At 46.4% G+C, this 71,424-nt stretch overlaps 4 protein-coding genes across 7 annotated transcripts; 2 read left to right on the top strand and 2 right to left on the bottom strand.

Moving 5' to 3' along the window:
* Positions 1-41,036: 41,036 nt before the first annotated feature.
* Positions 41,037-41,917, bottom strand: LOC124706177. The gene is made up of 2 exons (XM_047237830.1): positions 41,220-41,917; positions 41,037-41,140 (listed from the first exon to the last, which is right to left on the bottom strand). Exons 1-2 carry the CDS (start codon positions 41,880-41,882, stop codon positions 41,123-41,125), a joined length of 681 nt encoding a protein of 226 aa, XP_047093786.1. The 5' UTR covers positions 41,883-41,917; the 3' UTR covers positions 41,037-41,122.
* A 5,288-nt stretch (positions 41,918-47,205) lies between these two features.
* On the top strand, positions 47,206-50,653 carry LOC124650097. Of its 3 annotated transcripts, XR_006986877.1 has the most exons (3): positions 47,206-48,772; positions 48,882-49,179; positions 50,567-50,653. XR_006986877.1 is itself a non-coding variant. In XM_047189661.1 (2 exons), the coding sequence occupies exons 1-2, from the start codon at positions 47,307-47,309 to the stop codon at positions 48,904-48,906; spliced, it is 1,491 nt and encodes a 496-aa protein (XP_047045617.1). In that variant the 5' UTR covers positions 47,206-47,306; the 3' UTR covers positions 48,907-49,321. The 3 variants fall into 3 exon arrangements, 2 of the variants coding, with proteins under 2 accessions (XP_047045617.1, XP_047045618.1); XM_047189661.1 differs by lacking the exon at positions 50,567-50,653 and having other exon boundaries at positions 48,882-49,321; XM_047189662.1 differs by lacking the exon at positions 50,567-50,653 and having other exon boundaries at positions 48,891-49,320.
* A 6,367-nt stretch (positions 50,654-57,020) lies between these two features.
* Positions 57,021-58,592, bottom strand: LOC124648523 (putative disease resistance protein RGA4). The gene is made up of 2 exons (XM_047188271.1): positions 58,460-58,592; positions 57,021-58,390 (listed from the first exon to the last, which is right to left on the bottom strand). Exons 1-2 carry the CDS (start codon positions 58,485-58,487, stop codon positions 57,021-57,023), a joined length of 1,398 nt encoding a protein of 465 aa, XP_047044227.1. The 5' UTR covers positions 58,488-58,592.
* A 6,185-nt stretch (positions 58,593-64,777) lies between these two features.
* On the top strand, positions 64,778-68,079 carry LOC124650094 (H/ACA ribonucleoprotein complex non-core subunit NAF1-like). Of its 2 annotated transcripts, XM_047189658.1 has the most exons (4): positions 64,778-64,983; positions 65,023-65,598; positions 65,988-66,065; positions 66,493-68,079. In XM_047189658.1, exons 1-4 carry the CDS (start codon positions 64,810-64,812, stop codon positions 67,990-67,992), a joined length of 2,328 nt encoding a protein of 775 aa, XP_047045614.1. In that variant the 5' UTR covers positions 64,778-64,809; the 3' UTR covers positions 67,993-68,079. The 2 variants fall into 2 exon arrangements, with proteins under 2 accessions (XP_047045614.1, XP_047045613.1); XM_047189657.1 differs by having other exon boundaries at positions 64,778-65,598.
* Positions 68,080-71,424: the final 3,345 nt, after the last annotated feature.

Below are 71,424 nucleotides of genomic sequence, written 5' to 3'. Positions count from 1 at the left end.
GTTACTACTGCTGCGTTACTACTGCTTGTTTACTTCCTACAATATTACTACCATCAACTGCACGCCAGTAAGCTATTTTCTGGCGCCGTACTACTGCTCATACTTATTCATACCACCTGTATTTCACTATCTCTTCGCCGAACTAGTTCACCTATTAGGTGTGTTGGGGACACAAGAGACTTCTTGCTTTGTGGTTGCAGGGTTGCATGAGAGGGATATCTTTGACCTCTTCCTCCCTGAGTTCGATAAACCTTGGGTAATCCACTTAAGGGAAACTTGCTGCTGTTCTACAAACCTCTGCTCTTGGAGGCCCAACACTGTCTACAGGAAAAGGAGGGGGAAGTAGACATCACTCCTCCTCTTGCCTACCACACCATGCTGCGGAAGAAGATCAGCGACGACGGCGCGCCGAAGGCGAGGAAGCCGCGGGCGCCGAAAGAGAGGCCGCCTTGCTGGACAAACACAAGGTGGGCGGCGGATGTGGAGTGGCAGCGGACTGAAACTCCCGGCGGAGCGGAGAGGGAGAAGAACCTCGTGGCGAAGAGGGCTGCGGCAGCGACGGACAAACATGCGAGGATGGTCTCCATGTCCATGAACATGGGCCAGCCGCGCGTCGGCCAATTCCCCGGTCCATGACCGACCGAAGGTACGATCGGCTCTCCTTCCACCTTCTCGCCGGCGTCATCGGCCATGTTCCAGGACACCTACATCGATGGCAAGTCGAGGTTTACGCCGTCGCCGCCGGAGTACGAGGGCATCTCGCCTGCCCTGCGCCGTGGGCCGCTCTCCTTCTCCAACCCTGGGATGACGCCGCTGAATGACGGAGTGATGCACGAGATGATCATGTCGGGGTCCATGGCCGCCGCGTCGAGCCCAGGTTTCTTCACAGAAGAGGAGGCAAGGGCGATGGAAACCGTCGCCCCGCGGGGTGCCGTCGATGATCAGAACGACGGGTTTGGAGACGACACCCAAGACGTCGACGAAGAAGAGGAGCAGGCCGACCTCGACGAGAGGAGGACGCGCCTGAGCCCACGACAACATCAAAGGGGAGGAAGAAAAGGAAGAAGAACTCGCCGCCGACCGAGCCACAGATCAAATGGACGGACAAAGGAGAGGAGTGCCTCGCGGAAGCTTGGAAGACTGTTTCATGAACGACATCACCGGCGCCAATCAAAACTATGAGACGTATTGGCAGCGGGTGAAGTTGGCGTTCGACAAGCGCAAAATCATCAATCCCTACTTCAACAAGACGGTGGTGATACGCGGCGACAAGGCCATGGGCACCCATTGGGGGATCATGCAGACGGCGTGCAGCAAGTGGCACGACATACATGAGGAGATCGAAGCTCGCCCGGTGAGCGGCGCCGACTTTGAGGCCAAGGTAATCTCAGTAGCCGTGTCTAGTCCGCCGACCCTGGATCGCCGAGTTTTGATTTTGATTCGCCGGCCTGTATTAGCAGATGCGGCGGAAGTTCGACATGTACAATGACGACACCGACGGCCAAACGTTCAAGTTCCTCAACGCGTTCGCCTGCATCGAGAATTGTGCGAAGTGGGCGGACGTCCGCCGGAACCTCGCGAAGAACAAGGACGAGCAGTACAACCCCGACGCTCCAGCCCTACAGCGTCTGCGGGCAGCCCCGAGCTCGGCCAAAAGAAGCTGAAAGAACTGAAGAAGGCGGGCCATCCAGCCGAAAAGTTACAGGCGTCCTTCGACAAGTGCTGGGCTGACGCGAGGGCGCACGCCGCCGGGGGGGACGACAAGTACGACGTGCGATGGAAGGAGATGCTTGCCAACCAGGGCATCCGGATCGCCTTGCTGAAGGCAACCTCCGCGGCGAAGAAGAGGAACACCGACCTGGCGTTCCTAATCGGCGGCAACGACGACAAGATGGACGAGGGCTTGGTACGACGCCCATCGCCAAGACATCCTCCGGCCTCCGTCGACTGCTTCGTCCTCTCCTTCGATGTCCACTCCCGCCGCTGCGACACCGACGGCCGATGATGCATCGCCGCCCGATTCCGCGCCAGACAAGGCGCAGGAAGGGACCGCCGATGAGCTTCTTGTCCTCTAGTTTCTGTTTCAATCGCCGGAATATGGCTGATCCGATCGCCGAACTATTGGCGATGTTTTTGTGTAGCGGGAAGACTATTTCTTGAAACTGAATCCCCGCTCATGGTCGAATGACGGGGTGCGACTGGAAAAATGTTGTCCCACGCTCTTTTTTCATTTAATCCGGCATTTGTTATGTCCGGATTCCCATCCGGGGGCCTGAAACTGCTGGAGATCCCACTCCTACTCTCTGTCTTCTCCGCGTCGCTCTTCTTGTTACACTTTCCCCGCCAGACCTCTCTGCCGTCAAGGACTAGGAGAGTAGGAGTGGGATGGCAGCGTTGCCTCACCGCGATTCTTATTATACAGTGTGCAGGTTAAGCTTCGTCATGACTACTCTCTCCTGTCCGCGGACGATTGGTGCGTCGCTTGCTCTGTCTCTAAAAGGGAGGATGCTGGGGAGAAGGCGGTGCCTCAGCTGTGCCCGGATGGTGTTCGACGAAATGGCCATGAGGTCTACACCTTCCAGGCCTGCCGCGCCAATGAGGTCAGCGTACCGTTCCCCATTGTATGAATGCGACTAGAAACTAGTAAGCAGTAACACATTAAATTATTGTTGCCTGTCTGCTGAGTAAATTGAAGATTCAAAGTTATACCCTGATCTTTCCGCGGTGCGCTTTCAGGACCAGTCTAGATCAGCGTGGAATCGTACACACATTAGGCCTTGTTCGGTTAGGATGGATTGAATCCAAACATGGATCTGATCCAGACAGGGATCTGGTTGATCCAGAGCGCACACCCAATCCATTGTAACCCGCTCCCCTAATCCCCTTATAATCCATCTTTTGAGGAACATGTTCGTTTAGGCCCGTTGCTGGCTGTCGACCATTCTCTCGTTCTCTCAGGGAATTATTTCCATAGATCGGATGGAGAGATTATTTTTCCAGACCGAGTCTGAAGAAAATTGTTGGGGTGGGCTGGTTCATATTCCCGCCAGGGGCTAAACGAAGAGCAAAAAATTTCTACGCTGGAATAATTACCTCGCGGGGCTAGAAACCCGGGATTGGATGCAATCCAGACTCATCCCTGCCTGTACGGGATTAAACGAACGGGGCCTTAGGTGGAATAATTCACACCTTAGATAGTCAGATAGCGATAATTTTCAACACGTGCCCTTTCTCTGTTGACAATAAGAAGTTAGCCTATCTGCAACATCCAGCTATTGACTTGCATGGAAGCAAAAAACCAGCAGTCTGGAATTTCCCCCCGCCTCCTGTCTCTGTTGGAGTCTTGGACTCCTGGATTAGTTGATTAATTAGCGCTCTAAGATTGGGGGAATCCAAGATGGAGCTTGCCATATCTGCAGTAACAAGTGAAATCGTGAGACGATTCATCTCCTTCCTCGCCAACAAGTACCACTCACACCGCGCGTGCTCGGAAGAGAAGCACGTTGACAGGCTGCAGCAACTGCTTCTGAGAGCCCACACGGTCGTCGAGGAGGCGGACTTGCGATACATCACCAACATTAGGATGCTGGCACAGCTCAACGTGCTCGCAGAAGCCATGTACCGAGGCTACTGGGCACTAGGGGCGTTCAGGTACAGGTAATTCAAGAGACTCCAATGCAGGAAGAGCAGGTTAGCTACTCATCCCCTATACGTTTTCGCACGGTTCATGGCAGTGCTAAAAAAACAAGGCCACGTACCTTGTCAACTTACAAGGTGTGTTTTTTTTTTGACTAGTACAAATGCCCGTGCGTTGCCACGGGTCCGCAAAATTTATTTCTCAATGCACCATACATAATTTACAATTTATTATAAAAATTTAAAATAAATCGAGGATATCATAATGTACTATAGCATGATAATACTGAACACAATAATAAGATAACATTATTGTGCATCTGCGTGGTTCCAAGATCTAGATATTCTTGTTACTCTTCCACAGTAAGTCTCACACATGTGTTTTGAGCCGTCATAACTGTCAACTCAATAAGCTCTTCTTTCGGATGTATTATTATCTCACAAAACATGAGTAATGCAAACATAGGTATATCTGATGGAATACTTCTTTTCTGATTAGTCCAAACAACACTTCTATATTCATAAATATCCAAAGACAACGGTTTCGTAGCATTCTGTGTAAAACATACAAAAGGGACTCCTCACTCTTTGAAAAAAGGAACTCATATCACTTTTTTCTAGAAACCCTTTGCAGAAAAAGAATGTGAACGATGTAAAGTCGACCGCATCCTCGCTCTCTTGAGCTCAGCCACTTTATCGTGCTCCACCACTCTCTCGAGAAGACAGAGCAGAGACCGGTCCCTCACATGCCTCTCCATCACCGGGGCGAGGACCACCGCAGTTCCGTGTTTGGTGGCCTTCAGAGACAACACCTAGTAGGTGCATCACCAGACACCGTCACCACACTGTCATCGCCGTGGCCGTCCTCCGTCTAAGACCATGGATCTTGTTGTTCGTGGTTTCTTCCGCCTCTCTATCCACATCTTGGTTGTGGCCGTCAGGGAACTCCAATTTTGGCCACACGATTCGGCCTCAACGTTCTTACCTTCAGCAAAGAGACCTTCACTGACAATGTACTGCTTTCTTATACATCGCCCCTAAGTTGTGCAAGCTCATTAGCCTTCTAGAAATCGTAACTATTTGCAGCGTAGCATAAAAAGAAAGTAGCTCCTGCATTTCCCTCCCACTGTCTTATCTTTTTTTCTAACAGAAAGTTGTGTAAACGATAGAATTCTATATGAATGTTTAAATTAGTAACTAAAACTTGTATAAAGATTAACTAAATACCTATTGATTGTTACAAAATGATGATTTTAACCATGCTTTGATAAACTCAGCGTAGATGAATTTAAGCATTGAATAAAATGTTGCCGTTTTCGACTATGATGTTGTGTCAGACTATCGTGTGTTGTTTCCACTTCAGAAGCAACTATGCTCCCTCTAGCTCCATTTTTCTTGTTTCTAAAAAAAGATCCCTCCTTTCTAACAAGACCCTCTAGCTCCCTATTAAAGATAATAAAAACCAAATGATCAATAATAGAACTGCAAATACAAATATACCATTGTTATAAAAAAAGTATGATTTTTTTTGACAATGATAAGATGCTAAGAAAGAAGTTCATGACAATTAGAGCTGTCTTATTCAGTCTTACTAAATCCTTTTCAAATGACAATTACACTTACTGAAATATAATACTCCCTCCGTCCATAAATATATGTCTTATATTTGTCTAAATTTAGATGTATCTATACACTAAATAGTGTCTATATACATCCGATATTTGATAAATCTAAAGCATCTATTTATGGACAGAGGTAGTAGAAAGAAAAATGTGCATGCCAATTCTTGGTGAAGTTAGATGGAATATGATGCATCCAAAAGCTAAAAAGTACAACAGATATTGTCCCAATGATGCCAATGCCAATGATCAATACATGAATTTATATCATAATCTGAAGATCCACAGCAGAATATATCCCAATCTGCCAATGAAAGCAATGGGTTTCTCCTGAGCAGAATATGTGCTATCCAAATGGAAGGTTCTTCTTATCATCTAAGCATCATGCTAGCGATCATGACCCATTACAGCAATCAACCATGTTCTTTTAAGAAAAAACTTCACAAACGAATTTGAAATGCACCTGATTACATTTGTTTTTCACGACTTAGCAATAAACCATGAAAAAATCAGTGAAAAAATGTCTCGTAATTGCAGTCAAATCTGGTCAAACATATGCACTACTACAAAACCAAAACGTCAGATCTGACAAGAAAAGATCACCCCAGTTCTCAAATAATCTTTGACCAAGCACACACACACAAATATTCAGAGCATTTGAAATGCACTTGATTACATTTGTTTTTTCACAACTAATCAATAAACCTTGAAAAATTCTCTGAAAAAATGTCTCATAATTGCAGTCAAATCTGGAAAAACATATGCACTGCTACAAAACCAAAACGTCGGATATGACAAGAAAATATCACCCAAGTTCTCAAATAATCTACAGACACCATTCTGGGCAGCCCCATGCAGACTATTGCGTGCCAGGAATAGATGATTGGTATGAAGAGAAGTACTATGATATCTTTGCTTTGCTCATTCAGCATGAAACACCAAAAACTATTCTCGTTTCAAGGGAACTTCACCGATTCACCTATAGCTACCAAAAACTTGGAAGATTTTAAATGTTCCATGTGTTGTAAGGCCTTCTCATAAGATAATTCAACTACGATATAATAATGAATTTGTTATGAGCGTTATTCAAGATGATGTTTTGAATGATAGCATGATCTGCTTCTTATGTGACACAATTAATTACTCTACTGCAAATAGTTTAATGTGCAAGTTACCTGTGCTTACAACATTCTAAGGTTAACGGCATTAATTGTTCAGACTGAAAGAAGGATAAAGGAATAAAGTGGCGTTGAATTTTAAGTACCATGTAGATTAAAATTACTAACCTCAACCTTAGGAACGATAAGGAAAAGGACCACACATCAGAATGAACTAAAATTTATTAAAAGGGAAAGCAAACCACACAACAACATTCCATTCGTAGCCTCGTGATATTTCACAAGAGACAAAAACAGAAAGAAACTATAGATGTGTCATTTGAAAGGAAATGGAAGACTAAAATTAAGGAGATACGGACCAATAATTGGACGAAGAGTTGGGACACGTCCAACATGAGAAACCTAAACACTTTCTGGCAGTAGACAGTCAAAAAACTGAACCTAGAGTTTTGAGAGAGAAACTGCAACCTGTTAGCCACTTAACTATGATTTTCACCAATCCAGGATGTAAAAGTAATAATGATAGTGATACCAACCTACTCTGGGCCAGCCGATTCATCCAACCAGTGATGAGTTTTCCAGTCAAGTTCTTACAGACATCATCTGTGAAATGATTGCAGTTCTTTGAAATCAAACGGTATGTGTTTTCATGATACTTCCCTGCTAGTTTTTCAATGAATGAGCAGAACTCTTCCCGAGACATGTCAGTTGTGCCTAGCCACACCGTCTTTCTATAGACAAAGCCAGGGCAAATTTTTGATTCCACCTCAAATACACCACTGGAAGAGAAACATTGGCCCCAAATCCATATTTCATGCCATGTACTGCTCATTAGGGTGGGAAATGGGTAAAAAACATGAGTGTTGATAGAAGAAAGAACCGATACATATTCTAGGAGACCTAAACTGACGGCCGGGGGTGGCTTGAGGTGCCAGTGTTGATAGAAGTACTGGATCTCCGCCTCAACTTTGGCCCTCAAGTATCTGACTGTTGTTATGTTCCCGATTCTAAAATATTAACCGATTTGCGAAGTGATAAATACAGGGCATGCAAAATCATCTATTCTAAGCTGGAACTCTACAGTTTTAGAGGAAACAAATAAACAACCAAAACTCCGGACACGAATGCTATTCTAAATACGTGACATGGAAATAGCAGTAAAATTCTGAACATAACATCAAAGGAAAGTCTACCAACCATACACCTAGAGACATTATTTTTCATTACTATAACTAAAATCTGACGGTAGGCATTCACGCAATATTCGAAAAGCAAAGCATACCAGAATAGCATAAAATTTAAGTGCTAGGCTTGCAACTAACCTTTGGAACGATTTTCGCATACCACATACAACTTTCTTCCCTCAAATCTTCAATCAATGACTTCCCACGACTCTTCTCGCTCAACAGATGGATGAACTATCAGTGTTAAGAGATTGGCGGGAGTCCTTTCCATGTAAGGCTTCTTGCCTCAGCTAGCCGAACATAGTAGGGTAAAATGGTTCCTGTATTTATTTAAACTATTACTGAACATTTTAACTCAAGCTAGCTGACCATACATGCTACTTAATTAGAGTGAAAGAGGGGAATCAAGTTCATTAAGTTGTATAATGTGCATAAAAACTAAAAACAAGACATATTCCATGATAATGTAAAAGATAAATTTATTCTGGCTGCTTTTAGCTCTGCAAAAAAATCTGGTATTAAACAGAGTACATACACCCAGAAGAATGTACAAATTTGATTTTTATATTAATAAAATTTGTTAATTTATGTACATATAATTTCAGAGAAGCTTCTACATGGTTTACTCTATAATCATTCCACGAAGCTCACAAAATCATCCCAAAGCGACACTAACGAGACATGACATTTAGTCTGTAACCATACCACGTAGCTAAGTAACAACTACATAGTGTAGGTACCTCCATATAGAGTTTGAAGCTAATTGATAAAAGCTCACCTTGGGATCTCGTAGGAGTGAGCTATTTCTTCACTTTCAACTTTATCTTTACCAAACTTCTTGACATCACTAAATGTTGTGCTCGAATCTCTTCACACAATCCAAGGACTGTCCATTTATTATTATTCAAAGTCAATATAACTTACTGCTAAAATTGATTAAGCATCAGGAGCAATTGCATGATAAGCCTTTACCAATTCATCTATATTCAATCAGGGCATGTAGACTGTCAATATCAAGTATGAGAGCAGAAAGTTGTACCATTACAGAACTCTTAAACTAAAGATGCAGAGTAAAGTAGCATGACAAATTTCAATTAATTGAATGAAGGATGCACTTGAACAAGCAGCGGGTGTGTTGCCAATCACTTATTCAGAATCAGTCTTAAGAAATAGTATTGCTGCATTGCATATATAAGAGGACAATGTTCAGGTAACTTTGCCTACTGGGAAAGCTCTGTCAAACATCTGATTGTGCTTCAGTTCGTGTAACAACAAAACAAATGTACCAAGGCATGTTATAGGACGAATCCCAGATGCTATATCATTAGATCCAGGAAAAGAACACGCAGAAATCATGAACGCACAATCTGACCAAGTTGCCAACCTTTACTCATCTTCGACCAGGTCGCAGCCTTCGTCATCATGGCCGCTGTGCGCGCCGGCAGCACCTGCGCGGCGGAGAGGAAGGAAGCTGGGTGAAGATCTGGCCATGCATCGATCTAGCCCCTGCAGCCATCGCTCTGGCCCCCGGGCTAGCGGCCGGTGTTCGCTCTATCGCGTGGTGGTAAGGGCAGGGCTTCCAGCGGTGGGGAATATGGTGGTGGCCACCAACTCAACATTGACCCTGTCAAAATCAAAATTAGCATCACAAATTTCCAAATCCTGGAAGCAAAAAATATCAGATCGATAGAGGCATGGAGAGCTCCTTCTGCAGCCGCTCAACACTACCGGAGCACGTCAAGGCAACATGAGGCAACAACTTTGCGACAAGACCGCATCCCCGAGAGGCCATCCCTGCGAGTCGTTTGCGTCGTCCACATGAAGCCGTCCGCCGTACTCCAGCGCGTCCGCCGTCCCGTCCGCGTCCATGGCAGCGAAATGCTTCTTTCCTATGAGGCGCTGATTCCTTCCTCCGTTGCAATATTAATTGGGCTGATTGATTGCTTTCCTTATACGTCCGTTCCAGCATTTTACTTTCCCTGATACATGCTGGCTGATTCCTTATATGTTCCGGCTGATTGGGCTGATTGATTCTGGATTGCATGCAACGTGAGGATGGGAGCGATATACTACTTAAAATCAGGTTGACTTTCCCTGTTTTGATGGACGGACGGACGACCAAAATGCTGAAACGGACGAAAGTGGGGAGAATAGGGATTATGTTTAGTCTTTTTAAGTAGTAGATATAGAAACTTACAAGGTGTGTTGGAGAGCTTAGTGTGTGGTTTGCAGCATGACAGAGTTTATTGTTCTCTTGGATGGATGCGACTGTATGGTGCGTCGACCATATGATACATATCTTTACAACGACAACATCATGTTAGGACGCCACGCCCGGAAAACAAAAGCTCCTGAATTTCATGTTGCAGCACAACTCTTCTGGGGGTGCACTGGCTGTCCTCTAAATCATCGGTGCTCGTGCGGTCGGTAAGATGACCCTGGTCGCCCATGTATGCAAGGATGAGAGAGTTAGGGCACTGGCCGCGCGTGGACTGGCGGACCTAGCCGTCGAACCGTTTTGGATAGCGCACTGCGCCTAATGCGCAGATGCACCCCAAAAGTCAAAGATAACAAAAAAAACAAATTTAATTTAAACTACAATTTATTTAAATTTAGCCCTATTTTGGGCAATTTTTTACACAAAAGAAAGCTGTATATGGGCTTTAAACTAAGGGGGGGGGACCCTATTCTAGGGTTTGGGACGCAGTGGCCACCGGTGCGCCACCCTACTCCCAGTAGTACTCGTCGTCGTCGCTGTCGATGAGGACGATGCCCCCCCTCCGGCGGCGACGCGCTGTTTCGGCTGGACACGCCGGAGAGCGCCAGGGACACCGGCCTGCGCCCTTTCCCAGGTGGAGTGCAGGTCCGAAGGCCTCGCCGGCCTGCGCAGGCGTGCCAGCCGCGCCACCTCCTTCTGCTGCGGCTCCGCCTCGTGCCGGAACGCGACTAGGCGCTCCTCCTCCTCCCGGAGCATGGCCTGGCGCGTGGCCTCCTCCTGCCGGCGCGCCATGGCAAGAAACGCCCACGCGTCGGCGTCCTCCTTGGCCTTCCTGGCCTCCTCCTCCAGCGCGAAGGCACGCAACGCCTCAGCGAGGTGCGGCCACTTGGCCAGCTCCTCGAGGTCGTTGACCTCGCGGGACGCCGCCAGCGCGGCCTGCAGCGAGGGGTCGTCGTCCTCCTCGGGCTAGGCATGTAGCGCTTGCGCTGGCGCGGCCCACGGCGGAGTAGCCGCAGGCTCGTCGATGTAGAGGCCGCCGGGGCGGTGGCTAGCCCTCCTAGCATGCATGCACGGCTGTGCGCGAAGCCTCGCCATCGCCGAGGTGAAGCACGTGCGCCGGCGCGCATCGTGCTCCACCTCGAACCACATGTCCAAGTTGGGACTTGTGTCACTGTAGGCGGGGTCCTCCCGGAGGTTCGCCGGCAGCTGCGCACGCTGCCGCTGGATCTCCTTGACGTGGGCGCGGCTGGAGCCTGGGATCGGCGGCACCGGAAGCCGATCTGGGCTCAGGTGCCAGCCGTGGGGGAGGTGCACGTCGCCCCACGACATTGGGACGCCGACCTCCAAGAACATCTGCGCCACCGCTAAGGTGACGTAGATCCGGTCGCGGATGGGAGCCGGTGGCCCATGTAGAAAGCCGCCGGCGCGGCTCGCCGGCTGCTGCCGGCCTCGTGGTCGTTGGCGGATGGCTCGAACTCATGCTTCGGGGCCATGGTGGCGCGGAAGCTCGAGCTTGAGCTCGTGCGGCTGGAGTGGAGTGGGGGAGTGGGGATTTGATAGGGATAATCCCCCTCCACAGTCTACATTTAATAGGACTCGAGCACTGACAGGTGGGCCAGACACGGGGACGCGCGAGGACGCCGCGTGCCATCCGCGGCCACGCAAACCTGACCCAGATTTGGGCCGGGTTTGGGTCGTCCCGGACACCGCGACCATTCACATTTGCGATGCGTGGCCGCCTTGGGCCGCGTGTTTGTCCGCCAGGACTCATCCAGATGCGCGGACGCGGGATGGGTCGCCGTGTTGAAGATGGCCTTAGAGCATCTCTAGTCGCGTCCCCCAAACCATCCCCCAAAAAGATTTGGGGTGCGCCGGACAAACAAATCTTCCTAGCCGCGTCCCCCAAACCCTTTTTTGTCCCGCGCGGCCAGATACGCTGTCCGGCGCCCCGAGCCCGTCCCCGCCCCATAGGGGACGCTCCGGGCACGCCGGACACAACGAAAAGCGAGGCGAAGCGACGCGGGCCCGGCGCGTCAACGACTCGGAAGCCTAAAACCCCGCCGCCTACCTTTCGTCAAGCGATGTTAATGGTGTCCCTGTTTTCCCAGGCGACGCAGGGACGCGTCTCGTCGTGCATGGCCATGTGGCCGTCCGCGCCGGCGCTATTGCGTGCAACTACCCGCTGCAGCTGCTGTACATTAAGAGGCCCTGCGGTTCGTCCCAATCTCTCGCCGCTCACAAATCTTCTCCTCGCCGCCCCCAGATCTTCTCCTCGCCACTCCCAATGTCGTCCTCGTCCTCCCGCAAGATCGCCGCGGCGAACGGCTTTGGCCGCGACAGCCTAACCGTCAAGGAGGCGTGGGCGCTGTACCACGCGGGATATCCCGTCCCGCCAGACATGCGCCTGCCAAGCAGCGGTGGCTGGAAGATGGCCATGAACGGCATTGGCGTCCCGCCGCCGCCAACGCCGGGCACAGAGCGCTGGAAGGACGCCATCAGGGCCTGGCGGGCTGAACTCAACGCCGAGGAGCGGGACGATCCGACCAGGGCAGCCAAGAACAACGACGATTGGTGGCGCACCTACTTCCAGGCCAAGTACGTCATGGAGATGTGCAGCACCACCAGCCTCATCGGCGGGCCGAACAGCTAGAACAGGGACGGGCGCGCCCTGTTCTGGGGCATTCCGGGGCGCACCCTGGAGAGCGTCATCCACGACATCCGTGATGACCCACAAGTATAGGGGATCGCAACAGTCTTCGAGGGAAGTATTACCCAATTTATTGATTCGACACAAGGGGAGACAAAGAATACTTGTAAGCCTTAACAGCGGAGTTGTCAATTCAGCTGCACCTGGAAACGTACTTGCTCGCAAAAGTTTATCGAGTAGTAACAGCTTAATGGCAAGTGGAAATAGTGAAATAACAAGCAGCGGTGAAATAAAGACAGCAGTAGTGATTGTAGTAAACAGCAGGATTAAAATACCGTAGGCACAGGGACGGATTTAACCGGCGTTGCATGGATGAGAGAAACTCATGTAACAATCAAAGCGAGGGCATTTGCGTATAATAATAAAACGGTATCCAAGTACTAATCAATCAATAGGCATGTGTTCCATATTTAGTCGTACGTGCTCGCAATGAGAAACTTGCACAACATCTTCTCGTCCTACCACCAAGTGGCAGCCGGGCCTCTAGGGAAACTATCGGATATTAAGGTACTCCTTTTAATAGAGTACCGGAGCAAAGCATTAACACTCCGTGAACACATGTGATCCTCACATCACTACCATCCCTCCGGTTGTCCCGATTTCTGTCACTTCGGGGCCATTGGTTCCGGACAACGACATGTGTATACAACTTGCAGGTAAGATCATAAACAACGAATATCTTCATGAATCAATAACATGTTCGTATCCGAGATCATGGCACTCGGGCCCTAGTGACAAGCATTAAGCATAACAAGTTGCAACAATATCATAAAAGTGACATCTACGGATACTAGGCACTATGCCCTAACAATCTTATGACTATTACATGACCAATCTCATCCAATCCCTACCATCCCCTTCAGCCTACAGCGGGGGAATTACTCACACATGGATGGGGGAAACATGGCCGGTCGATGGAGAGGCGTTGGCGGTGATGGCGGTGAAGATCTCCTCCAATTCCCCGTCCCGGCGGATTGCCAGAACGGAGACTTCTGGCTCCCGCGACGGAGTTTCGCGATGTGGCGGCTCTCTGGAGGGTTTCTGGCGACTTCGACTTCTCTCCGTGCGTTTTTAGGTCGAGGCCGATATATAGTCCGAAGGAGGGCGTCGGAGGCCGACCGAGGGGCCACACCATAGGGCCGCGCGGGCCCCCCTAGGCCGCGCCGCCCTATGGTGTGGGGCCCTCGGCCTCCACTCGGCGCGTCCTTCCGGCTCCGTCATTATTCTTGGAAAATAGGGCCTTCCGCATAAATTCCGAGGATTTTCCCGAAAGTTGGATTTCTTCACAAAAACGAGACACCGTGAGCAGCTTCGTCGAAAACAGCGTTAGTCCGTGTTAGTTGTATCCAAAATACACAAATTAGAGGCAAAACAATAGCAAAAGTGTTCGGGAAAGTAGATACGTTTTGGACGTATCAACTCCCCCAAGCTTAGCTTATTGCTTGTCCTCAAGCAATTCGGCTAACAACCGAGCGATAAAAGAACTTTCACGAACACATTTGCTCATATGATGTATATATTCTCATGTTATGGCTAATACTTAAACAGTTCATAATGAGATACATGCAAATAAGATCATCCAACAAGCCTATGTCAATCATGGAGAAGTACCAACAATTAATAATAAGCACCATGAATCATGTATATAAGCAGGATTGCAATGTTCATAAGAGAATATGACAAAGTGGTATCTCGCTTGCCCGTATTTGATCGGCAAAACATAAATGCCGAGGCACCTCTTGAGTTCATAGAAAGACTAGAAGTAGTGATCGTCAAAGATAAAAGCATCAAAGTTATACCACAATTAATCATATTTTGAGACAAGCATATTATACTAAGAATGACAAGTTGTGCTCTCAAGATAGTGCTCAAAGAAAGAATGGAGACACAACATAAAAGTAAAAGATTGACCCTTCGCAGAGGGAAGCAGGGATTAACATGCGCTAGAGCTTTTCATTTGTAAAACAGAGTAAAATTATTTTGAGAGGTGTTTGTTGTTGTCAACGAATGGTAATGGGTACACTAACTACCTCATCAACCGGACTCACAAGAGCGGCTCCCATTTTATTTATTTTTGGTTGGCACTCCTTCCCACCTTTCTTTCACAAACCATGGCTAACCGAATCCTCGGTGCCTCGCCAACAATCTCATACCATGAAGGAGTGCCTTTTTATTTAAGTTTTATTATGATGATGACCCTCCCCCACCCTTTGCTTACACACGCCATGGCTAACCGAATCCTTCGGGTGCCGTCCAACAATCACAAACCATGGAGGAGTGTCTATTTAAGTTAATTAATTCGGGACCGGGAATCCCATTGCCACTCTTTTTGCAAAATTATTGGATAAGCGGATGTGCCACTAGTCCATATGAGAGTCCGTCAAAAGTAAATGACAAGGTTGAAAGCTAAACACCACATACTTCCTCATGAGCTATGAAACATTAACACAAATTGAGAAGCATTTTGAAGGTTTTAAAGGTAGCGCATGAGAATTTACTTGGAATGGTTTGAAATGCCATGCATAGGTGTTTATGGTGGACACTTTGGAACAACTTGGTTTTCAGGTGTTTGGAAGCACGAGCGGCGTTCCCGCTCAGTACAAGTGAAGGCTAGCAAAAGACTAGGGAGCGACAAATCAAGAGAGCAAGAATCGTCATAATCATGCTTGCGGCAAAATAAATTAACAGAGGCATAAAAGCGATACAAGAACTCTGAAGCAATATAAATCATCAAGGCTTAATTGACTTTTTGTTCAGTCATATGCATGCATGAGCATGTGCCAAGTCGATATAAATGAATTATTCAGAGGAGGATACCACAATGCCATACTTACTTATGAATAAAACAATGCAAGCAAACAAACATGACATGCTACTCATATTAATAAATTGGAGCTAAACATGAGAGATCATGAACTACTAGACTTTCTCAACTAACATATACCTCACATGAACTAACTAAGCATGCTCATATGGATGAGTATATGTACAAAAATGAAAGCAAATAGAGTTCATACCAGCCTCTCACCACAATCAGATTGTCGTAGATCGTCATTATTGCCTTTTCACTTGTGTAGCTTGGATAATATGAAATGAAAACCACGCTCCAGCCACCGAAGACCATTGAACTCATGATGAACTTTACAAACCAAAGAAGAACAGCAAATATTTTTGGTGTTTTCGAATTAGGAACAAGAACGAAAGAAAACAAGCAAACAAAGCAAAATCTTTTTGGGTTTTCTTGTAGCAAACCAACGATAGCAAATAAAGTAAACTAAGAGCAAAGAACCAAATAAACAAATGGTGAAGAGAAACAACAGAAATATTTTTGGTCTTTTTGTGTTTTAGGAAAGAAACAAAGCGAAAACAAAAGAATGCAAACTAACGAAACACGTAAAAGCAGGATGACAGAAATCTGCCAAATCCTGACAGCAGTACAGAAATCGAAATTAACAAAAATCTTCCGTTGCTCAGACCAAAAAGTGTTTAACTAATGAAAATTAGATAACAACCTGGGGAACATGCTCAAAAATTGGCAACTCAAAATAACGTTCTGGCTGTGCGTACGAATTTTTTTGGTAACAGCACAGAATCTGTTTTTGGACAGCACTTCCCCAAATATCATCTCCCTCTCATTAGAAAACCACTCTAGAGACTAAACAAATATGTACAAGTATCCAGCAACCATAATATGCAAAGAATGAGTGATGCCGGTATACCTCCCCCCAAGCTTAGGCTTTTGGCCTAAGTGGAGTTCATTCCCACGGTCCCCATGAAGTGGTGTCTTCGTAATATGACGAAGAACGACCCGGTTCCATGTATGTGCTGGAGGAAACGCCGGGGTACGTGACGGTGTAGTCGTAGGAGGGCTCGGCGTTCTCGGTGTCATGTTGCTGGTGGAATTCCTGTATCTTCATATGTTCCTCCACCGCCTCCTTAGTGAGCGACCATGATTGCCTGTCAATATTGAACAAACCTGGCCGGGGAAGAGGGATTTCCTTCTCATTCCCATCAGCAAACAACATTCTATAGACCATATTATCTATAGTGGAGTCAGTAGTAACAAAACGATGGCTCTTCATAGCAGCAATATCTAGTTTCCTAGGGGTTAATGGTACATCATTAGAATCAAGAGGAATATCTAGATGTGTTAAAATGCGCAGGGCAATAGTTCCTCCAAAAATAGGCCCCCTGCTAGACAAGCGGCGAGCAATAAGAGAACCAAGATGATAAGGTGTCTCTCCAATGAAGTGCAACATTCAAGAAAGCAAGATGGTAGCTAGAGATGTTGCTAGTATTTTCTCTACCCAAAATGCTAGTACCAATGTAATATGCGAAATATTTAATAGCGGGGAGTTGAATGTTTCTTATCTTCCCTCGCGGGATGGTGCGGCAATCATCCCCGGTGATCCCTCGGTAGAGCTCCAACAAGTCCCGGGGGTTGTCATCAATCCTCCTTGCTGTACCTACAGGGGCAATACCCAATGCACAACAAAATTCTTCCAATTTCATGGTAACAGGAATATCATAGATCTTGAATGCGACTGTCGGCTCATATTCCGTGTTGTGGAACTTGAAGCTCTCAACGAAAACTTTGGTGAGCCTGTAATATTGTCCCCTCTCGTCTCCCACGTAGGTGGCTAGGCCTGCCACGTTGACAAGGGTGAAGAAGTCATCTAATATCCCCGCATTGGTCGAAACTCATAACAGGGGAAGGATGAAGCATTAGGAGCCCCATGGTCCTCCTCGGGCGCGAAGCTAGGCGCGATAACATCCTCATTGTAGGATCGCCTAATTTGAGTAGACGCCCTTGAGGGCCTACCGGTGCTGGTTGTTGCTTTCTTGAACAACTCTCCAAATTTAAATTTCTTCATCTTCCCCTTCTGAAATTTTCAACAATCATTATAAAATTTGATTTCAAGGTATGTAATTGAAGGGAACTACTATAGGAACTTGCTAGAGTACTAAACATGCATCAAAACTAGTTTCTTCCACTTAGAACAAGCATGCAAGCTCACTAAACATGTTATCTACAGCAAGCAAAATATTCAAGATATACTCAACCAAATGAAATTCTAATTGGACAATCAAAGGAGTCACATACCAAGGAGTAAATGTGCCAAATTTCGTACAGAAATCTGGCCGAGCAAGGAGATCGAAAAATCGCGAGTTCTTGAGCGAAACACGAGTGAGAGGAACTTGGTACGAGTTTTTTCGGGAGAGAGAAGATGCTCGGGAGGAAGAGATGGTGTAGTGGGGCAAGGGGTGGCCCACACCACAAGGTGGCGCGGCCCCCTTGCCGGCCGCGCCGGCCTATGGTGTGGCACCTCCCGGTGCCCCACAGGTCATCCTCTCGGTGCTCCCGTGTGCCTCGTCGAAAAATAGGACCAACGGTGTAATTTTTGTAATTTTTAGAGAACTTCAAAAAATGCACATTTCGGGTATTAAATTAATGATTACTTGCAGCAGAAAATGATTTCTAAAATCTTAAATGACTTAAGCATGTTGCAAAACAAAAAGTGCTACAGCAAATAAAATAAATGGAGGGAGAAAGAAAGAAAGAAATGTTGTTTAGCTCTTTTATGCAATAAAATATACTTGTTAACAAGGTTGATCAAGTCTTGCTACCAAATAAATTTTATATGACATAAGAAGAAATAAACCTCAAATCAATCATGTTACCTTATATTGAATTGATATGGATCCAATCACAAGAGTTTGATATTCTTCTTTAGGCTCATATATAGGACAATCAATGGATCCCACTTTGATGGTTTTCACATTAAAAATTGTATTAACCCCGCATACTTTATCAATCCTCTTGGGAAAATAAACAGTGTGTTCCTTATCATCAACATTGAATGTAACCATGCCTTTATTGCAATCAATAACAGCCCCTGCAGTATTAAGAAAGGGTCTTCCAAGAATAATGGACATATTATCATCTTCAGGCATTTCCAACACAACAAAATCAGTTAATATCAAGCAATGCTGAGTAACTTGAACAGGAACATTTTCACATAAACCAACAGGAATAGTAGTAGATTTATCAGCCATTTGCAAAGATATATCAGTTGGTATCAATTTATCTAAATCAAGTCTCTTATAAAGAGAAAAAGGCATCACACTCACACCTGCTCCCAAATCACATAGAGCAGTTCTAACATAATTATTCTTTATGGAACAAGGAATAGTTGGTATACCTGGGTCTCCGAGCTTCTTTGGAATCTTACCATTGAAGGAGTAATTAGCGAGCATAGTGGAAATTTCCTCATTGGGGATTTTCCTTTTGTTAGTAACAATATCTTTCATATACTTTGAATAAGGAGGCAATTTAATAGCATCGGTCAACGGGATTTGCAGAAATAAAGGTTTCATCCAATCACAAAATTTATTATAATGTTCCTCCTCCTTTGATTTTAGTTTCTTAGCAGGAAAAGGCATTTGCTTTTGAACCCAAGGTTCTCTTTCATTACCATGTTTCTCAGTAATAAAATCTTCTTTAGTGTACTTTTTATTTTTAGCATGCCTTTCAGGTTCTTTTTCAATTTCTTCTTTATCAGTAGTATCATTCTTATCATTATCTTCCTCATGTTCATTACCACTTTCAGTTTCAAGCATCGAAATAGAAATACTATTAGGATCATTAACGAGTTCGTAGGATTCTACAATATTCTTATGTTTCTTTTTCTTTTTCTTAGATGGAGCACTAGTTTTAATTAGTTGAGAATCTTGTTCAACTCTTTTGGGATGCCCTTCAGGATATAGAGGATCCTGGGTAGAAACACCACCTCTAGTTGTTACTTCATAAGCATGTTTTTCTTTAGAATTATTTCCCAACAAGTCATTTTGCACTTTAGTAAGTTGATCAATTTGAGTTTGAACCATTTGAAAATGTTTAACAAGTATCTTAACATCATTGGAGGTTCTCTCCACAATATCATGCAATTCACTAATAGCTCGGGAATTTTCCATTAAATGATTCTCTACTCTCATATTAAAGTTTTCTTGCTTAACAATATAATTATCAAATTCATCTAAGCATTGAGCAGGAGATTTTGAATACGGAATATCTTCCCTAGTAAAGTGTTGAAGCGAGTGTACCTCAATCATGGATGAAGGGGGAATTGTCTCACATAAATCTTCTATAGGAGGTAAATTCTTCACATCTTCAGGTTTAATACCCTTCTCTTTAAGAGACTTCTTGGCTTCCCTCATATCTTCATCATTTAATTTAATCATACCCCTCTTCTTCACTATCGGTGTCGGGGTCGGTTCAGGTGTAGACCAATCATCATGATTCCGTCCTATTTTAGCCAATAATTCTTCAGCGTCGTCTGGAGTTCTTTTCCTGAAAACACAACCAGCACAACTATCCAGGTATGCCCTAGACTCAATAGTTAGTCCACTATAAAATATATCAAGTAAATCATGCTTTTCCAAATCATGGTCAGGCTGAGCTCTAATAAGAGAGCAAAATCTCGCCCAAGCCTCAAGCAATTTCTCTCCATCTTCCTGGTCAAAATTATAAATTCTCTGCAAAGCAACATGTTGAGCACTAGCAGGAAAGTATTTTCGAAAGAAAACATCACGCAAGTCGGTTGGACTTTTAATAGAACCAGGAGGCAAATTATTATACCAAATTTTAGCATCATCCTTTAATGAGAAAGGAAAAATTTTAGCGACAAAATAAGTACGCATCTTGACATCATCAGAAAACACGCCACTAAGAGTAGATAACTCAGTCAAGTGTTCAACGAGCACTTTCTTTTTCAGTACCACAAAAGGGTGTTTTCTCAACAATAGCTATATGAGATAGATCAAGAGAAAAATCATAATCTTTATCCCTAATGTTTATAGGAGATGTAGCAAATTTAGGATCGGGAGATGGTTTATATCTAACAAGCATGTTCTGCAAGCAACTTTTTAATTTTTCTTGCATCAGTAGTAGCATTGCATTTTTCAATAAAAGCATCATCAAGCTCTACATAATCTTCATCAGGATCATCACTAGAATAATCAAGTTCAGGTGATTTAACAGGTGTAGTAGCATCAGGAGTTTCAGTATTTTCAATTTGTCTAGACCTAGCAATTGTAGCATCTAGAAAAGATCCCAATGAACCACTATCATCAAGCACAGCAGAAACATTATCAATATTACCAGAATTTTCAGATTCAGCAGAAGTACCAGCATGTGAAGCATGTGGTGGTGAAACAAGTTTACTTATCACAGATGGTGAATCAAGAGCAGCAGAGGTACTAAGAGTTGTACCTTTTCTTGTAGTGGATGGTAATATGGCGATCTTAGTATCGCGAGGTTTACCCATGATGGAGAATTTGCAGCGAACAATATCAATCCAAGTGAACTTCCAAATAAAGCTATGCTCCCCGGCAACGGCGCCGTGAAAATAGTCTTGATGACCCACAAGTATAGGGGATCGCAACAGTCTTCGAGGGAAGTATTACCCAATTTATTGATTCGACACAAGGGGAGACAAAGAATACTTGTAAGCCTTAACAGCGGAGTTGTCAATTCAGCTGCACTTGGAAACAGACTTGCTCGCAACAGTTTATCAGTAGCGACAGCTTAATGGCGATGGAAATAGTGAAATAACAAGAGCGGTGAAATAAAGACAACGAGTAGTGATTGTAGTAAACAGCAGGATTAAAATACTGTAGGCACATGGACGGATTTAACGGGCGTTGCATGGATGAGAGAAACTCATGTAACAATCAAAGCGAGGGCATTTGCGGATAATAATAAAACGGTATCCAAGTACTAATCAATCAATAGGCATGTGTTCCATATTTAGTCGTACGTGCTCGCAATGAGAAACTTGCACAACATCTTCCGTCCTACCAGCCGGTGGCAGCCGGGCCTCAAGGGAAACTACTGGATATTAAGGTACTCCTTTTAATAGAGTACCGGAGCAAAGCATTAACACTTCGTGAACACATGTGATCCTCACATCACTACCATCCCCTCCGGTTGTCCCGATTTCTGTCACTTCGGGGCCATTGGTTCCGGACAGCGACATGTGTATACAACTTGCAGGTAAGATCATAAACAACGAATATCTTCATGAATCAATAACATGTTCAGATCTCGAGATCATGGCACTCGGGCCCTAGTGACAAGCATTAAGCATAACAAGTTGCAACAATATCATAAAAGTGACATCTACGGATACTAGGCACTATGCCCTAACAATCTTATGACTATTACATGACCAATCTCATCCAATCCCTACCATCCCCTTCAGCCTACAGCGGGGGAATTACTCACACATGGATGGGGGAAACATGGCTGGTCGATGGAGAGGCGTTGGCGGTGATGGCGGTGAAGATCTCCTCCAATTCCCCGTCCCGGCGGAGTGCCAGAACGGAGACTTCTGGCTCCCGCGACGGAGTTTCGCGATGTGGCGGCTCTCTGGAGGGTTTCTGGCGACTTCGACTTCTCTCCGTGCGTTTTTAGGTCGAGGCCAATATATAGTCCGAAGGAGGGCGTCGGAGGCCGACCGAGGGGGCCACACCATAGGGCCGCGCGGGCCCCCCTAGGCCGCGCCGCCCTATGGTGTGGGGCCCTCGGGCCTCCACCCGGCGCGTCCTTCTGGCTCCGTCATTATTCTTGGAAAATAGGGCCTCTCGCATAAATTCCGAGGATTTTCCCGAAAGTTGGATTTCCGCACAAAAACGAGACACCAGAGCAGTTCTGCTGAAAACAGCGTTAGTCCGTGTTAGTTGTATCCAAAATACACAAATTAGAGGCAAAACAATAGCAAAAGTGTTCGGGAAAGTAGATACGTTTTGGACGTATCAATCCGCAACGACACTCCAAGGTTGAAGGCGCCGTCCTCACCGCCACTGTCTCCCGCAGCGCAATGGCAACCGAGGAGAACGTACTCGTCCTCCTCAAATTCTTCTTCCTCAGGACCGGCCCGATCAACGCCGTCCTCGTTGTACCGCTCGGCGCCTGATACGTCTCAAACGTATCTATAATTTCTTATGTTTCATGCTACTTTTATTACAATACTTGAATGTTTTATACATACTTTACAGCATTATTATACATTTTCCGGCACTAACCTATTAACAAGATGCCGAAGTGCCAATTGCTGTTTTCTGCTGTTTTTGTTTCAGAAATCCTAGTAAAGAAATATTCTCGGAATTGGACGAAATCAACGCTCAGGGGCCTATTTTTACACAAAGCTTCCAGAAGTCCGAAGAGGAAACGAAGTGGGGCCACGAGGCGACGACACGCTAGGGCGGCGCGGCCCTGTTGTGTCGCCACCTCGCGTCGCCCCCTGACCTACCCTTCCGCCTACTTAAAGCCTCCGTCGCGAAACCCCCTGTACCGAGAGCCACGATACGAAAAACCTTCCAGAGACGCCGCCGTCGCGAATCCCATCTCGGGGGATTCAGGAGATCGCCTTCGGCACCCTGCCGGAGAGGGGAATCATCACCGGAGGGGCTCTACATCATCATGGCCGCATCCGGATTGATGCGTGAGTAGTACATCCTTGGACTATGGGTCCATAGCAGTAGCTAGATGGTTGTCTTCTCCGCTTGTGCTATCATTGTTATAGATCTTGTGAGCTGCCTAACATGATCAAGATCATCTATTTGTAATGCTACATGTTGTGTTTGGTGGGATCCGATGAATATAGAATATTATGTTAAGTTGATTATCAATCTATCATATATGTGTTGTTTATGTTCTTGCATGCTCTCCGTTGCTAGTAGAGGCTCTGGCCAAGTTGATACTTGTAACTCCAAGAGGGAGTAATTATGCTCGATAGTGGGTTCATGCCTCCATTTAATCTGGGACAGTGATAGAAAGTTCTAAGGTTGTGGATGTGCTGTTGCTACTAGGGATAAAACATTGATGCTTTGTCTAAGGATATTTGTGTTGATTACATTACGCACCATACTTAATGCAATTATCTGTTGTTTACAACTTAATACTGGAAGGGGTTCAGATGATAACCTGAAGGTGGATTATTTAGGCATAGATGCATTGCTGGATAGCGGTCTATGTACTTTGTCGTAATGCCCTGATTAAATCACATAGTAATCATCGTTGATATGTATTGAATCTTTATTTGTCAATTGCCCACCTGTAATTTGTTCACCCAGCATGTTAGTTATCTTATTGGAGAGACACCTCTAGTGAATTGTGGACCCCGGTCCATTCTTTTACATCTGAATACATTCTACTGCAATCATTGCTTTTACTGTTCTTTGCAAACAAACACCATCTTCCACTCGATACGTTTAATCCTTTGTTTTCAGCAAGCCGGCGAGATTGACAACCTCACTGTTACGTTGGGGCAAAGTACTTTGATTGTGTTGTGCAGGTTCCACGTTGGCGCCGATTTCACTAGTGTTGCGCCGCACTACACTCCTCCACCAACAACCTTCACGTGCTTCTTGGCTCCTACTGGTTCGATAACCTTGGTTTCTTTCTGAGGGAAAAATTGCCGCTGTGCGCATCATACCTTCCTCTTGGGGTTCCCAACGGACGTGTACATCTACGCGCATCAAGCACTTTTTCTGGCGCCGTTGCCGGGGATCTGAAGAAAAGTTACACCACAAAGATTTCTATCTCCCACGTCAACTGCACGCCAGAAGCTACTTTTTCTGGCGCCGTTGCCGGAGAGATCAAGACACGCTGCAAGGGGAGTCTCCACTTCCAATATCTTTACTTTGTTTTTGTCTTGCTTTACTTTATTTTATTTATTGTCTTGTTTGCTTCATATTAAAAACACAAAAAATTTAGTTACTTTACTTACTGTCTTATTTACTTGTTCTATATCAAAACACAAAAAATTAGTTACTTGTCTTTATTTTATTTGCCTAGTTTACTTTATTATTGTTATAATGAGTAATCCTAAAGTTGAAGTTCGTTCTTTTAAGCAACAAGGTGGAGAAAGTTTTAAAGATGCTTGGTACAGAATTAGTAATGCTCATCATAGGTGCATTAAGAAACACTCCACTACTATCCTTCTTAGGAACTTTTATGTTGGCTTATCTAGTTGGAATATGTATGTTCTTGATACTCTTTCGGGAGGTAATTTCCTAGGTACTCCCGCTTTAGAAGCTAGTTGCATCATTGAGAGTCTAGTCGGAATACCACCTGTTAATGAAGTTAAAATTGAAATCTCTCTTGAGGATGTTATGAAAAAATTGGAAACCATAGAGAAAATTTTTCCAAGTGTTGAAACTAAATTGGAAATGTTATTTGATAAAACTGATGAACTTGATAAATCCCTAGGAGGAATTGATGAAAGAATTAGTGTCCTAGGAACTTGTGTTGTCCATGATAATCAAATCAGTAGGATTGATGAACTTGAAAAAGCTATGGGAACCTTGGGTTCAACTTTTTCTTCTCTCAAGTATAAGGAGAAAGCTTATGTGGGTAAAGAGCAAAAATTCATGTATGCCTCTAAGGTGCCTAAACAAAAGAATTACTATAGGCCTAAAATTGATAAAACCCCTAGCACCACCATAGGAAATTTAGATAATGGAGCATCTAAGGTACCCTCTGCAACAAGTTGTGTTTGTAAGAAAAATAAGAATGTTGATGCTCCATCTCTTGAAAATACTTGATTTGCACTTTCTGCGCCTAGCTGAAAGGCGTTAAAGAAAAGCACTTCTTGGAAGATAACCCAAGTTTTATTTTATTTACTATATTGTTGAGTCTTGGAAGTTGTTTACTACTGTAGCAACCTATCCTTATCATGTTTTTGTGCCAAGTAAAGTTTTTATGTTAAAGTTGATGATAGATTTGGGATCGTTGCGCAGAAACAACATTGCTGTCTGTCACGAATTCTCGCAGAAGTCTCTGTAAAAAAATCGAAAAAATCTGCAAATTTACGAGCGTGATTCTCAGATATGTACGCAACTTTCATTAGTTTTGAGTTTTTCCATTTGAGCAAGTTAAGTGCCCCTGCCAGATTCATCTTTACGGACTGTTCTGTTTTTGACAGATTCTGCCTTTTATTTCGCATTGCCGCTTTTGCTATGTTGAATGAGTTTCTTTATTCCATTAACTTTCAGAAGCTTTGTGCAATGTCCAGAAGTGTTAAGAATGATTATGTCACCTCTGAATATGTGAATTTTTGATTATGCACTAACCCTCTAATGAGTTTGCTTGAAGTTTGTGTGGAGGAAGTTTTCAAGGGTCAAGAGAAGAGGATGATATACTATGATCAAGAAGAGTGAAAGGTCTAAGCTTGGGGATGCCCCGGTGGTTCATCCCTGCATATTTTAAGAAGACTCAAGCATCTAAGCTTGGGGATGCCCAAGGCATCTCCTTCTTCATCGACAACATTATCAGGTCACTTCTAGTGAAACTATATTTTTATTCCATCACATTCTATGTTCTTTACTTGGAGCGTCGGTTTGTTTTATTTTTTGTTTTTGTTTTGAATAAAGTTGGATCCCGCCATTCTTATATTGGAGATATTACGCTCCACTTTTTCATATGGAACACTTGTGTTCTTAATTGTGCTTTAACGTTCATGGCGAAAGCTAATTGCTTCGTTAGATTGCTATTTGGTTGGAATTGGAAAATGCTGCATATGGTTTGTCAATTTGGCAATTGTTTGAGCTCTCATTAGATCATGTTTAAGCTCATGCATCATGTAGTTTAATCTATTAATGAAGAACTACCGTAGAGCTTGTTTAATTTGGTTTGCATGATTGTTCTCTCTAAGTCTAGATATTTTCGGGTAAAGTGTTTGAACAACAAGGAAGACAGTGTAGAGCCTTATAATGCTTGCAATATGTTCTTGTGTGAGTTTTACTGTACCTGTTTATACTTGCGTTTGCTTCAAACAACCTTGCTAGCCCAAACCTTGTAATGAGAGAAAATGCTTCTCGTGCATCCAAACACCTTGAGCCAAACTCCATGCCATTTGTGTCCACCATATCTACCTACTATGTGGTATTTTTCTGCCATTCCAAAGTAAATTACTTGAGTGCTACCTTTAAAATTTCATTCCTCTACCTTTACAATATATAGCTCATGGGACAAATAGCTTAAAAACTATTGTGGTGATGAATATGTAGTTATGTGTCTTAATTCTTATAAGTTGCTTGTTGAGCGGTAACCATGTTTTCTGGGGACGCCATCAACTTTATCTTTGTTGGATATCATGTGAGATGCTATGCATGTTCGTCTTGTCCGAAGTAAGTGGATTTCATGATCAAATGGTTTGAGTATGCATATGTTAGAGAAGAACATTGGGCCGCTAACTAAAGCCATGTATCATGGTGGAAGTTTCAGTTTGGACATACAACCTCAATCTCTTATGAGAATATTAACTATTGTTGAATGCTTAAGCATTAAAAAGAGGAGTCCATTATCTGTTGTCTATGTTGTCCCGGTATGGATGTCTAAGTTGAGAATAATCAAAAGCGAGAAATCCAATGCGTGCTTTCTCCTTAGACACTTGTACAGGCGGCATAGAGGTACCCCTTTGTGACACTTGGTTGAAGCATATGTCATGTGATGATAATCCGTGTTTCCGAGCTAAGTAGAACAAGGTGCGAGCACTATTAGTACTCTATGCATGAGACATGCAACTTGTAGGAAGTATTATGCATAGCACATATGAATTATTACTACCATTGACAAAATTGTTTCTATGTTTTCAAAACAAAAGCTCTAGCACAAAAATAGTAATCCATGCTTCCCTCGCGAAGGGCCATTCTTTTACTTTATTGTTGAGTCAGTTTACCCACTTCTTTCTATCTTAGAAGCAAACACTTGTGTTAACTGTGTGCATTGATTCTTACATGTTTACTTATTGCACCTGTTATATTACTCTATGTTGACAAATATCCATGAGATATACATGTTACAAGTTGCATTCTACTTAGAATTTATTGCTTATGAGTTAGCTCTTATGCAACTCTTATTAATACTTTTTTGAAAGTACTATTCATGAAAAGTTTTGCTATATGATTCATTTGTTTAGTCATTATCTTTGTTAGCAATCTTTTGTTCAGATCACTCCATTCATCTCATATGATTTACAATAATGTTGATCAAGATTATGTTAGTAACATGTCACTTCAGAAATTATTTGTGTTATCGTTTACCTACTCGAGGACGAGTAGGAACTAAGCTTGGGGATGCTTGATACGTCTCAAACGTATCTATAATTTCTTATGTTCCATGCTACTTTTATTACAATACTTGAATGTTTTATACATACTTTACAGCATTATTATACATTTTCCGGCACTAACCTATTAACAAGATGCCGAAGTGCCAGTTGCTGTTTTCTGCTGTTTTTGGTTTCAGAAATCCTAGTAAGGAAATATTCTCGGAATTGGACGAAATCAATGCCCAGGGGCCTATTTTTACACGAAGTTTCCAGAAGTCCGAAGAGGAAACAAAGTGGGGCCACGAGGCGACGACACGCTAGGGTGGCGCGACCCAGGTGCTGGCCGCGCGGCCCTGTTGTGTCGCCACCTCGCGTCGCCCCCTGACCTACCCTTCCGCCTACTTAAAGCCTCCGTCGCGAAACCCCCTGTACCGAGAGCCACGATACGGAAAACCTTCCAGAGACGCCGCCGTCGCGAATCCCATCTCGGGGGATTCAGGAGATCGCCTCCGGCACCCTGCCGGAGAGGGGAATCATCACCGGAGGGGCTCTACATCATCATGGCCGCCTCCGGATTGATACGTGAGTAGTACATCCTTTGACTATGGGTCCATAGCAGTAGCTAGATGGTTGTCTTCTCCGCTTGTGCTATCATTGTTATAGATCTTGTGAGCTGCCTAACATGATCAAGATCATCTATTTGTAATGCTACATGTTGTGTTTGGTGGGATCCGATGAATATAGAATACTATGTTAAGTTGATTATCAATCTATCATATATGTGTTGTTTATGTTCTTGCATGCTCTCCGTTGCTAGTAGAGGCTCTGGCCAAGTTGATACTTGTAACTCCAAGAGGGAGTAATTATGCTCGATAGTGGGTTCATGCCTCCATTTAATCTGGGACAGTGACAGAAAGTTCTAAGATTGTGGATGTGCTGTTGCTACTAGGGATAAAACATTGATGCTTTGTCTAAGGATATTTGTGTTGATTACATTACGCACCATACTTAATGCAATTATCTGTTGTTTACAACTTAATACCGGAAGGGGTTCGGATGATAACCTGAAGGTGGATTATTTAGGCATAGATGCATGCTGGATAGCGGTCTATGTACTTTGTCGTAATGCCCTGATTAAATCACATAGTAATCATCGTTGATATGTATTGAATCTTTATTTGTCAATTGCCTGCCTGTAATTTGTTCACCCAGCATGTTAGTTATCTTATTGGAGAGACACCTCTAGTGAACTGTGGACCCCGGTCCATTCTTTTACATCTGAATACATTCTACTGCAATCATTGATTTTATTGTTCTTTGTAAATAAACACCATCTTCCACTCGATACGTTTAATCCTTTGTTTTCAGCAAGCCGGTGAAATTGACAACCTCACTGTTACGTTGGGGCAAAGTACTTTGATTGTGTTGTGCAGGTTCCACGTTGGCGCCGGTTTCACTGGTGTTGCGCCGCACTACACTCCTCCACCAACAACCTTCACGTGCTTCTTGGCTCCTACTGGTTCGATAACCTTGGTTTTTTTCTGAGGGAAAACTTGCCGCTGTGCGCATCATACCTTCCTCTTGGGGTTCCCAACGGACGTGTACATCTACGCGCATCAGCGCCCTACAACGTCCCTAATCGCGTGGTGAAGGAGGAGCCGGCGACGCCCGTCAATCCGAGGCGCAACGGCAGCGGCAGCGGCAGCCGGCGGCAGCAAGAGAGGCACGGTGGCGCCCTCCTCATCCCGAAGCCGGAGGTGAAGGAGGAGCCGGACGAAGCGTCGCAGGCGGCGCTGCTGGCGGAGTACGAGCGGCAGCAGCGGGTCATCGCCAGCAGCGACGACTCCGAAGACTACCCAGGGCTGCGAGCGGCGTGCTTGGCGTCGATGAACGACAAGGACGCCTGGAGGGGCGACCTCGACACGGCGATCGCCATTTAGTTAAAATGGACGGACGCGGCCCGCGCTATCATGGTCTAGTTTGATATTCATCATGTCACAAAAGCAAAGACAATACTCTATTTATCTTAAATCTAGTATGTGGAGTTTTCTCCTACTAGAGGAGTATTGGTGGGATGTGTTGCATACTCAAAATCATAGGACGTAATGCCCATATGACTATTTATCAAACACATAATGAAGTTTGATCAATACTATGCATTTCTTGAATCCTTTTTTATTCCATCATAAAAGAGTAGACAAGTGAAACCATGAACCATTGTCCATTTTTAATCATAAGAAACACCTTTTACGTACCTTTTACAATTCCAGCACTTAATTAATCCTAAAATACAAAACCCTTTATCATACTTGCATTTTGTTCTTTCATAAAGTCTACACCACTACCATCACCATACCTCTTTACTTTTTCACAACATTCACTTTACCTTTTCTATTGCATTTACTTTACTTTACTTGATGCATATTTACTTTATTTAATACATTTTATTATTTGTTTTCAATTCTAATACAAAATTGTGTGCTTGAAAACCACTTGGTGGAGTTGGAGACACAAGGCAACAATATTTTATTTTGTAGGTTGTGAAGAGGAAAGAAGAGTACAATTCTACGTGTTTTCCCGAGAATTCAATATAAATTCTCGAGTCACCCTTGTGGGGAAGAAGCCCTTCCTACATCACTTTGCGCTTGGATTCCCAATGAATTGGTATCCACGTAGTTCGGTGCCATCAGGTGGCCACCGGGTCATCCCTTGTTCATGATCGGATGTGCTCGAGGTCGACACTTTGGGAAATTCACTGCATAGGTCTTACTCGCCACATCGTGGCAGGTGGCCTGACTCCGTCCTTGTTATCGATGACATCATAGTCACCGGTTTGTCAGTTTGTGCCAGGGTTTTTTCGTTCCTCCTTTTTTCCTTCTTTTTTGAAATGCATTTTGAGATTTTATTGGTTTCACGGGTGCTACCGGCTTGGTAGTTCCTAGTTGGTCTGTCGGGGATGTACTCTGAGGTTCCGCAGGTCACCGACGGCCGCGATGTTTCGCCGGAAAGCCTTTTGTAGTTCTCATTAATTGCACAAGGATTGAATGAACCCTTTATGAGAACCATCATTGAATATGATGGAAAATAAATATACAAAATAATTAGAAAATATTTTTAAAATCTAAATAAATAATTGAGTATGTGACATTTATTTGCACCTAATAGAGAATAATGTACCTTACAATATATTTTGATATCAACATTGACGTTGGGAAATAAATGCTAGATAGAGGCGTTGTGTGCACCGATGACTTAAAACGAGTGGACACCTTTCAAGCACACGACTTGGATCGTGTGCATGTGCGGAACACAGAATGTAGCAACCCAACTGGAAACCAAAAAAAAAAAAAGATACAAGCGTTGCATGAGATTTAACCATGATTTAATCTACATGATCACAAGTATTTAATATCACATTGAGGAATATATGACATAATTTTTTTTTTGGTGTACATAAGTTTACAAAAAATAAATACAAGTAAACATTAATTTAGAGATATACAGACAATTAGTAGTTGATCAATATCAACACTTTATTGCGGCTCTATCCAAACTAATGCTACAATGACATACCTGACATAAATAGACGGGATAAAACAATATCATATATTTACTAATCGTGCATTCTTTTATCATACCTTATAAAATACCATAAATAAATATGGCGCATAGTGCTTGCTCCTATATAAAAAAGCATTAAATGCCAAGTTAAAAAAATATAGTGTATACAAAAGTGGGATTATAGCATTTAAGAGCTAAAAACATATGTGAACATTAGTTACAAGATATGCATACATGAAATAAAATATTAAATCAATAGCCATGACTTGAGGATGGCCCTATAAAATTCTCTTAGAGGAGATAGGTAGAAACAATCCGAAATAGGTGAAGGAAAAGCATAAAAATACAAGTATTCTCTTCTCAAAAAATGGCAGTCATCAGTACCAAAAGAAGGATAGTTATCTACAAAACTGCAATTGCTCTGTTCTTCGTTGTGCTGATGTCTTCTATGTTGCCATCCTGCCGTGCAAGTATGGAACAGTTTCGTTGTTTAAAATTCTCAATTTTTTGTTGTTGTTTAGTATGAAATTTGCATGCCTGAAAGAAAATTAATTATAGCTATTTTCTTCCATTTTATGTTTATATACATGATACACTATTGTTAATAATGTAATGTATTTATTTTGTAGTTGGAAGTTGGGAATGTAAAGCCATGAAAGACTGCAATGCTTGGTTATGCGTAAAAGATTGCAGAGAAAGAGGATTTGGTCGTCATAGCTTTAGTTCCAAATGTACTAACAATTTGGATGAGTGTTGCTGCCAAAGTTTGCGTGTGATGCCAAAATGACATCATCCATAGTTACCTTGTTTGTGGAAAACAATGTTGATGAATAAAATCGCTACATGCAACTGATCAATATGCATTTAGCGCATTGATCTTTGTTCAATAATTTGTGTTTTTATTGGGCTGTCTTTTGCCTATTTTTTTATTCCTATTCCACGAAAATGAACGGGTTAGAGCATCTCATGCAGAGCCCGTAAATTGGGCAAAACCAAAAAATAACTGCCAATTTACGGGTTTCAGTTTAGAAAATGGCGTAGATCAGTCACCGTAAACGAGCCAAAACCGAAAAAAGTTTTCAGGCCGAGACCGAAAACCCAACTCGACCTGTATTTGTAGGGGCTGAATGAGTGAACTGAACACGAACCCCTACTAGTGGCGCGCTGAAATTTCAGATCAGCCCAACTGCTTCCGCCGGTATAGTCGATCACCAAAATCCAACCAATTTCCGGTGAGCTCGGGACGGGGTGAGCTCGTTGACTGACGGGGCGACCTTGTTGGTGGCGTGGGGCGGCGCGGGATGAGCTTGCAGCGGGCAGGGCGAGCTCGTGGGCGGGCGGGCAGGCGCGGGGCGGAGCGGCGCGCGGCCGGGCAGGCCCGGGCGGAGCGGTGGGCGCGGGGAGGGGCCGGGCGGCGCGCGGTCGTGAAAGCGGGGCGCCGGCCGGGCAGGCGCGGGGCTGTGCAGGCGCGGGGCGGGGCCAGGCGCGGCGGCCAGGGCGCGGGGCGGACGCGGTGCGGGCCGGACGTGCTACTGGCTGGGGAGTGGACGGAAGGAAGAAGAAGACAGTAAAAAAATTAGGAATATGGAATATTTAAGGAATATGCTGTTTTACGGTTTTCGTTTACGGGCGCCACCAATTTTTTACCCGTAAACACGAGTTCAGTGAACTGAACTCCGCGTTTTCAGTTCGTGTATTTACAGGCTCTGCTAGAGATGCTCTTAGTATCGTCGTGTATCATTGGATACACTGCTTATAGGCCATTATCCTCGGCTCAGTATCCCACACAACCGGCAAGTTCTGAAGCAAAATTATGTTGGAAAAGGCTTTGAAAACTTCCAGGGCCACCGAAAATTCGATCATTCTGGTGGAGAGTGAGTTAAGGTTATATCCCAGTGAAACAGGTTCTTAAATCCAGGCATATGGAGAAGTTGGCTTTTTGTGAGGCATGTGGCAAACAAGAGGGGACAATTATGCATGCTCTCTTCGGCTGCATTTGGGCAAAGATCTTTTGGGATGAATTAAAAATTACGGCGTATGTTAAACTGCCAAATTTTCACCCAAATTCTTAGGCTATGAACATGGTTGATAGCAAGGCAATGGCAGAGTCACATACAACTATGATTCTATGTGGCTGCTGTTTAGTGTGGCAAGAAAGAAATGCCAGGAGGCATGGTGGAGGGTGCAGTGTCATGGACTCGGTTCGGTGGGTAATGCAAACCACCCTCGACCTTGCACATGTTGGACGGGAAAAGTTGAAGAAGGTTCTGAAACCAAAGGCTCATTGGACACCGTCAGATGATGGAGTTATCAAAATAAATACAGATGCCAGCTTCTACGACCGGTCGATGTCAGGAGGCACTGGATTGGTGGTGCGCGATCATCAAGGTAACCTGATTAGGGCTCAAGCCCTTTGGTTCGATCATGCAGACATTGCGTTATTGATGGAGGCGCTGGCCATACAGGAAGCTGCAAGACTCGCTCACGAGAGAGGATATACAAATGTTGTTATCGAGAGTGACTCGTCAGTGGCGGTTAAAATGTGCAACAACGATGATCAGAATAGGTGTAAACTGAGATCCATCTTTCAGGAGATAAGAGAGATTAGTAGGGCTTTTACTAGTTTTAGCATTCTAGCTATTGGGTGGGAAGCAAATACCGCTGCTCATTTATGTGTTAAGCAAGCTAGTTTAGATAGGAGGAGATGTCTGTGGATTAATTATAATCCAAGGTTTCTTGCTCACACTATAGAGAGTGATTATAATCCTATCGATTAATCAATAAAACCCTTTGATTCGGGAAAAAAATTCATGTAAGAAGTTGTTAGGGCCAAGCCTGTCATGCCGAACACCAAATTAAGAGATAGTAAAACTTAACCACCTAGGGGCTGTATTTGGCATTTTGGATCAACGGATCCGGCCATCCAATATTCTAGATCAACCAAGTAATCACAAACGGTCTCCACTCGTGTCTAAGTCGTCCACTCATGTTAAATGCGCAGCAAACCATTTTAGGGCTGCTATGAAGAAAACTAGTTAGGTAGCTCCTGATTAATTAGGTATCGTTCCCGCAAAGTAGCCAATCGCTCAGAGCCAAACTAAGGCTAGGATCATCCTTCGCGCCGCTGCATATCTACGCGTCAGGTGGTTGGTAAATATTTTTCTTCCGCGTGATTTCCATGGTGTCAATTGCTAAATGGGCGCTGCGTCTCTATTAATTTTACATACATATGATCTTTTAGGCGGCTGTATTTCTCCTTTTACGTATAGCCACTTAGAGCATCTCCAGTCGCGTCCCCCAAAGCGTCCCCCAAAGAGATTTGGGGCGCGCCGGACAAAAAAAACGTTCCAGCCGCGTCCCCTAAAGCCCATTTTTGTCCAGCGCGCCCCTATACGGTGTCCGGCGCCTCGAGCCCGTCCCCGTCCCACAGGGGACGCACCGGGGACGCCGGACACAACGAAAAGCGAGGCGGAGAGTGGCGGGGCCGACCCGTCAGCGGCACAATTAATTTAAACCTAACCGTCGCCTACCTCGCGACGGAAGTTGATTGGCGCGCAGCGACGGTGCAGTTCCCGCTAGAGGGCGCAGCGACGCGTCCCGTCGCGCCTAGCTCTGCGTGCCGGCGTTAATGAGCGCCACCGCTCATCCGCCTCCCTCCGGCCTATAAAAGGGGCGCCTCTCATCGTCTCTCTCACACACAAACCCTAGCGCCTCTCTCCCAAATCCTAGCCGCCACCATCTCTCAACAAGACTCGACGCTATGTCTGGTAGAGACGGAGGCCGACCTCGCGGCCGCGGCCATGGTCGTGGTCGTGGTCGTGGCCGCGGCATAGCTGAACGCTCGCCGTCGCCTCCCACGCCGTCGTCTTCGTAGGAGATGGACGCGGAGCCGGACGTCCTGTTCGAGTTCGTCCACGTCCTTAAGGGCGACCCGCGCGGCATCCAGAGGCTGCCGGACTCCTTCGCCGAGTACGTCGGCGGCGTACGCCCGCGCAAGATGCATCTGCGAGAGCATTCGTGCGGCTTCTGCCGGTGGATCGTCGACGCGATCTACGACGCGCGCGGCAAGATGTACCTCAACATCGGCTGGGAGAAGTTCGCGCGCCACCACAGCCTCGAAGCCGGCTTCATCCTCGTGTTCTCCTACTTCGGCAATAGGGACATGAGCGTCAAGGTCTTCGACGACAGGCGCTGCCTCCGGGACTACCAAGCCGACAGGGACTCCCATGACGACAGCACCGACGAGGAGGACGACTGAGTGTTGTTTCTTCGCAGCGAATACGTGCACGGAGGTTTCTGCCTGTTCGCCTCATTGGTAGAACCAACAAGGGCACCATCTTCCCGCTGGATTTTCCAGTTTAGGTGACTGGGTGTGCCCTCGAGTGTTGTTTTTTAGCAGCGAACACAGGAAACCTTCGATGCACGGCCTAGTTAGGTTTAGTTTTTTTGCAATATTTTATATTTGTGTCCACCATGGTTCAAACTATGTATTAGTTTGTGGAAAACCATGTTCCAAACTATGTCTTCGTGTAAACCACGTTCCCAATTATGTATTAGTTTGTGGAAATTGAAATAAAAATGCCAAGAAAAAATATTTTAAATGTTTAGGGGCGGCGTTTGGGGGACGCGGCTGGGGAGCGACGTCCCCCAAACGCGGCACGAACAAAACACGTCCCCCAAACGCTCAATCCGGCGCTGTTTGGGGGACGGTTTGGGGGACGCGGCTGGAGATGCTCTTAGTTCCTAGTATTGGAGAGAAAGATGTTAACGTTGTTGCTAGCGATCGGAGATAAACGCCTAGTGCTGCTACAAGTAAGGCGCTTAGGTAAAAAATACGATTTTATGCTATTTACTTCTTTTCCGAAGTGTCTAGATTAGTGTCAATAGTTGTACATGCCCTTATTAACAAGTGCTCTTGTAGCAGTTCACACAATAGTATACTCCCTCCGATTTTATTTAGCTCGCGTTCTGTATTTAGTTAAAGTTAAAGTTTACAAATTTTATTAAAAATATAATATAAAAATATCAACATTCATCATATCAAATACATATAATATGGTAATATACTTTATGACAATTCTAGTATAATATATTTTACATTGTTGTTGCTAATATTTTTCTTATATATTTGATCAAACATTTTCAGCAGGCGTGATTTCCCGTGTCCGCGCAATAAAAAATAGGTGGATCGGTATTCGGTAGACAGAAGTTTGCACGTTTTCTCTGCTCAACTCGTGTCATTTTATATGTATATTTGTAGAGTTCATCATACGATTCATCGGACGCCGAGTACGACGTAGAGGAAGAAGAGAACATATCCATACTATTAGCATACCGCTCCGCCAAGAAGCCAAAAATAGGTGGATCGGTGTTCTGTAGACAGAAGTTGTGGAGAGAAAGGATTGAAGGGCACGAGAAGTAGATGCGGTCGTATTTCAATGAGAATCCGAAACTTCCCGAAAGCTATTTTTGGCGGCGTTTTCGGATGAGCATCAACTTGTTCGAGCACATCGCAACGGAGGTGACCAAGTATGATCGATTCTTTGATCAATGAAGAAATGTCGCTGGAGAACTTGGTCATAGCACATATCAGAAGGTGACAGACGCCTTGCGTAATTTGGCATACGGTATACCGGCGGATCTAGTTGATGACCACTTGGCCATGTGAGAGAGCACTTCTATCATGTGTGTCAAGCGCTTTGCTGGCAATTGTGAATGTTTTTAGATCCACATACTTGAGAGCCCCCAATGCTCAAGACACGGCAAAACTTTTAGAGTTCAACGCCGACCGGGCATTTTCAGGTATGCTTGGCTCAATTGATTGTATGCATTGAAGTTGAAAGAATTGTCCAGCGGCATGGCATGGACAATTCAAAGGGTACACGAAGGATGCCACTATAGTTCTTGAAGCGGTCGCCGATCATAAGACTTGGATATGGCGTGCATTTTTTGGAGGTACCGGCATACTGTTAGCCGGTAAGGTCAAGATACACCATAGAAAGAGGATCGAAGAATGAATATCCGACATACTTTAGTGGAACCAGAATAGGGGTTCGGCACAGGTCCAACGGTCATGTGCCTACCCCCAAAATCCACTCTCAGGTCATGCCACTACAGACATGGAAGAGATACGAAGAATATCTTCATGACGAAGGCGATCGCTCCATTCCAAGGGAGGACAGACTATACCTGGGCATGGGAAGCCCGGCCCGAACGGCCCGACCCGACCCAGCCCGAAAATCCCGGGCCGGGCCGGGCTTTTTCTCTCTATCGGGCCGGGCTCGGGCCAACATTCTTCAGCCCGTAACTAAATCGGGCCGGGCTCGGGCCATAGAAAAAAGCAAATTACCATTAGATCGGGCCGGGCCGTCGGGCCAGCCCGGAAAAAACCGGGCTTTTCGGGCCGCAGGCCGGGCTCGGGCCGAAATTTGCTGAAAGTTGGTCGGGCCGGGCCGGGCTCGGGCCAAGGATTTCCCGTCGGGCTTTTTTCGGGCCAGCCCGAAGCCCGGCCCGGCCCGAGAAATGCCCAGTAAGAGGACAGACCACGCCGATGATGAAGTGAACAGTGGTCAGCGAAACAGTGGCAGAAGGCCAAGTTAGAGAGTACCTCACGGGTGAAAACCGAAGCTACACGCCAAAGGCTGACGTAAGCTCATATCCATAATATGTGGCTTTAACCCATGCTAAGGTTTCGCCCTTGTAACTTGCCTCCCACTATATAAGGAGTAGCAGAACTCCCTTGCACGGGATGACTCCCCAGTTCCTCTCATTCTCCCCCTTAGCGATAGCAGTTCATCTTCTATCTCTCGCTATACAGCTTGAGGAGCGCCATTGTAGCTCTCATATGCAGCTCTTATACATCTCAGACAAGCAGGAGTAGGAGTTTACCTCCTCACGAGGGCCATGAACCTAGGTAAACCTTGTGTCGCATGTGTGTTATATCATCCCCTCCTCCGGATCCCCCGGGGCATATCGGCCCCAACTTAAGCCTATCCATGGCACCTGTTTATTCACCACGACGACAAAAGATATATTGACCCTATATATTTGACATACCAAAAAATATTGTTAACAATTTTTTCAGGAAAACTATGGAGTCAATATTCCATCTATTAAATTATTTCTTCACTAGAAACATCAACATAGAATATAGCCTCATACCATATTCTTTGAGATTTATGGGTCTGCAAAGTGCCTTCTTGACTGAACTTAAGAACTTGTGATATTTTGGTTTCTCAGCTAAGGCGATTGATGCTTTCCTTTCACCTTTGATTGGGCAGGGTCAACCTGTTAATGTCAGGAGCATTTGCATTTTTTTATATTAAAACACTCACTAAGTTCGAACCAAGATGTTGCATCCATTCCATATATGTATGATCCCAACCTGCTCCTCTCCCGACCCCACCCCTCTCCTCTCCCGACCCCCACCCCAACCCTAACCGCCGCCTCCGCCGGTAGCGCCGTCGGGGCAAAGACCCATGGGGCATGGCGGCGGCGGGGCCCCTTCCTCGTCGACGTGGGGGACGGCGGACGGGATCTCCTCCTCGACGCATACGGTGGATCGGCCGGCGCGGATGATGATGGGCGGCGGTGGCTCTGCGCTGCGGACCCCCTCCTCCCGTAGGCTCTCCCCCACAGCACACCGGCAGGGGCTGGTGGTGGGCGGCGGCCAGGCCCTTGGCCTGCGCCATTCCCTCCCCCCGCCTCTCGGCGGTGAGTGGATGCGATCTCGGGCTTCTTCCGCGACACGTGGCCGCCCGGGGCAGCAGCCTTGAGTACGACGGTGGAGGTGGCCCTCTTCTTCGCCGGAGAGGGTCGACCTGCGGTTGGTGGTGGTGGATCTATCGATCTATCACCACGTTCCGGCGGCGAGATGGAGAAGCATGGAAGCCGGCGATGGTGTCGCCGGTGGAGGGTTGGAGTGGCCAGCCCAGGATGGTCGCCGACGTGGGGGTCCGACCTGAATAAAGGCAGCGGTCCTAGGGCATCTCTTGCATGAAGAGGAAGACCTACCGGAGGCCTAGACTCGCGATCTGGCCGGTGTGTTGAGTTCCGGAAGGCTCCACCGGCGAATGTAACAGTGCTCTTTGCCTGGAGTTTGCTGGATCGGTGGTATTCGGTCGTGCGCACCCATGCTTTTATTTCGACCGATTGGTTCTGGAGGGAGCGACGCGAAGCTCTTTTTCTGTGTTGACATCAAGTGACTATGGATCCATGATGAAAGTCGGAAGAAGAGAATTTCATGAAGGCCGGATGGGAGGACTAGCTAAGGGAGGTTCAAGTCTCCGCGCTATTGAGGGATTTGCTTGGTGTTCCGGGCTTCACAGCAGCGGTATGAAAGTGGGGGCGACAACACAGGTGATGTTTAGAGTCCTACCTTTCAGGGTGAAAACCCAAGGTCTGGCCTTAGCTGGTTGTGCCTGGCAATGACCTTGTTGGAGGCATTGTTTTGAGAGCGGGGACTATCTTCAGGGTGAAAACCTAAGATCTTTGATCAGGCCACGACGGTGTTAGAGCACTGTTTCCTTCTTGGAGGCGTCGTTTTTGGAGAGTCTGTATTTTAGGTGTTGTCTTGGCGGTAGATGTATTGTTGTTGTTAGGCCCGAGATACTGTAGCGGGACTCTTGTTTCTTAGTTTTCTTTTCCTTTTTTTTGGCTGTGTGCATCCGTAGTACCATTAGGGTGGTGCGTTGTTGCAGAGGTTGGGTGTAATTGGTATCTTTTGATATTAATATATTCTCTTTATCGAAAAAATGTATTTTTCGTATGGTGGAGACTAGTTAAGTTTGTGTACAAGGATATTTGCAAAAAAAATAGTTTGTGCACAAGGAAAGATCTTTTTGTTTGGATCAAATAAACTGTGGGCTTTACTCGTTTGCCCAAATGGAGCACAATTACGGTAGATCATTTGTGTTCCAAAATATAGCGAGTTAAGCACATCCATACCACTGGATGTAATTAACATAGCACAACTCATGAGGTCTCAAAATGGTACCCAAAATACATTGTACCACAACACTAGGTAAAAAAAAAAAAATCGAAATGGGGGCAGCCCCAGCCTCTGCATTAAGTGATGCATACAGCCGCTTTTATTAAGATTCGAACCAGCAATACAACACTAAGTAAATAGACCAGCACGCTTCTTCCCCGACAAGGGTGTTTCAGGCTTATCATCAACGCAACTTGAAGCAGACCGCACCAAGTGAGCAAATGAAGTATAAGGCGGTAGCCTCGATTCCCATGAAATCAGCCTAAAATCACCTCTGGGTAAAACAACGTGACCTTCTCGTGCTATCAGGTCCCCAAACATAATCCTAGGCAGACCCTCTTCTGGAACATTGGTCATACTGTTTGCAGACTTTACAATGCGTGATGGAACTGGAGACAAGATGTATCCACCGATCAGGTGCACAGGGTGACCTCGGCTAAAAAGTTCATGTGGATGCGCCCCGAAACGAGTGTTGTTAGTCTGGGCTGTATTATGCTACTTGTTTGGTCAGTGTGGCCTGAATCTTCTGTCCTTATGTGTTCTGTGGGGTGTGTCCTAAACATTGTATCTGTTTACGCCTCAGGGCTTTATTAATTTAAAGTCGGGCACTCTGTGCCTTCGGTCTAAAAAAAAAAATAGGGATAGCCAGAAATGGGCACTCAGGTTTTTCCTCAGCGCATCAGCAAGCACATTCGCTGAGATGAGTGACCCTCCCAGCACCGTGGCAAACTTTTCTACCAACGCCGCTAGATGCGGGTGGTCGGTCGGGTCCGCGCTTCCGAATGAGAGCGTCTTAAACAGGTAGCTGAACTCTTCTAATGATAAACAGCTCAGAGAGATAGGCTTGACGGTTCCAAACTTCTCCAGGCTTGCGTTTCTTCCTAAGATTATCACCTTGCTTCCTCTGTCCATGTTCGTGATAGAACGATGAAATGTTGCCCAATCATCTTCATCTACATCTGAAGCAAACTCGATCACCACCAATGTCTTCCCTGACATCCATTCATGGTCTGTTATTCTGAAAAGATCGTCCCCATTCAGGTGCAAAACCATAGAAAAGTGAGAACGTACCCTCTCGTCGTCGCATACACGGGCGACAAGAGTTTTCTTCCCAACTCCATTGCCACCAATGACTGGAAGCACGGACAGAGGAGCAGGCGAGTTGTGTTCCAGCAAGAACCTCATGATCTTCTGCTTCTCGACATGCCGACCAAACATGAAATTGTCGATGTAAAGATAGGCGTCATAGGGCCTGCGGGAGATGCGCTCACATCCGCCCAAAAGCACGGTAAACTCCACCATGTTGGCAACACCAGCCTCTAGGTTTTGCAGTGCACTCTGTAACTCGGAGTTGATCATAACCATGTCTGTAGCTCTACTACTATCGATCGTGCGAGAACGTTTGTAAGGAGTAGAAGAAACAGATAAGGCAGATGAGTCCCATACCGGTTCCTCTGAGAACTCCCTGTGTTTCATGGACCTGATGGTGTCAAGCACATGATGGCCTCGGTACATGGCTGCCGCTAGCGTCTTCAGCTGCATGAGCATGCATGAATTGGCTATGTATCGCGAGTCTGCCTCCTCGATGACCATGCCAACTCTCAGCAAGAGTTGTTGTAGCCTTTTCAGCTGCTTCTCTTCCGAGCATGCGCATCTGGAGTGGTACTTGTTGGCGAGGAGTGAGATGAATCGGCTCACGAGTTCACCTGTTACTGCAGATATAGCAAGCTCCATCTTGAATTCCTTCAATCTAACTATCTGAGTGTTCTAAGTTGTAAGCTAATAATGGAGTCCAAGGGAGGCCAGAAGGCAGGAGGAAATAGCATAGTACTGAACATGGCCTAGACAAGTATAAAAGCATCATCCTTCACATGCTTCTGGATGGGTCTTGTAACTGTTGCGTCGATTATGTTTGTCCCTACTACTGATTTGCTGAGCAAATAAAAGGCTTGAAGTCACCATCCAGGACCAATCTAGATCAGCGTGGAATGGTAAGCAAATAAAAGGAAACAGTGATACTTTGCACGTGCCCTTTCCCCGTTGCCAATACAAAGTTGGTCTATGTCCAACAACCGGCTATTGACTTGTTTGGCAGGAAACGCCAGCAGCCTGCACCCTCTCTTGAACTCCATGATTGCTTAGGGTATCTTCAATGGGATGACGCATTTTGGATGTTTAAATTGTTCGCGAGCGTCCGTTTGCGTCTGGCGGACGAGCGATACATCACAAACTCCAGGATGCTGGAACAGCTCAACATGCTTGCAGAGGCCCTGTACCGAGGCTACTTTGCACTAGGGGCGTTCAGGTACAGGTCACTCGAAGAGACTCCCATTGAGGAGGGGGAGGAGGTGGTTAGCAACTCATCTCCTCCCAAACGTCATCGCACGTTTCATGGTAGTGTTAGAAAGAAGAAGGCAACATACCTTCTAGAGTTGCAAGGTGCGTTGGAGAGCTTAGAGGATGCCGTCTCTAGCATGAAGGAGTTTGTCGTTATTTTGGGTGGATTCGACCGTATGCTGCGTCGACCATACGACGCGTATCTTTACAACGACAACATCATGTTTGGACGCCACGCAGAAAAGCAAAAGCTCCTGAACTTCTTGTTGCAGCACGGCTCTCCCGGTGGTGCACCGGCTGTCATCCCGGTCATTGGTGGTCCTGCAGTTGGCAAGAGGACTCTGGTTGCCCATGTATGCAAGGATGAGAGGGTTAGCTCACACTTCTCTTCGATTTTGCACCTGAATGGGGATTCATTTTGTAGAATCGCAGACCACAGCAGTCTCTTGTCAGGAAAAGTATTGTTAGTTATTGAGTTTATTGCCCATGTTTACGAGGAGATCTCGGCCAAGTTTTGTTCAACCCTGGCAGGCATGGACAGTGGAAGCAAGGTGATCATTGTCAGCCGGTCTAAATGTTCAGAGAAAGTGGGAACAGTCAAGCCAATCTTCCTCAACACCCTGCCATACGAGGAGTTCAGCTACCTCTTCAAGACATTCGCATTCGGGAGCGCGGCCCCGGCACAGCACCCGCAGTTAGCATGGATAGCAGACGAGATTGCCAGGGAGATGCAGTCTGATTGGTCGCTTGTTGCTGCAAACTTGCTCGCTGACGTGATTCGAAGGAATCTTAATATCCATTTCTGGCTCTCCATGTTGAGGAGCATGAGAAGATTTGTCGAGAGGAACTTCACCATGTTTGGTGAGCACCCGCAGTTGCTCGTTCGGAGATGCCATCAGATAGATGTTACAGACTTCTTGCATCCTGCTTCTCCACTCCGCATCCTACCGTCTTGTACCACTGGCAGCAGCCGAGCTGAGATTACAGAGGAAAGGCAACTGCTACCGAGTGTGAGGCTTGGGGATCTGGTGGTAGATCCTGGAGCTATGCCACAAGGGGAGTACAACGTCATTAGTTGGGAATCAAGGGTGCCACCTTACACTTCATTTGTTCATTTCGCTTCAAATGGTGACCCAAGTGTGGCTGAAGATAGTCCTCTGTCTGGGAGGAAGCGCAAGTCCATTTGATTCATAGGATTTTTGTAGATATTTTGTAGAGTTGGAATCCTTATTGCTCCATCCGTTTGTAAATAGAAGTTTTGGATGTGGTAATTGCTATAGATATGACAAACAAACGGCCGGATCCTTCCAACACCGTCCATCTTTTTTCCAATCGAACGGGTCGAGATTCCCATGATTTGTTTCCGCCTGTTAAACCCCCATGTACCCCCACATAAATCTCAAATATTGCTTGCAGTAAGGTTTATCCGCCTTCCCGAAATCTTAGCTCTCCTCGATACCATCTCCTAACCCCTGCCATGGCGATTCTTCTCTCACAACCGCCCCTCTCTCCGCGCGGTGCCTCCCTCAACCGGTCGCCGATAGCTGCACCTCCTTTTGGACCGACTCACCCGCTGGATGGCACGCCGTTCCGCAGGTGGCGGCTTAGCCGTGTCGACCAGGCTATACTCCGACCGAAGCAGCTGGCCAGAGTGTGCTTCAACTGATCCGGGCCAACCCCATAGATCCATTCAAGGACTACACAATCAGGTTAGTATGTTATTGTAACTGATCTAGGTCCCAAAGTGTTCGTATTTTCCTCACTTTTGAACTGCTCAGGAAACTAAATCCCATTTTGAAGGAAACTAACAACGGTAGCCAAGTTTCAGGCATGTAGTGCTTTCATTGTTAGGATTTGTATTTTTGTTTCCAATGTTATTTTACTTTTGCTTCCTTAGCAACTGAATTGTGCTACCATTACAGCAGAATTTCGCTTGAAATTTATGTTAAACCTATCAAAGTATGTTTCTGTGGACCATGGATATTTGTGCTTCCACGGTGAATGGATTTACTTGGCCGGCCGAACCACCCCACCAATCCATACACGATCAGGCTGGAGGTAAACTGTAAACTGATCTAGATCCCATATCTATATTTTCACTCTTTCACACTCTTGAAGATTAACTCCATGTATTCCTTTGTAATGTCTTATGCATTTATGAAAAGAATTTTAGGCGCTGGTCCATAGTACCAATGGTTGAAATTGTTGCTGTGTGATTTTGTACATGATTTCTTGGGTTTTGGATCTCTATTTGGATGCAGGTGTTTATTGCACTTTACGTGTATGCTATCAACATGATCGGGACTACCACCAGGTCCCAGCCCAGTCGTCAGGGAATTTTATCTCGGTGGCGACGGCTATGGTCGACGACAGGGACCAACAACAGAAGAAAGGGAGACCCTAACTGCGTCATTTCGTTCAAGAGCTAAGGCCTCCTGGATTGATGTCTCCATGTGCTGAAAGAAATGAATTGAGTGTTTGTAATAAACTGTTTGTTTAGATATGTTGCATCTAGCAAACATATTGTCTTGCAGAATAAAGCAAATTTGTAATATTGAGGAAATATGTGATATGAAAGTATGAAGCTGTGTGTTTTGACAACTCAAAGGAAGCAAATATGTATGCTACTTGAAACATGTCAAGTGGATGTATCAAGCACTAAAATTTTCTCCAGATATATCAATGAAGCTTTTGTAGTCACAAACGCAAATGCTCCAGGTTTCTCAATAACTAATCATGCTTCTAACATTAGTGCACTATGCTTCCTAGGCACATGAATGAAGTTCACACTAATCAAATATGCGCTTCCACAATTAGTGCATTATATTTGATACATTCGAATTTCATGTTTGTAAATTACAGTGTTTTCTGAAGTATATATTCTGTTACACAGGATACAAGATTTTGTATGCTACATCCATGAAAATCCATTCACCGCGGAAGCAATAATTTACAGTCCATAGAAACTACTACTCAGCCCGCTCTAAGATAAGTGTTTCAACTTTTTCTAGATACGTATAAAATTCATCTGGATACATCCCTATCTAAACAAAACAAAGACACTTAGTTTAGGACGGAAATAGTAGTATTTCTAGATTGAAGCTAATTTTTTTAATGAAAGCCAAATTAAGTTGCAAAGGAAGCAAAGTTAAATATCATGTGAAAAAAATCTACATGCGTGAAAGACTAAAACTTGGCTAAAGTTGTTAGTTTCTCACAACGGTATTTGGATTCCTAACAAAACCAAGCGCTATTGGGGAGTAGTTTATAGCCTGCCCCATATAATGCCAATTTTTTAAAAATATTATACTCTCTGATTCATATTAATTTTCGCTAATGTGGATGTATCTAGATACATTTTAGTTCTAGATACATCCATATTAGCGACAAGTAATATGAATTGGAGGGAGTGATTGTTTTCTTTAATTTCATAAACAATATGTGTTTTAGATTTTTTAAAAATAATATGGCATTGGCTTCCCCGAAACCGACTAGGACATATCAGCTTCATCGAAACCAACTAGAACTTATCAGCTTCGCCGAAACCAACTAGCAACACTTGATCAAATCGAGACAACATTGAAATGCATAACAAGAGTGTGCCACCTATTTAAGAGTGATGCTAGTGATCTAACTTCTCCACTTGTGTTGAACTTGTTAGAATGCTCATGAATCTGTTTCCAAAATATTTGTGTGGTTGCTTAACTCTATTTCGAGAGTACAATGCCTCTTCAAGAAGAACTTAATCATTCCATGCGAACTACAATGCATTATCCTCATCCTCTGTCCATTTGAGCTCTCTTTTTGTACTTCTTCTTGGAACTAAAAATTTCAAATAAAATTAAACACATCAGCATATTTGTCCTACCTCGTTCAGAAGAAGACAAAAGGCAAAAAACAAAACTTGTTGTCATTGTGCCAAATGCCCTAGGGGTGAGAAGAGGAGGATGCCGCCGCCAATTTTGGCGCTCCTACGACGACGAGAACTTGCCCACTGACCGAATCCGCTTTCTCTATCTCCATGGACACCCCAGACTCTCGGTGACGACGGATCAAATGATGGCGGCCAGGAACGGCGGAAACCATAGAGCGTGCAACATCTACGATGGATGAAACGGCGGCGGGGCTGCGAGATGGCCGGAAGTCGACGGAGGAGCTCGTAGGAGGTCGCCAGTTGGAGCTTTCGGCGATAAAATTGACACCCCTATTCAGGCGCTTCAAGCGACGTCAGCAACCGGCGAGCGAGTCAAAGCAGGGCATGAGGGCAGCAGAGGCCGCGGGGTGTCGATGGATGCTAACAGTGGTCATCGGAGGCAACACTGGCGACAATGCTGTGCGGGCGGGGGAGAGTTTCTTGATAGGCCGCTGGGAGTATATTTGAGAGTTGGCCAACTTAAGGAGTAAAAATTTACTCCCCTAAAACCTCTGAGGGTTGGGCTAGATCCACTTTAGGCACTTTAGGGCTAGATCGGTTGTTGGGCAAATCAAATACTCCCTCCGTCAAATTTTAACAAATCTGAGACCCTTTCAGGTGACGGAGGGAGTAGTTGAAGTGCCATCATTTTTTCGTGCTTCGCTTTCAGGACCAGTCTAGATCAGTGTGGAATCTACAGGTGGAGTAATTAACATCTCAGATAGCGATATTTTTCAGCACAACGTGCCCTCTCGCTGTTGGCGATAACAAGAACACTCTATCTGCAACATGTGGCTATGGACGTTCTCCAGGGCAGCAACCACCAGCGGTATGCAATTTCCACTAGCCTACTGCCCCTCTCTTGAACTGCCTGATTAATTAGCACAACTCGATTGGAGGAATTGGAGATGGAGCATGCCATATCGGCTGTAACAGGTGAACTCGCCAGCCGATTTGTCTCCTTCCTCACCAACAAGTACCACTCCAGCCGCGCATACTCTGAAGAGAAGCTACTGGCGAGGCTGCAGCAACTGCTACTGAGAGCTCGCACAGTCGTCGAGGAGGCGGATGGTCGATACATCACAAACTCCGGGATGCTGGCACAGCTCGACATGGTCGCAGAGGCCATGTACCGAGGCTACTGGGCACTAGGGGCATTCAGGTACAGGTCACTTCAACAGACACCAATGGAGGAGGAGCAGGTTAGCGACTCATACCCTAAACGTTTTCGCACGGTCCATGGAAGTGTTAGAAAGAAGAGGGCAACATACCTTGCCGACTTGAAAGGAGTGCTCGAAAGCTTAGAGTATGTGGTTTGTAGCATGACAGAGTTTGTTGTTCTCTTGGGTGGATGCGACCGTATGTTGTGTCGACCATACGACGCGTATCTTTACAACGACAACATCATGTTTGGTCGGCACGCCGAAAAGCAAAAACTCCTGAACTTTGTGTTGCAGCACGGCCCTCCCGGTGGTGCACCGGCTGTCCTCCCCCTCATCGGTGGTCCTGCGGTTGGCAAGAGGACTCTTGTCGCCCATGTATGCAAAAATGAGAGGGTTAGATCACAGTTCTCTTCGATTTTGCACCTGAATGGGGATTGTGTTAGTAAAATTGCAGACCATAGCAGTCTCTTGTCGGGGAAAGTATTGGTAGTTGTTGAGCTTGTTTCAGATGTTGACCACAAGAACTGGGTCAAGTTTTGTTCAACCCTGGCAAGCATGGACAGTCGAAGCAAGGTGATCATCATCAGCCGGTGTAAAAGTTCAGAGAAACTGGGAACAGTCAAGCCAATCTTCCTCAACACCCTGCCATACGAGGAGTTCAACTACCTCTTCAAGACACTTGCATTCGGGAGCGAGGACCCGGCACAGCACCCGCGGTTAGAACGAATAGCAGACGAGATGGCTAGGGAGCTGCATTCGGATTGGTCGCTCATCGCCGCAAACTTGCGTGCTGATGTGATGAGAAGGAATCTTGATCTCCATTTCTGGCTCTGCATGTTGAGCAGGATGAGAAGATTTGTTGAGAGGAACTTCTCCATGTTCGGGGAGCACCCACAGTTGCTCGTTCTGAGACGCCATCAGATAGATGTTACAGACTTCTTGCATTCTTATTCTCCACTCCGCGTCATACCTTCTTGTACCACTGGCAGCAGCCGCACTGAGATTACAGAAGAAAGGCAACTGCTACCGAATGTGAGGCTTGGAGATCTGGTGGCGGATCCTGGAGCTAGACCACAAGGTGATTTCAACGTCGTTAGTTGGGAATCAAGGGTGCCACCTTACACTTCATTTGTTCATTTCGTTCCAAGTTGTGCTCCAGGTGTGGCTGAAGATACCCCTCTGCCTGGGAGGAAACGTTCAGCACAGCATTTGTAAGGCCTTTTAATTCAAAGGATTTATATGGATTTTTTAGGTTAGAATCTTTATTGCTCCATCCGTTTGTAAATACACAATCCTGGATATTGATATGGTTGCCGCTAGCGTCTGCAGCTATATGAGCATATAGGAGTTTGGTGATGTACCGCGAGTCCGCCTCCTCGATGACCAGGCGAACTCTCGGCAAGAGTCGTTGTAGCTTCTCCACCTTCTCCTCCGAGGACGATATGTGATCTGTATACTTGTTCATCAGAAAAGCAACCGTGACAGCGGATATGGCAAGATCTACCCTGAGATCTCCTGAGATGTGTTGTATGAGTGAAAGATGCAGTTTATCCTACAATGGTATATATAGATATTCCGGACAGCCAAATACCCCCTGGTCGGCTACAGCGTATCACAGGTGATGGCAGGGACATGATGGTTTTTATAGAGTGAGCGGAAAAAACATTTTTCCTTTCGTGTGAACAAGCTTTTTGGTACTTTGGTGCCTACAAGGTACCCCGGGGTGAAATGGACAGACTACCATAGTACCTACGCAAGCTGTTCCATCATGTTTAAAACAATGACTACGCCATGCGCATGTATATCCATAGCAGCATAGCAAGCTGTAAATTCATAACAAATAGCGATAATAATACACAGTACAACTGACATAAAAACTGGATTACTATGTCTTAACTCATAAGATAATGGCACTAGTGTTGTTCACAGTCAACTAATTATATATGCAAAGAGGCAGTTCATGTTCAGGCTCACCGAGTGCACTATTTACAAGATTACATAGTGTCTTTTGCTGCTAATATGTCTGGGATCTACATGACATAATAGTCTGTAATACGCGTAAGCATCGACTTATAACCTGCTCCTAAACGGCGAAGAAAATGGCCTAGTGGTAATGGTACCAGGATGGCTACTACTCTTGGATCGAACAGAAGTGTTCTTCTAAGATTCTCATGCATGCGGATTAGTGGAACCTGAACTGTATGTGAACTTCTTTCCCAGAACGAACATGTATTCTAATTTTAAAGCATGCTCTAGGTGGATTCAGGGTTTTGCTGGGAACACTACAGTATGTTGGGTATATACTGAACTTAAGATGAGTTTACCTAATAAAGCACCTGGTAGTCTGGAAGATTTGGAGACCTAACTCTATGTTGTAGATGTAGTAAGTGGTGCTTGCTTCCAGCTCTCGACTAGAGGATGTCATGGCTTTAGAAACTTGCCATGCCATCCTCTAGTCGAGAGCTGGAAGCAAGCACCACTTACTACATTCCCATTTTAAAAATCCAGGGTGAGATGCATCTGCAGTTTTGCAATTAAGAAAACATAAGAATACCGAAATAGATATACGATATAGTAAACATTTTTATGCGCGAAAATAACTGATATCCTGCTACACTAGCAAAAAAAGAAGAAGTATTAGAACATGCATGAAAATTCACATCACTGTGTTAATTATGGCTTTTCAATTTAGTTGCTGATAAACTGACAACAATGTTAAGCTATAAGGATGAAAGATATTGATAGATAGGGAGGAAACAAACCTGAATTTTCTGCTAACAAAGGCTACCAGTGAGCTGTAAGAAAAACAGCATGAACAATACAACTATTGTACAGGATGGATCGTTAAACACTAAATGATATTATAGAAATGCACCAAGAAAGAGTAATAGGTATACAGAAATACAAATATTGTACAGTAAGGGCATTTGGTGGGCTGACTTAACCTTTCCTGATGGAATTTTATGTTCTGCTATTTTTACTTCTTATATCCATTATTTATGTAGGCCATATTGCCAGCCTTCCCGAAGAGAGAAGAACATGGTCTAGACAAGTATGACCATCCTTCACATGCTTCTGGATGACTCGTGTACAAGGTTCAGGAAAGCGGAAAGCGTAATCGGTGTGGTGGCCTTCTGCTCAGAGCTTATGCGTTTTGTGCATGCTTAAGCGGAGCTAAAGCATTCTTGACTTAGTCAACGGTAGGACCAAAAGCAGTGAAAATCAGAAATTTTAGGCCAAAGAACAAGTATTAGTTAGACAGAAAAGTGAAATAAAGATGGCTTACATCGTTTTCTTCTTCTACAGCCGAATTGTCAATTTGCTGCTTGCATACTCCATGCGGATCAGTAAATCAGTGGTCGGTTTAGGATTTAACACAGGGGAGGAGACATGGAGAGGTCGAGGGTGCAGCAGGGGCTGTGAAGACAGGGGTGACGCCGGCAGCTTTGACGTTGCTGCAGGGGCGGAGAAGACAGGGGAGAGGCGGAGGAGCAGTTCCGCCGGCGGCTTCGATGGTGCTCTCTCTAAATCGCCCCTGTGCTAGATCGCGATTAGATTAGGAGAGGAATCGTCGATTGTTTTATAGCCAGATCAGGTGCGCTAATCCCATCGCCCGCGCCAAAGGTCCCGCGCGTCCTGATAATTGGCCCTAGGGCTTAATTAGGCGATTAGGCCCTAATCGAGGAGGAGACCCTCCGCTTCACGCTTCAGCGCGCATAAGCGTGCGCCTTTTACCGCTTTCCCGAGCCTTGCTCGTGTAACTGTTCCATCGATTATGTTTTCTGGACAAGGAGTCTCCAAGTTTGTCCCTACTACTGATTTGCTGAGCAAATAAAAGGCTTGAAGTCACCGTCCTGGACCAATCTAGATCAGCTTGGAATGGTAAGCACAAGCTAGAGGTGGAGACAGTGATACTTTGCACGTGCCCTTTCCCCGTTGCCAATACAAAGTTGGTCTATGTCCAACAACCAGCTATTGACTTGTTTGGGAGGAAAGGCCAGCAGCCTGCTACTTCCTCCTGCATCCTACCCTCTCTTGAACTCCATGATTGCTTAGAACTTAGAACTCTGAGTTGTAGGAATTCAAGATGGAGCTTGCCATATCTGCAGTAACTGGTGAACTTGTGAGCCGATTCCTCTCCTTACTCGTCAACAAGTATCACTCAAGCCGCGCATACTCGGAAGAGAAGCAGATGAAGAGGTTGGAGCAACTGCTCCTGAGAGCTCGCACAGTCGTCGAAGAGGCGGACGGGCGCTACATCACAAACTCTGGGATGCTGGAACAGCTCAACATGCTCACAGAGGCCCTGTACCGAGGCTACTGGGCACTAGGGGCGTTCAGGTACAGGTCACTCGAAGACAGTCCCATCAAGGAGCAGGAGGAGGTGGAGGAGGTTAGCAACTCATCTCCTCCCAAACGTCTTCGCACGTTTCATGGCAGTGCTAGAAAGAAGAAGGCAACATACCTTCTCGAGCTGCAAGGTGCGTTGGAGAGCTTAGAGGATGCCATCTCTAGCATGAAGGAGTTTGTCATTATTTTGGGTGGATTCGACCGTATGCTGCGTCGACCATACGACACGTATCTTTACAATGACAACATTATGTTTGGACGCCACGCCGAAAAGCAAAAGCTCCTAAACTTCTTGTTGCAGCACGGCTCCCCTGGTGGTGCACCGGCTGTCATCCCGGTCATTGGTGGTCCTGCGGTTGGCAAGAGGACTCTGGTCGCCCATGTATGCAAGGATGAGAGGGTTAGCTCACAGTTCTCTTCGATTTTGCACCTGAATGGGGATTCCGTTTGTAGAATCGCAGACCATGACAGTGTCTTGTCGGGGAAAGTATTGGTAGTTGTTGAGCTTGTTTCAGATGTTGACCAGGAGGACTGGGCCAAGTTTTGTTCAACGCTGGCAAGCATGGACAGTGGAAGCAAGGTGATCATCGTCAGCCGGTGTATACGTTTAGAGAAACTTGGAACAGCCAAGCCAATCTTCCTCAACACCCTGCCATACGAGGAGTTCAGCTACCTCTTCAAGACACTTGCATTCGGTAGCGAGGACCCGGCACAGCACCCGCGGTTAGCAAGAATAGCAGACGAGATGGCCAGGGAGCTGCATTCGAATTGGTCGCTCATCGCCGCAAATTTGCATGCTGATGTGATGAGAAGGAATCTTAATCTCCATTTCTGGCTCTGCATGTTGAGCAGGACGAGAAGATTTGTAGAGAGGAACTTCTCCATGTTCGGGGAGCACCCACAATTGCTCATTTTGAGACGCCATCAGATATATGTTACAGACTTCTTGGATTCTTATTCTCCACTCTGCATCGTACCGTCTTGTACCACTGGCAGTAGCCGTACTGAGATTACAGAGGAAAGGCAACTGCTACCGAATGTGAAGCTTGGGGATCTGGTGGCAGATCCTGGAGCTAGGCCACAAGGTGATTTCAACGTCGTTAGTTGGGAATCAAGGGTGCCACCTTACACTTCATTTGTTCATTTCGTTCCCAGTTGTGCTCCAGGTGTGGCCAAAGATACCCCTCTGCCTGGGAGGAAACGTTCAGCAGTGCATTTGTAAGACCTTTTAATTCAAAGGATTTCTACGGATTTTTTAGGTTATAATCTTTATTGCTCCGTCCGTTTGTAAATACAGTCTTGGATATTGATATAGTTTCCGCTAGCGTCTTCAGCTATGTGAGCATACAGGAGTTTGGTGATGTACCACAAGCCCGCCTCCTCGATGACCACACGAACTCTCAGCAAGAGTTGCTGTAACGTCACCACCTTCTCCGAGAACGATACATGATCTGTGTACTTGTTCATCAGAAAAGCAATCAGATGACTCGCGATATCACCCGTGACAGCAGATATGGCAAGATCCATCCTGAGATCTCCTGAGATGTGTTGCATGAGGGAAAGATGCAGTTTATCCTACAAGGGTATATATAGATATTCCAGACAGCCAAATACCCCCTGGTCGGCTACAGTGTATCATAGATGATGTCAGGGACATGATGATGTTTTATAGAGTGAGAGGGGAAGATACATTTTTCCTTGCGTGTGAACAATCTTTTTGGTACTGCCGTGCCTACAAGGTATCCCAGAGTGAAATGGACAGACTACCATAGTACGCCAGCTGTTCCATCACATTTAAAACAATGAGTACCCATGCACATGTATATCCATAGCAGCATATGAAGCTGTAAATCCGTAACAAATAGTGCTAATAAGAGACAGTACAACTGACATACAAACTGGGTTGATATGTCTTAACTCATTACATAATAAAACTAGTGTTGTTCACAGTAAACTAATTAAATATGCAAAGAGGCAGTTTATGTTCTGCCTCACTAAATGCACTATTTACAATATTACATAGTAGTCTGTAATACGCGCAAGCATCGACTTATAACCTGCTCCTAAACGGCGAAGAAAATGGCCTAGTGGTAATGGTAGAAGGATGGCGCGGTAATACTACTACTCTTGGATCGAACAAAAGTGTTCTTATAAGATTCTCATGCATGCGGATTAGTGGAACCTGAGCTGTATGTGAACTTCTTTCCCAGAAGGAACATGAATTCTCATTTTAAAGCATGCTCTAGGTGGATTCAGGGTTTTGCTGGGAACACTACAGTATGCTGGGTATACACTGAACTTTAGAGGAGTTTACCTAATAAAGCACCTGGTAGTCCGGAAGATTTGGAGACCTAACTCTATGCTGTAGATGTCATGGCTTTAGAAACTTGTCATGCCATCCTCTAGTCGGGAGCTGGAAGCAAGCACCACTTACTACATTCCCATTTTACAAATCCAGGGTGAGATGCATCTGCAGTTTTGCAATTAAGAAAACATAAGAATACTGAAATAGATATACGATCTAGTAAACATTTTTATGTGAAAAAATAACTGATATCCTGCTACACTAGCAAAAAAAGAAGAAGTATTAGAACATGCATGAAAATTCACATCACTGTATTAATTATGGCTTTTCAATTTAGTTGCTGATAAACTGACAACAATGTTAAGCTATAAGGAACAGGCACATCAGTAGTTACGGCTTCCAACTGGGGTGCTCGATCTTAACTACGGTAACCATGCCCTTCTGCTATTTGCGAATGAAGTTGACATGGAAAAGAATCTGTAGTTTGCCCAGTACATAAACTGTCTCCTGTTTGGCTCTGAAAACCTAATGACGTGATACCATATATCTTCTTGATGCATAAACAGTAGGACAAAGCCCAATACTGTTATTTTTATTAAATCCTGATACCATATAACAGTTGTATAAGCTTTGGCTGAAACCAGATAAGAACTGATACAACACTTGGAGAAGATATGATAGGTCTAGGGTAATGTGCATCTTTCCTAAGGTGTACATCAACCATGTGGACTTTGAATGATGGCTGCTTGAATTTAGGATGAAAGATATTGATAGATAGGGAGGAAGCAAACCGGAATTTGTGCCAAACAAAGGCAGCCGGTCACCTTAGGACAGAAGTGCCTCCTTGAACAAAAGCCTTCCAGTGAGCTGTAAGAAAAACAGCATGAACAACACAACTATTGTACAGGATGGATCGTTAAACACTAAATGATAATCTAGAAATGCACCAAGAAAGAGTATTAGGTATACTACCTATTACCTAACATGTAGCAAGGCAGACTCACCAGGAAATGAAGCAAAATTTAGGTCTCTATGGCCTTCAAGGCCTTGTTGTTTCATAGTTCATACGCAGCTATGTAAAAAAAAGTTTCAGTGGCCGCAACAATGTAAAGTGCATCATTAATATATGTGGGGGAAGTCTATTTCCTTATATCCCATCAGAGCAAAAAAATTACAAAAAAAATGAGACGAAAAGAGAGCTTATATTATATTCTGAACAAAGTCATTACAGAGAATTATGGTCCTCAGAACATCTTCCAGCAGAACCAAATACTTTTGGTTCATTATTCCACATGCAGTCATTTTCACACAATAATATACTTCATACATTAGGTTAAAAAAGGAGGAACTGGAGGACAAGAAGTAATTCAATGCAAAAGGTTTTAATCAAGAATCTAAACATCGCATTGTATAGTGAACAGGACAAATCAAAGAACAAAATGGGAGGTCCACAGATCCTGTATGAGAAAGTGAGCCACTAAACTCATCTGGAGCAAATCCCCGGTTTGTACACATAACTCAATCAAATTATGTTGGTAGATGGCAATGGCTAATTAGCATTACATCGGTCCAAATTTATTTTGCAAGTCAGAGCACAAGTGCACAACATAACCTGCTAGCTAGTTGATCTCACAAATCTACATTGCAAAAACTCAACCGACATGCAAGCTGCTCCAAACCCTGATTACTATCATGATACAATATTACAATGACAGTACAATAAAAATTAGAGCTGTGATACATGATTCCGAGGGTCCCGTGAATGTAATGCTGTGCATGGGAGGAAGCCATGGAGTTGCAGGCCCATCTCCCATATCGCTCAAGTTCCCTACCTTGCAAACATGTCTTCATGACGCCACCCTATCGCGCTGCTAAATCCAAGCGCTGCAGCAGCACCTGCATGAGGACGGCCTCCTCAATGGCGACCTTTTCCCTGGCCTCGAAGCGGCAACTGGCAACCGCGTCGACGACCTCCCTCACCTCATAGGGAGTCCAGGAGTGAGGGCCCGTAGCGCTAAGTAATGCTGCAGCAGCAGAACCACAGGCCGGATGAGACCACGGACCGAAAATTACACGCGTGAGAGGAACGAGCGAGCGAGCATGTCTCTCAAGTCGGCGCCGCATTCCATCGAGCAGATGGCGGGCAGAGGAGGAGCAGGGGTGCTTACCAGAGTGGTTTAGTCAGCCTTCGTGTCGATGTGCATTGGAGCGTGCTCCGGCGGCGCTGCGCGAGGCGACGGCGAGGTCGGCTGCGGCCGCGGTGGAGGTCGCTGCCGGGGGAGAGGGCGTGGTGGAGGTAGCAGAGTGCGAAGGCGGAGCTCCGTGTTCTCGAGGCAGAGCGCGTCGGCCGCCTCCTGTTACTGGGTCGCGAGGCGTGCCATGTGCAGGTAGTGCTCATTCGCCGCCGCCGCCGTGGAGCGCCCGGAGCAACATGCCCGGCCGGCGCGTAGGAGGGCCAAGACCACGCCTGATCATGAGGAGGAGGGGGAATCCGAGACCGTTCCAAATCTTGGAACAACCGACGGTGTGAATTAAAATTTTACAACCGACGCTATACTGTAACTCGCTATACTGTAAGTCAGGTAAAAAAATGGAGGACTGAAGATTAAAATTTTCAGGAGTTTCTTCCTAACCTAAAATTTCACGAGTTTCTGTTGGCATACATGTACAAAGATGATGGTTACAGGTACTCAAGTACATATGGAACACTGTGTCAATATCTAAAACTTTGTCTATTTACAAACGAATGGAGCACTAAAGATTCCAGCTCTACTAAATCCCTGCAGTGCAGAAGATCCTTTGAGTCAAATGGACTTGCGCTTCCTCCCAGACAGAGGAGTATCTTCAGGCAAATCTGGGGCACCATTTGGAACGAAATGAACAAACGAAGTGTATGGTGGCAACCTTGATTCCCAAGTAACCACATTGAAATCCCCTTGTGGCCGAAGTCCAGGATCCGCCAGCAGATCCCCGACCCTCACCTTCGGTAGCAATGCCCTTTCCTCTGTAACCTCAGTCCGGCTGCTGCCAGCGGCACAAGACGGTACAATGCGGAGGGGAGAAGCAGAATGCAAGATGAAGTCTGAAACATCTACCTGACGGCGCCTCAGAATCAGCAACTGCGGGTGCTCCCCGAACAGGGAGAAGTTCCTCTCAACAAATCTTCTCATCCTGCTCAACGTGCAGAGCCAGAACTGGAGATTTAGATTTTTTCTCATCATGTCAGCGAGCAAGTTTGCGGCGACGAGCGACCAATCCGACTGCAGCTCCGTGGCCAGTTCGTCTGCTATCTTTGCTAAGTGCGGGTGCTGTGCTGGGTCTGCGCTCCCGAAAGCAAGTGTCTTAAAGAGGTAGCTGAATTCCTCGTATGGCAGGGTATTGAGAAAGATCGGCTTGACTGTTCCCAGTTTCTCTGAATTTTTACACCGGCTGACGATGATTACCTTGCTTCCACTGTCCATGCTTGCCAGGGTTGAACAAAACTTGGCCCAGTCCTCCTTGTCAACATCTGAAACAAGCTCAACAACTACCAATACTTTCCCCGACAAGAGACTACCATGGTCTCCAATTCTACAAATGGAATCCTCATTCAGGTGCAAAATCGAAGAGAACTGTGAGCTAACCCTCTCATCCTTGCATACATGGGCAACCAGAGTCCTCTTGCCAACCGCAGGACCACCGATAACTGGGAGGACAACCGGCGCACCACCGTGAGGGCCGTGCTGCAACACGAAGTTCAGGAGCTTTTGCTTTTCAGCGTGACGTCCGAACATGATGTTGTCATTGTAAAGATATGCATCGTATGGTCGACGCAGCATACGGTCGCATCCGCCCAAGAGAACAACAAACTCCGACATGCTAGAAACCACATACTCTAAGCTATCCAACACACCTTGCAAGTCGACAAGGTACGTGGCCTTATTCTTTCTAGCAGTGCCATGAACCGTGCGAAAACGTTTAGAGGAAGAGTAGCTAATCTGCTTCTCCTCCGTAGGAGTCTCTTGAAGTGACCTATACCTGAACGCCCCTAGTGCCCAGTAGCCTCTGTACATGGCCTCTGCGAGCATATTAAGCTGTTCCAGCATCCCGGAGTTTGTGATGTATCGGCCGTCCGCCTCCTCGACGACTGTTCGAGCTCTCAAGAGCACTTGTTGTAGCCTCTCCATCTGCTTCTCTTCAGAGTATGCGCGGCCTGAGTGATACTTGTTGATAAGGAATGAAACGAATCGGCTCACGAGCTCACCTGTTACTGCAGATATGGCAAGCTCCATCTTGAATTCCTCCAATCTAATTATCTCAGAGCTCTAAGTTCTAACCAATCATGGAGCCCAAGAGAGGATAGGAGGAAGAAGGAAATAGCAGACTGCTGGAGTTTCCTGCTTGACAAGTCAATGACCGGATGTTCATGTTACACATAGAGCAACTTTTTATTGCTAACAGGCAGGCAAAGCGCACATACTGGAAGGAAACCGTCACTGTCTGAGTTGTCAACTACTCCACCTCTAGCTTGTCCATATCGTTCCACGCTGATCTAGATTGGTCTGGAAACGCTGCTTTAGCTGAACTTTTCATGCACCACGGGAAAATGATGGTGATATCGAATCTTTTATTTGCTCAGCAAGACAGTAGTATGGACAAACTAGGAGACTACTTGTCCAGAAAACATATTTGATGGAACAGCCAGAATCATGTGAAGGAGGGTCATACTTGTCTAGACCATGTTCTTCTCTCTTCCTAATTGTTAATAAGTATAAGAAGTAAAAAAAAACTTTTGCTAATTCTAGATCAACCGAGAATTAAGCTAGTTCTAGATTGACTATATGACTGTTGGATTTGCTTTGTGAATCTTGCATATGAGAATTACACATATGTGTGCAATTGCACATATTTTACCCGTGTTGCACATAAATTAAACATGAAATTGGGTGATCGAGAATTAAGCTAATTCTAGATCAACCAAGAACTAGCCGCAGCCAATAAAAAATACCAGGGCATAAAAGTCCAGGAGAAAAGGTTAAGTCAGCCAACCAAATGCCTTAAATTACCAGCTAACAAAGTGAGAGTCTGTGGGCTAACCAAGTCGGGCAACAAATGTGGCATGGCGTTACTACTTCCCATTCGTATTCATACAAGATGAGGAACAGTACACTGACCTCATTGGTGCGGTAGGCTAAGAAGTGTTCAGGAACAGTACGCTGCCCACAGATCCATTTGGTCGAACACCTTCCGGGCACCAGTACGGCACCACCTTCTCCCCAGCATCCTGCTTTCGTGGTGACAGAGCAAGCGACACACACATAATTGTTGGAAGACAGGAGAGAGTAGCCATGACGAAGCTTGAGGGGCTGAGGGCCTGACATGCTTAGTTTACACTGAGAATCGCGGTGAGGCAACCCTGCCACGCCACTCCTTGTCCTTCCTGAACACAGAGAGGTCCGGCGGTGAAAGTGAGACGCACAAAACGTGAGGTTTAATCTTTGATAAGACAGGATTCAACCACTACTCCTTTCAAACAATGGCTAATTCCTCCCCTAACAACCGTGCAAGTTCTTGGCCAAAAACACCTTGACCAGCGGCATCGGTGCCCAATACCTCAGAAAGGTAGCCACCTCATCACCGATGCCTAGATTAATATTTGAGGCACTTCGATAGGGAAAGAGTATTGGGATCCATCGACCGGCGCTTTTGAAACCTGGGTGCACGCGAACATCTGGTTATGAAAAATTATATTTTAAAGTTTTAGATAAATTTGAAATAATGCACGCATGTATATACTATGTTGATACTTACTCGTGTAAGTTTTCATGAAAAAATAAGATTATATGTGACCTCCACAAAAATGAGAAAATGATTTTTTTGGATATTTTTTCATTATCATGTAGGCCACATACAATCTTATTTTTCGGTAAAAAATTACACGAGTAAGTATCAAAATAATACGTATATGCAAAAAATTATTTCAAAATTTTTTACAAAATTTAAATAACATTTTTTTCTCCATTTTTTAAGAAACTGGGTGCAGGCGCACACATGTTCCGTTTGCACTTTCCGTGGGATCCATATGTTAGGGCATCTCCAACCGGGCGACCCATCCCGCGCCCGCGCGTCCGGATGGGTCGAAACGGACAAAAACCCGGCCCAGCGCGCGGACCCATCCCTAAAACGGACGGCGGGGGCGTCCGGATCGACGCAAACCCAGCCCAAATCTTGGACGGGTTTGCGTGGCCGCGGACGCGAAAGGCTGGTCGCTCGCGTCCTCCCTTGTCCGCCCTCGGCCCGCCCGTCTCGCCTCCCAAAACACAAGCCCGTCGCACACATCTCCCCACCGCTCCGCCGCCACCCACGGACCGGCGATTTGGGAGCGCGTCGACGCCGGCCATCGTCGTCGAGACGCCGGCAAGCGGGGCGGAAGCGAGGTCGAGGCCCCGCGCTGCTTTCGCCGCGTCGTAGCGAAGTCGGAGGACGCCGCCGCCGGCGCCGTTGTCCTCTCACCGTCGCGACACCTCCCGCCGTTCACGGCCTGCGCCGTTTCCGCCGGAGGTGAGCTCTCCTGCCCGTGTTTCCGGACCGCAAGTCGGCTGAGACGGCCATGCCTCGCAGGTCCCTACGGAAGCATTTCGATCGCCTCCGCCTGCGAGGTGTTCGTTGAAATGATCGAACTCAAATGTGTCCCTTTTCGGATCATGGTGGACAGCGACGACGAATACTACTTCAAGAACTTCATCGACACGTCGTCGAAGAGGAGTCCGACGACGATTTTTTCACGGATGCTCGCGCTGCTCATCCACGAGCACATTGTCTCGCAGATTCCCGTGCACCGGGGGTCCTTGCCGGGCCGCGCGGCCGCCTTGGACCGCGAAAGAGAACGCGGCCACGACCAGCTCTTCGTGAGACTACTTCCAACCGACACCAATTTTCGTGCCGCCATTGTTTCGCCGTCGTTTTCGGATGAGCAGCCGCTGTTCCGCCGGATAATGGATGGCGTGAAGATCTACGACGACTACTTCCGTGCGAAAGTGGATGCACTTGGCAAGGTAGGCCTCTCTTCGTACTCGAAATGCACGGCAGCGATTAGGATGCTCGCATATGGCGTTGCCGGTGATTTCGTAGATGAGTACACGCGCATGAGTGAGTCAACCGCCCTGGAATCGATGTACAGGTTCTGCAGAGCAGTGATCGGTTCGTTCGGAGAACAATACCTCCGGCAACCTAATGCAGAGGACACAGCTCGTCTGTTGTCGATCAACGCTGCCAGGGGGTTTCTCGGGATGCTTGGCAGCATAGACTCGCATGCACCGGGAGTGGAAGAACTGCCCCTTTGGTTGGCAGGGGGCATACGGCGGCCATTCCGAGGGGTGCACGGTCATTCTTGAAGCTGTTGCTTCCCATGACACATGGATTTGGCACTCGTTCTTCGGAATGGCTGGCTCACACAATGACATCAATGTGCTGCAGCGCTCTCCGGTGTTTGATAGGCTAGCGTACGGTCAGTCCCCTGATGTGGATTTTGAGATCAATGGCCACCACTACACCAAGGGGTACTACCTTGCCGATGGTATCTATCCACCTTGGGCTACACTCGTGAAGACAATCCGAAACCCCACCTCAGAGCAGGAGGCAAGGTTTGCCAAAGAGCAGGAGGCAGCCCGGAAAGATGTGGAGCGGGCGTTTGGCATCCTCCAAGCTCGTTGGGCTATCGTCAGACACCCCGCGCAGCCCGGGATGTGCAAACTCGTGGGAGGTGATGACCGCTTGTGTAATCATGCATAACATGATTGTTGAGGTAGAGCGGGATGATTCACTCTTTGATAATGACTGGGAAGGCCAAGGAGAGTTGGTTACTCCTCAAGGTGGTCCGGCATCATTCCAGGACATTCTTCATGCGCACCATGAAATTAGAGATCTGGCTGTACACAACCAGCTTCAGGCTGATTTGGTCGAGCACATGTGGCAAGCATGTAGGCAGCAATGCCGCAAACAACAATGATGAAGGAAATCCGAAGCCTAGAGCATTTGTATCGTTTTTTCATTTTATTTGAACAATACTTTATCCTTGATTACATGGACTATGTAATGTGTAATACATTTTGAGCATTTGAACTATTTTATATATTTTATATAATACGTTTTTGCGTTTTTCTAGTGAATTTACAAGAAAAACATACCATAGGGCAACGCCGACCCAAATCCCGCGTTGGGCGCAGCGTGCGACCCAAACGGACGCGCGGACGCGGGGCGCTGTCCGGGTGTCCGTTCGGCCACGCAAACGGCCCAAAACGGATGGCCCAGCGCGTCCGTTTGGGTCGCCCGGTTGGAGATGCCCTTAAATAAGTACACAGAGCTAGTAAGGAAAGAGAGGGAAGATATTTGTGTTGTATTTCATTTGTTTTAGGAATTACGCATCGATGACTCCACTTGCTCCGATGCCTTGAAAAATACATTAGGCATCGGTCAAAGAGCGTGCCGGCATCGCCTATCGGAGCACAAATCGCTTGGACTACGAAGTTTGCAACGTTGTAAAAGCTCATGAGGTTAACTTGGGGCTTGATTGGTTGCCAACAAATTGTTTTGCCCATCTAATGCAACTTGGTCCAACAGGTACCATATGAGTGGAAACTTGAGTTGGGCTAGCACTGGCACTATGTTTGGATGCCGATAATTTCGCTTGGGCTTGAGTGGAGAAACGAGAAGCAGTTCGTTTGGTATGTTGTTTTGCGCTCGGAGGGCATGTCTGCTCATTAATTGGAGGGGCATCGGCCTGGGCAGCTTGAGGATGAGTGGGAAGGCATGGCGAGGACGAGGAACTAGATGCAGAGTGGGAAACCAAGTAGAATGTGGTAGGAACCGGCGGGGCTTGAAGAATTTGTGTGCAGTGCGAAGAAAAAAGGAGGTTGGCAGCCATGGAAGCTTGATTGAGAAATAATTGGTGGAGAGAGCAGGAGAAGGCTCTAGATAAATAGAAGTAGAAAAGGAGGATCCGACAAACCATTAGTCGCCTATCCTGTTAGAGCAAGATTAATAAGAGAGTTTGATACTGGTTATATAGCTATTCCATGTCCATCATAAAGCCCACTCATGTAGTAGGGCCTAACCTGAAGGAAAGCTCCTTTTTTCTTATTTGTACCCTTAGCTACTATGACAACATCAAAACACAAAGAAGACAAACCACTATGAAAACACCTTCATGCTAGGAAAGAAATATAATAACTACAATCAATTTGAACGGTAGGATTCGATTCAAGCTTGACATTTGTCAAAGTATGGCAACAGTTCAAACATGCCGGTGGGCGAGTGCTGAGATTCGTGCACGGCGCTTCTCGCGGTTCGCCCTCTTCTTCTTCTTCGCCGCCGCCTTCTGCTCCTCCTTCTGCGCGTAGAACGCCTCCATCGCAGCGACGTCCTCCGGGAACTGGCGCGCCCACTTGAGGCGGAGGCGCTCGTCGCGCTCCGCGATGAGGAGCCGCTGCTCGAGCTCGCGTTGGCGCCGTTGCTGCCGCGCGTGACGGCCGGCGACGGCGGCGCGAGCGCCTCCGCTTGCTCCCGCGTCCACACATCGTGGAAGTTCATTGTGCGGCGGGAGCGGCCGAGGCGCCAGGCGACGGCGTCGTATGCGCGCGCCGCCTCGTGCGCTGTGTCGAAGGTGCCGAGGCGGATGCGCTCCTCGCTGGAGCGAATCTCGGCGTCGAAGTGGTCGCTTGGCCGCGTGCGATCGCCGCGGTAGCCGGAGGCGGAGCGGCGGCGGGGAGGCATCTTGTCGTCGGAGACGGAGAGGCGGCGCGGACATGACGTGGGAGGCAGAGCGGCGAGACGAGGGAGGCAGAGGCGGAGCGACACGCGGGGCGACTGAAGGTTCCGGATGGTTGGCGTGCGCGGCTGCGTGGCGTTTATAGCGCGCGCCAGCCGAAGCGGCAAGTTTCTCGCGCGAGATAGTGCAAAAGCGTGGGCGCGGTAAGAAAATGTAACACACCTTTTTTCGCGCGTCCGTTGGGGTTCACGCGGCCGCCCGCGCGACGTAAACTTACCGTTTTTTAGCGCGCGCCTTTTCCGCGCATGCTGAGATGCTCTTATGCTACTCTAGTTGCAAATCAAAGGCTTGCTAATTTTTGTTTTTACATGAGCAAAATTTGCTAAATGCGGCTGCAACGAACGGGCCCGTCTCCGAGCGCGGAGATTCGTGCACGTCGGACCTGCGGACCAAGACACTTCCCTTGTTCCCCACCGCCAGAACCTGCTGCGTGCTTCCACACTCTCCTCCTCCAGTCCGCACCCCGCGCCGCCGCAACCCGCGACGCTAAAACCCTAAACCCCCACGCACGAGCACCAGCGCCAGATAAAAATCAAGCATGGCGCCGCCGCCTCTCCCAAACCCCAGCCAGCCCCCACCCACCACCCATGGCGCGGCATCCTAGGCCCCCCTCCCCCTCCCCCTCCGCGCCGCCGCCGCCGCCGCCGACGACCGACCCGGACGCCGGCTACGACCCCGTCGAGGCGTGGCTCCTCGACGACTTCGACTTCGACTTCGACCAGGCCATGGCGACCGAGCTGGCCAAGACTTTCAATCTCGGCGAGGAGGTCCCGGGCGCGGTGGAGCCGATGGGCCCCATCGGCGCTGTTGTCCCTGTCCCGGAGGATGACGGCGGATTGGGTGTGGACCCCGTGAAGGAGTTGGAGGTCGCGGCGGAGAAGGGCGGGCTGCTCGGCCTGTTCGATGCCCCCCTGGGCGTCGAATTGGAGGTCAAGAAGGAGGCTGTGATGCTGAGCGGTGGATTGGGCGGGGATCTCGGCCCGGATTACGACCTTCCGGTGTTGGGGAATAGCGATTCGGCTGCAAAAGGGGATACTTTGGAGGGAGAGATTGATGCCCAGATGGGTACCTTAGCCCCCGTTGATTCTGAGATGGGTACATTAGCTGCTGCTGATGCAGAGATGAGTTCCGCAGCTACCGTTGGTGCTGAAATTAGTACCGTAGCTTCCGTTGATGCAGAGATGAGTACAGTGACTCCTGCTCGTGCTGATACTAGTACCGTAGCCCATGTCGTTGCTGACACTACTACCATACCCGCGGTTGACGCGGAGATGAGTTCGGGGGCCTCGCTGAACGAGGAAGTGGGCCGTGCAGGAGGCAAGGGTGAGGTGGAGAGCAAGGACAAGGTGTTGGAGATCAGCGATGACGAGGAGTCAAGCGAAGCCTCGTCGAGCAGTGACGAGGAGTCGAGTGAAGCCTCGTCGAGTAGTGATGAGGAAGAGCCGGTCGCCAAGAAGCATGGTGGAGTTATTGACCTGGAGGCCATCATGGAAGAGGGTGAGTTGATGGCTGAAGCCGACGATGATGACGAGGATGAGACACCAAAGGGTCCTGCCAAGTCCAAACATGTAGTAGAGGTATTAAGTTGTATCCCGCCCTGTTCAGCTCACCCGTTAAGTATTTTTAGGTGCCTTTTTTTGCATGTAGTATAGTTTGATTCATTTGCTAATGAGTTAGTATTTGGTTCTAATTAGTTCAACTGACTTGTATAAATATCTGTTTCATGGTCAATTTTATTAGTTAATGGTCCATTAAAAGTTAATACTCACCTATCCATTTGCTCTTGTGAAAATCCTGCACTTTCTGTAGCTGTAATATAGCAACAAAGTATTCTCTGCTACTACGAAGCTGCTACACACATATACTTATGTGCTCAGTTGCCAAAAATCACACATGTAATTGTTAAACTTCAGTGTTACTTGTTTCTATGTATATCCTGAAGTAGATGTATCGTCATGCCTTGCAGGTACTTCCTCCGGTTCCAAAGATTGAAGTGCAGCTGGAACCACATCATAAGCCACTCCCAGTGGGAGCTATTTCAGCTGTAAGTCTTGTATTGAACTCTGAATTTTCATCCAACTTTTATTAGCATTTGTTGGTGAACAAAAGCTGGGGTTTTCCAGCACTTTATGAATACCTGCCTTTTCTAGACGATATCTGATGAAGAACCTATCAGTTGCCGTCATTTGTAGGTGTTAAAAGCAGTATAATTTGAATGTAAGAACTAAAAATCTCTTTATAGTACCTGTATTCACCCTGATATGTTTCTACTTTATTAGTAATTCATTCTGGAATTTGGAAGTTTTTTGGGTTATATATATTTCCTTTACCGCAGTTATTGTTTTGAGAAGCACACTTTTCTGTTATGCTGTTTTGAGATTTTGTGAACAGGCTCATTTATGACTGTTAAAATACACATAGTATATTTCCTATTATTAGATCCATATTCTGAATGTCTGCTGTTCATCCAGATCATGGGCGAGAGAGTGGTTGTTGAAGGGTCAGTGGAACACAGTCCCCTGACTGAGGGTTCTATACTCTGGATAACTGAAAGCAGGACACCACTTGGCATTGTCGATGATATATTTGGACCTGTAAAGAACCCATACTATCTTGTGCGGTACAACTCCGTGGAAGAAGTACCTGGTGGGATCAGTGCAGGAACGACCATCTCTTTTGTTGCGGAGTTTGCAGATCATATCCTAAATATGAAGGAGTTATATGCCAAAGGTTACGATGAATCTGCAGATCATGACGAGGAGGCAGATGAACCTGAATTCTCTGATGACGAGGCGGAAGCTGAGTACAAAAGATCACTACGGTTAGCAAAAAGGCAGACTGATAGGCAGCTTGAGTCTAAAAAACCTTCTGGCGATAAGAAGAGGGGGCAGGCCAGAAATGCTGGATTCCGGAATGACATGCCACCTAGGATCCACGATACACCGACACGTGGTCACCAATCACAGCGTCGTTTCGAGCGCTCAAATATGGCTCCTGCTGTTGCTGACAGCCCAACTCATCGATCAGGTTCTCAAAACTTCTCTATGAGTACACCATCAAGGGACATGCCACCTAGGATCCATGATGCACCCAGACCAGATCACCTATCACACTATCATTTTCATCGGTCAGATATGGCTCCTACTGGGGCTGACAGCATGACACGTCCACCGGGTCCTCAAAACTTCCCTATGAGTGCACCAACAATGTTGCCACCGATCTCAATGAATCATTCTATGCCATCAGCTGTTCAACTTGCCAATCAGATGGGCAGTTGCTTCATCAATCCATCACAACAGTTCTCTCATCAGCAGCCAAACATGGTTTGGCCTGGCGGTCTTCCGCATCCACCGCAACCAAACATGGGAGTTGACGGAGCTGCTCTTGCAGCCAATATTATGCAAAATATACTTATTGGAGCAAGCCAATACCAGCAGTATTTACAGAATCAGAATTTTGGTGGCTTCCCAAATGGAATGCCCATGGCCCCACCACAATTTATGGCAGGTAATGGAATGCCTGGAAACCAGATGCCTTTTGGTGGACAGCCAAGAAATCATCCATTTGGTCTGGCATCTCAATTGCCTATGGGGCAAGGTAACTTTGGCCAGCTACCACACATGACAGGCGACCAAGGGCCGCCTGCTGGATTTCCCAACGCCCAGGGGTTTGGGTGCTTCCCACCACCGCATGAAGATGGTGGAGACCAGGCTCCTGGATTTCCAAACATGCAAGGATATGGGCACATGCCATCACCACATGGAGATGGAGGACAGCCGCCTATGCAATTCAATTCCCTCCCATCACCGCAGGGAGATGGAGCCAATGGAGTTCAGCCTCCTATGCAATTCAATTCTGGGCAGTTTAACCAAGGGAGCTCATCCTTCCGCGGCAGAAGGCCACAGCAGCGTGGGGGCCGACACTCACCTGGGAGAGGTGGTGGTGCTGGTGGTGGCAGGCATCGTAGGTAGTTAATGGTGATACTTTTACGCCGGGTGTAATTTTGACTCATGTTGAATGAACTTCATTTATTTCAAGTATGCTGCTTTTTCCCAAAAGAGATGTGTAACCGGTTTGCTGTAATATGCAAGCTGTTTTCTGTTGTGCTGCCCATCAATCCACTTATAGTGCTTGCAGCAGCAGCACTGTATCCTGGCTTCCTTCTCATATGAGATTGGATTCTTGACAAGCCTTGGTTATGTACTGACTCGTTTCACTAATGCAATCCACTTATAGTGCTTGCAGCAGCAGCACTGTATCCTGGCTTCCTTCTCATATGAGATTGGATTCTTGACAAGCCTTGGTTATGTACTCACTCGTTTCACTAATGTAAAACATTCTAGCTTTTTTTTTGGTAAATGCGTGCATCTTTGAAACATCTAAAACGTATTACATCAGTATCAGAGGAAGTAGAATTTGCTATACATTCTTTCGGCTGTATCTTTCAGTTGATGTATCCAGTTGTTGAGATCATGCAGCATTTCTGCAGGCGTGCTGCTATCCTTTTTTTTTAATCTCAATATCAACAGGGTATGCTCATGGTTTTCTTATTGCTCTGTTGCCCAGTTGTGAACATTTGTTTATCAAATGGTACCATTATTTCCTGAGCGGCTTTGGGAGAAGTATATATAATGTTCACAGGATATCTCGAGCTAGTTATCAGCTCTTGCATAGTCTAAGACAATTACCTTGACCCAAGGAAATCACAAGACATTTTATTTAGCCAAAGTTTCATACTGTTTACTGGATAGAGATCTCTCACCACCTGCATTTTAATTGAATGGGAATGTATAATGATTTACTTTTTTCCTTATATTGTGATAAACACATGATAAAAAATACAGAGGAACACAACAAAAGGGAATCAATTGGCCATTCGTGCAGCAGGCATGACTCACAATCTTAGCAAATTTGGGATATCCTAATAATCAGAGGTAAATCAACAAGAAAACAACAAGTAAATAGGAGTATATTCAAAACATTCAGAGGATTATTAAGGAAAAGGATTCGTAAGTTCGTGAGCCAGTTCTAAGCTCAGAGACAACAGACAACAGCCTATGAAGATTACATTGAAGGAAGTCACAAATCACAACACACAGATCGAGCAAATATCAAAGCTTCAGAATTGACAGACGATAACCAGTCACTGCTTGTAGTGGCAACTGGAGAGGCCTTCAGAATGGTCATCAGCTCTGAAACAACAGCTTCGAAAGAGGAACTCACAGCACACAGGTCGAACAAACATCCAAAATTGAGAATAGTCCGAGACCTAAACATTCAGATGGAGATGCTACTAACTAATAATGGTCAATGTCTTGCTGCCTTGGTACACCAAGAGGATGCTGTTATCCTTTCAGTAGCCTAGCTAGCTCGGGTCATGGCTCTTGATCAGCAGAGAGAGTTCCTCCATCCCTGTAGTGGCAGCAGCATTGGAGAAGCCCAATTCGTCCCGCAGCTGCGCAACGGAGTCGACGCCGCCAACGAGGCTGTAGGAGCAGAGGAGGGCTGGCGGGGCCAGTAGAACGGCGTGTCGTGTTGGAATCCGGTGACTGGCAAGGTCTCGAAGAATTCCATCCCGCTTGTGCAAGAACCGTAGGAAATCTCGCCACCATACTGTTGGGACGCCGCCGGGGGCAAGAGGGTTGTGTCAGGGCAGGTCGGCGGGCAGGTCGGCACAAAACCGGCATGATTGTTCAAGAGGAAACTGCAATCCTCGGCTGATGGCTCGACATACCGTTCGGAAACGGCCGGAGAGGTCCAATAGGCACCGGGGGCAATGTTGGTTGTGCCGGGGCAGCTCAGCCCGAAACCGGCATGGTCGCTGAAGAAGAAGCTGCAATCTCCAGCTGATGCTGACTCCTCTGGCCGTATCTCGACGGGCAGCAAAGGATCGGCGGTGGTCCAAGAACCAGAATTCTCAGGAGCAGTCGGCCAGTCGCCTTGGACGGATGTGTCGTAGCAGTTCACAGTGGAAAGGGCGTGGCCATCGGCCAAGAACGAGATGGGATCGAACGCCGGTGCCAGTTCTTCTGCCTCTGATTGTTGCCTCTGGGTTTCGTTCGAGAAATCGTCATCAGGAGTTTCTGGAGGGGAACGGAAGTTGAGCTGCCGCCGCACGCGAGCTGATGGTGCCGCCGGAGCGGAGCGCTCGTCGTCCTCGGCCTTCCTCTTCCTGCCGCGAGCTGATGTCGCCGCCGGATCCGTGGCCTTCTTCTTGCGCGCTGAGCATCCGGCCGTGCCAGGGCGAGGAGTCTTGTAAATCTTGCAAACAACCGGACCATCTTCTTGATTCACGCCGAACCCAAACTCCATCATCAGCCACCCAGATTTCTCGCCGCTGTTGGTCTCGTGGCTGAAGCTCCGGCGGTAACCGACGAGGCGGTCCTTATCCTTCCCGGCGAACACGTCCTTCCGGCTCTCGGAATGCCAGGTGCCCTGGTTTTCCCCGACCGTCCGCGATTTGCGACTGCCGCGGCTGTTCTTGGCCTTCGGGGAGGTGAAGAAGTACCAAATCTTGCTGCTCTCTTCGATCCCCGAGTACGAAGGAGGGAAGGCGGCGCAGAGAGCGGCTGGATCGGCGGCGTATACGTCGGTTTCATGGATGAAATCGGCGGTGCCGGCAGGGAGCGGCTGGCGGGCGATCTTGGGGCCGAGGTAGCGAGTTATCAATTCGTCGTCTTGGGGGGCGAAGGAGAGGCCGGGGATGCGCTCAGGCGTGGGAAAGGGAGGCGGGGACGCCATGAGCGCTGTCGAGAGAGCTAGGGTTTGGATCTTGGTGCTGCCGCCAGGAGGAGCCGCGCGCGCGTGGAGATGAAGCAGAGAGATTGGGAATCGCGGGAGGAGAACACAGGTGGATTTGAAACGCGTGACAGCGTGAGGGCTTGTTGGGCTGTTACTAGTCCGGGCCTGTGCGTAAATTAGGAAACTAGACACCGGTACCAATTTGAAGACATACATTTATCTCTCTCCAAAGAAATTTTCATAAAATCCTCAAAAAAAATTCCATAATACGGTAACTTTTTGGAGCTTAAAGATAATGCAAGTTTCTTCTCCAGCAAGCCCTTTAAGCCTTTTCATCTTGCCGTTGCTGTTCTCATGCAGGATGGCTTGGTCTGTGGGCAGCTCCAGTAGCAGGGAAACTAAGGTTAAAGTCCATGAATGGAGGCTATTGGAAAACGGAAGAGAGGAGGACCTGATACACCGGTTCTGGTCTTGCTCTTTCTCCGCCATGCCGTGGAAGGAACTCCACTCCCTCACTGGAGAGCTAGATTGCCTGACCTAGTGATATGCAGTCATAGCGTTTTGCGCTGGTGGATGCTGGACTGGCTAGGTAAGCTACCGGCGGCTATAATGTTGATGCACTACATCTGGTTGGCGCGAAATGATGCATGTAAAGCGACTCA

This window comes from Lolium rigidum, chromosome 4 (assembly GCF_022539505.1).
Source record: "Lolium rigidum isolate FL_2022 chromosome 4, APGP_CSIRO_Lrig_0.1, whole genome shotgun sequence".
In the NCBI taxonomy this organism is placed as follows: Eukaryota; Viridiplantae; Streptophyta; class Magnoliopsida; order Poales; family Poaceae; genus Lolium; species Lolium rigidum.
The sequence above is the reverse complement of the archived record's forward strand: the minus strand, read 5'-3'. Positions and strand labels throughout refer to the sequence as shown.

Bases quoted from the DNA above. Each gene is read 5' to 3' on its own strand.
- LOC124706177 (XM_047237830.1), bottom strand. From the start codon at position 41,882: ATGGAGCTTGCTATATCTGCAGTAACAGGTGAACTCGTGAGCCGATTC.
- LOC124650097 (XM_047189661.1), top strand. From the start codon at position 47,307: ATGGAGCATGCCATATCGGCTGTAACAGGTGAACTCGCCAGCCGATTT. The intron at 48,773-48,881 runs GTAAGGCCTTTT...GGTTGCCGCTAG, and splicing joins AAACGTTCAGCACAGCATTT to CGTCTGCAGCTATATGAGCA.
- LOC124648523 (XM_047188271.1), bottom strand. From the start codon at position 58,487: ATGGAGCTTGCCATATCTGCAGTAACAG. The intron at 58,391-58,459 runs GTGAGCTCGTGA...CATACTCTGAAG, and splicing joins TGCCATATCTGCAGTAACAG to AGAAGCAGATGGAGAGGCTA.
- LOC124650094 (XM_047189657.1), top strand. From the start codon at position 64,810: ATGGGCCCCATCGGCGCTGTTGTCCCTGTCCCGGAGGATGACGGCGGA. The intron at 65,599-65,987 runs GTATTAAGTTGT...CATGCCTTGCAG, and splicing joins AGTCCAAACATGTAGTAGAG to GTACTTCCTCCGGTTCCAAA. The intron at 66,066-66,492 runs GTAAGTCTTGTA...CTGTTCATCCAG, and splicing joins CAGTGGGAGCTATTTCAGCT to ATCATGGGCGAGAGAGTGGT.